Genomic DNA, 72,089 nt, shown 5'->3' with positions numbered 1-72,089 from the left:
CAAAGAGCTCATCCTCAGCAGGACCGGGAATACAGGCAGGAAGAGCTTCACCAGACACCTTCAAAAGCAGAAGCTGGTTAACTCAAGGGAACTCAGCAACTTTCCACAGATATGTGCGTTTGGCTGTTTCAAAGTAAAAGGACTGACACTCCACTGGGGAATGGCTCTCAGGAGCTGTTTGCTGCTCTCCTGTGCTCCAGCTGCCACAGGGCCTGTGTGCTCCAGCACACCAAGGGGGAACTGATTGGCATATGTTTTTAAAGGCAGATTTTACACTGCATAAGCCATGTCCCATTAAATACTTGACAAAGTTTTGAGGTCAAAATTGAGTGCTAGACATGTGTAAGCTGAGCCTGTTAAGGTTGAATCTTGTGAGATGTGATCTTCTGTTATGCACTGTGTTTAGGTTTGTTAACAGCTCGAAGGAGCTCTCTATACTCAGTAGGTGTTGTGAAAAATCCTTTTACCACCGGCACCCTGGAGAGTGACCAGCAGCACAGCACCGCAGCACTGAGCTCGCTGGTCCCAGCTCTGTCAGGTGCAGCAAGCTCCTTGCTGGGCCAGCAGCAGTGGCCAGTGTGAAGAGACCTTCACTGTCCCAGTGAAGTGCCCCAAGCCCAGAGCTTGTTCAAACAGATCTCTTGAGGGATACTTGCAGATGCACACTTAGGTACTTGCCTGAGGAGTCAGATTCTACAATCCTCCCCTTGCGGTATTTCCAGGGACATTACTGGGAATTTAGGATGAGCCAAAGTGGGCTGTAAAGGGAGAGCAGTGTAGAGAAAAAATAAAAAAAGACTGGCCTTAGAGTCATCTAATTCACTGCCAGCTAAATCTTACAGCAGTTGATATCTGCCAAAGAGGCTTTTCCATTGCTAGATTTATTGTGGCAAGCATCTAACAAGACTGCACAATGAATGGTTTCTTTCAGATTTATTTTTAAATAAAATAGTAATTTGTATTGCAGGAGCTACTGTGTTTCTACTGCTGTGTATTACCACTTCCCATTTATTGCTTTCCTGCAGCAGTCTTACCAGCCTGAATCCTCAAAATGGACAGCATGCCACGCTCATGCTGCTTCAGTTCATTACCAGGCAGGTGCTGATGATTAAATATAAAAGTACAACAGAAAGATTTGCAAATTGAGAATCAATAAAAAAGTGTTAAACACAGAGCATGCATATTAGGTGCAACAGCTGGAGTGTGCCAGGCAGGTGTTTCTCTTGGCTTTCTGTTACAAAATTTTTATTTTAGTTCTAATTATTCAGAGGGTTTTCTTGTGGGATCCTGAACTGGTTGGGTGAGAAGTTCTCATTCAGTTTGGAATACAGGATTTCTGATCAAGATGAGGATGGTGAAGATTTATCAGAAGCATGGTGATTTTTCAGAGGTACAAAAGGGTAATGGATGTTGTATTCTACAGCCAGAAATCTCCCATTAACCATTCTACTATAATGCTAAGTGTGACCAGCTCATTTCACAGTCCTTATCGTAACTAGTTCCCTCACCCTGAGAAATCCCCCACTGGACCATTTTCCTCTCAGAGGGCTCTTCATAGTTTGGAGTGCCAGAAATGCTTAAAAATATCATGGACCTCATACTAAGTAGTTGATTGGCAGGTATTTGAATATTACTTAGGAAATACAGATCACTGCTCCAATTGCACATGTCTAACCTTTAATAGACTTTTGTTTAGAATAAAACATTTGATCTATTAAACTGTAGTCTCGGATTTTTAGCTTTAGAAAAGAACTCTGACCTCTCAGCAGAGCTCTAATGCTTTTACCTCAAAAGCATCTCAAAATTCCACATTTTCCTCTCCTTACACATCACAGGAAATACCACCTGTGCTGTGGACATATAAATAGAAAATATCCCCACCAAGATCTTCTTTCTTTCCCATCAGTCTGTTAATGTAATTTTCCTCTCTTCCTTGCTGTGCTGACTCCTCAGGCACTGTTACAACATACTTACTCACCTTTCTCCCAATTTATGCTGGCTTCCCACTGTCCTTTACTTGATCTCTCCCATAATTCAAATATCTCATTTATGTATAAGCATTTCAGACTTTTTTCCCACATAATTTCTTTCACCAGCTGACCTCCCTGAACTCAACTACAAGTCCCTTTCTCTCTCCAGGCTGTGTATTTTTCCACTAATTTCTACCATTCTACTGTTTAGTCACCTGTGTAAGATTCGAAAGCCCCCCTCAAATGGTTTTCTCAGCCTCTCCACTCTTTCTTTGTGAGCTGCTTACTGAGAGGCCAGAGAATCTCTTTATGCCTTATAGACACTAACACCAACATGAGATAAGTAATTACTGTAACAATGCAAGGAAATGTGGATGACATGATCAGCTATGTGAGATTTTAATCTGTGTGTAGGTGAAAGTGAATAACAGTTTGTCATCAGTGGTTTTATTAACTTCTTTCCTTTTAAGGAATAGTGTATGGGAAGAGAAGGGGATTTGTTTGTGGATTTTTTTGTTTGTTTTTCTTCTTTTTTTTTCTTTAATGTAGAAGAATATTTTACATTAAGGAAATGTAATAGGCTGAATATGACTACAGACACTTCTGGCATCAAGGAGAGGTGCATATTGTATGACTGTTGATTGACTGATGTGTAACCATGAAGCTGAATCACAATTGCTCTTCAGCCAGGACAATCTCAAGTTTTCATGTATTTATAATTTATGATAATCAAATGCTCTGGCTATGGGTGTGCATATGCACACATCCATTTACACATGCACAAAACACTTGGGAAGGGACATACCAGAGACATCATCAGCCCCACACATTCTGTCATATCACTGTTTGAAAAGCATCCTTTCTAAAACTTTCTGCTCATAGCTGCATCTGGACCAAAGCTAAGAACAAACTCAGGACAAATTCAAGAAATCTCATTCACGTCCAACTTGTTATCTCCTTGTTTTGCTGGTTGATCTCTGGCATTTTCACTCAGATGGCTTTTGTAACCTGAAGAATCTGTTGGAAGAACAATTGGCCTTTGGGTCTGCCTGCAGGACAAGTATGATGGAGATAGGAACCAGGCACACCACCACTACATTTCATAGGATTGGCACACTCTAGTTATTGCTGTTTATCTTTAGGCAGTGCACAGAGGTGCTAGATAATAGGTGTCACTTTATCACAAGCTGTTGGCTTCCCATGAACATGAATTCCCCAACATGAATTGCCCAGTCTGTTGAGCAATATGGGGCATTCTTGATGACAGGCTAATCAGTTTTGTCAGGGACTTGGTTACATACAGTAATACTTTGGTGTCAAAGGAAGAGAGCAGGACACAACTTCTTTCTACGATAGGAAAGTTCTGACTACAGAGGACTGAGACACTGCTGTCACCAACAGCACCCTCAGCTAGGATAAAACCAGGCTTGCAGGAGTGACACTTTTTGCTTTGAAGACTACCCAGCAATGACTGTGGATCTAGAAACATGGCATGTAGGATTTAGTCTAATGTAACTGAAACCAAAATTTAGTCTCTCTGTTTTGAAATACCCCCTATGGCCTATGGACAAAATTTTGCTTCTTCAGCTACTTTAAATGAAAACTTTAGTTTGTGCTTCTTTTTTTGCAACTAACTTTACATAGAACATATTCAACATATTCAAAATTCAACATCCATTTACATCTGGAGACAGCTACTGAAGTGCAATAATTACTCTAGATTTCTAACAGAACTAAGAACAGAAATGCTTTGTTCAGAATTACAAACGTAAAATTATTTGATATTTCTTTTTCTTAAAATGCCTCAGAACAGGACCCCAATAATTTATGTAGAGTATGTACCTAGTAGTATGTTTCTAGTATGTATCTGCAAGGTTTCCAGAACTCTTCAATCAGACATGAGGGAAAACACATGCAGTGTTCAACCCAGGGCAAGAAAGACAATGAAGGGACTAGAACACCTCTCCTATGAGGAAAGGCTGGGAGAGCTGGGGCTGTCCAGCCTCAGAAATAGACAGCCCAAAGGGAGATCTTCATATCTAAATACATGATGGGAAAAAAGGGAGAAGAAGCAGCCAGGTTCTCCTCAATGGTTCTCACTGCTAGGACAAGAGAAAAGGGGTGAAGGAAATTTCACCTGAAAGCAAAGAAGTACTTTTTTTACTCTGAGTGTTCAAACATTTGAACACGTTTACCAGAGAGGTTGTGGAGTCTCCAACTGTACAGATATTCAAAACCCAGCTGGATTTGGTCCTGGGCAACCTGCTCTGGCTGACCCTTCTTCAGCAATCGGGGTGGATGACATGATCTAAAGAGCCTGGGATAAGAAAAAGGCAATAATCTGTTTTTCAGAGACCATTAAGTATACATACAAATTTAAAAAGAAAAATGTTCTCTCCTGTTAACTTTTCTGTTACTGATCCCTTCCAAACTTGTACAGTTAAGGCTGTACTTCAGTTTTAATTTCTCAACTAATTTTCTTCTCAGAAAAGTGTGGTAAAAGTAATCTATACAAAAGGAGCTGAATTAAGAGGGTTTATCACACAGTTCCTTTGGCCATCCGTTGCATCTGAGGATCAAAGTGTTTGGTTTGTATATTTTTTGCCCTTTTTTTTTTAAACATATATTACATGGAGGTGCTAGAGCTGTCTGTTTACAAGATGAAGATCACAGTTTTTATGACTTATGCACTACCCAGGCAGAGATGAAGATGTTCCTGAACCTAGTCAGACAATGGATCTATTCCAAGAACAGCATTGTTAATCAGGCATTTCTCCACAAATAGAGTTGTGTAAGGGCTGACTAACGTTTCTCTTGAGGGACTACTGCCAAAATTATACATACATGAGAAGGTAACTGGAAGTAGGAAAAATATATAAGTCCATTTTTGCATGGCCTTAATCTTGGCTTAATTAGGAAGAATGGTAGTTGGTTGGCAAATGGACACTTCACCTTCTTCCTCAACTACTCTTATGATTACCCCCTAAAAATTTATATGGACAGATAAAAAATCTTTAAAAATCTGGTGGATTTTCTGGCAAAGGTGAAATGATACAACTCTGCTGTAATTTCAGTGCTCTCTACTAAGAAACAGAAAGCATGAAGAGTTGTGTTAATGAACTGACATACTGATCATAGAGATTTGCTTTTTCATTTTCTTTTAAATCCATCTTTCAAGGTCTCTTGTCTATTTTTTCAAGTCACAGATCTCTAATGAAGTCAGATTAGAAAGATTCAGAAGTATGTTACTCTCAATTTTCAGAAAGAGTAAACTATTAACAGCACTGCTAATATTTGAAGGACTGATTCAACATCACTGCTCACAAAATCTTCAGGAACAAATCCTAATTTTTTAAGTTAAGTTAACTTACTACTGATATATATTTAGTGAAAATCTCTGAACAATTGCATTGCCTGCTGTTTCAATATTCAATTGTTTTATTTGATTATGTGAATCACATATGGTTGTTTCTGAACTGTCCAAAAATGGCAAAAATATTTACCTTTTAGTGGATCTCGTACTCATTCTGTGACAGATTTGCTTTCACTGAACATTTGTATGAAAAAGTTTAATTCATCTTTAAGTACACTCATTTGGCCCTAGAAAAATCTCTGGTGTCCGTGAGATCTGCCATCTTCTACAGGCCCCACCTGGCTCAGGATACTGCTCTTGTGCATAGTTAGAGATTAATTATAACTTCTGATACTTGCTGCACTTATGAGAAATATCTTGAGGCTAGAAAAACAAACCCATTTTAAGTAAGATTATCTTCATGGCTTCCTAATCCAATGTATTTCAATATAGCTGAGAGTGTACATGTCTCTGGATTATTTTATTTATAGTTACTGATGGCAGGTAGGTGGTTAGAGTGCCATTGTGGTACGAGTACCATTGTGATCTCTATCACTTGTTCAAAACCTTTTATATTTAATAGCAGATAAGAGTTTCTGTTAAGGAATCCAAGAGGAAGATGTCTTCTATTACTAACAGAGATAAAGCAAGCTCTGGAGACCACTGCTGCATTCCAAGCAAGAGGATTGGATAGTATTCGCTGTGCAGTTTTAAGTGAACTATTCAGTGTCTTTGTACCACAGTTCCTTGGAGAAAATGGCAATGTTAACACTTCTTTATTTCACAAGGGTATTCAGAGAACACCATAAACATTTTGAGAATTTCAGAAATTGTGGTAAAGGAATCCATTATAAGGGCATGTCTGCAGGGCAGGCTGAACCTTCTCTGCCTTCACATTGAGCTGGCCAGATGACAAGTCAGCTATGAGCTTGTGATGGATTAACCTTGGCTGGCTGCCAGGTGATCACCAAGACAGACCCTGGCTCCCCTTCCTCAGCAGAACAGGGGGAGAAAATACCAAGAAAAAAGTCATGGGTCAAGGTAAGGACCCAGAGCTCACTCACTGACTACCATGATGGGGAAAGAGACTCAGCTTGGGGAAATTAATTTATTTTATAGCCAATTAACAACATAGAAGAATAGGAAAAAACCCCAAAACCAAACCAAAAAAAAAAAAACAAACAAACAAAAAAAAAAAACCCCAAACAACAACAAAAACACCTAAAATCCACCTCCCTCCATTGCTTTCTTGCTAGGCTCAGCTTCCATTCTGATGCTTCTGTGTCCTCCCCCCTGAGTGCTGCAGAAGTTTGAGGAATGAGGTTTGTGGTCAGCTCATAACACTTCATTTTTGCCACATTTTTTTCATCACACTGTTCCCCTGCTCCATGGAGTCCCTCTCATGGGAGGGACTTCATGTACTGCTTCAACATGAATCCTTCCCATGGGTTGCAGTCTTTCAGGAGTGGATTATACCAGATTTTTTACCCCATGGGGTCACAATTCCTGTCAGAAAACCAGCTCCAGTGTGTGCTCCTCCCTCTGGACTGCATTTCATATCCTGCCAGGAGCCTGCTTCAGCATGATCTCTCCACGAGATGCAACTTGTTTTGGGGCACATTCACCAGCTGTGGCATGGGGTCCTCCTTGATCTTCAGGGTGGGTATCTGCTCCACTGAGATACTCTGTGGGCTTCAAGATCATGCTTTGCCATGATCTTCTCCCTGGGCTGTTGGGGAACCTCTGCTCCAGCACCTGGAGCACCTCTTCTTCCTTCTTCACTGGTCTTGGTATTTGCTCCTTCTCTCACATTTGCTCACAGCTGCAGCACAGCTTTCTTACATACAATTCCCCAGAGCTGCCACCAGCACTGCTGATGGCCTTGGCTCTGGCTGGCTGGAGCTGGATCTGTCTGACAAGGGGCAGCAGCTGACAGAAGACATGGCTGCAGCTTCCCCTCCCTACCAATGCCATGCCATGTAAACACTGATGGTGGCTTGAAGATAGCAGCACAGCTGACTCCCAGTGTACAGCTGCTTACTCCAGTGGATGCACAGCAGAGGTAGGGAACATTGTTTCCCTTCCCTTCATCTAGGTAAAGGGTTGCCTGTTTGGCAGATAAGCAGTATTTTACACCTGGGCTACTAAAAATCTGTACTTCAGATTATTGATTATTTTATTTGTTATTCGAATTACCTGAATGCCAATATGAAATGCAGATGCCATTCAGGGTCTAGGAGCCCATCACGTTTGAGGCAGTGTGCAAACAGTTCGTGACCTATATTTAGTCAGACAACAGATAGCAAACAACTACACACAGCTCAGGGAACTCAAGGAAGAGGTGAGATCCTATCAAGCAAATAAATAGGCCAGGGACTGAAGTGCAGCCTCACTGTAGTTCCTATCAGGTTTTGTATTATTTGTATAGTTTCTCTTATCCCACAGATAAAAAGAGGTTCAAAGGAGAAAATGAATTATCTGGGGTAGAACATACAGATACATCCTTTCCAGCCCTCCAAGAAGAAAATTTTGATTTGAAAAGAGAATAAGCAGGCTGGAAAGAGTGGTCAGGGACACAAGACTCTTCCAGCAGAAGTACAGTAAGTAAGTATTAGATTAAACTGAAGATGGAGAGCCTGGAGTGGATAAAAACTCCCCAAACCATGTGCTGAGGCAGTGATGTTCCCAGAATTTTGAATGCACATGAAGAGGAGAGGACAGGTTTGTCTCTGACAAGGATGAGACACAAGGTGATGAGAATTTATACATGAATTTCAGCTACAGGCAGGTTTAAGAAGGGCCTCACCTGGGCAAAGCCATGCTGAAAGGATCCACAGCTTTCAAGCCTATTCCTAAGATGAGGCTATGATAAAGGCTTTTTGAAGGAAGGGTCATCTTATTTATTCAAGTCTGAAGAAACATGTATTAGACATTGTAATTATGATGATGATCCTATTGAGAATACATACTAAAGGTGTGACTGTCACAGCAGCTCTTTGTCCCAAGCCTGTCCCTTCCCTGGGTGTGTCCTTTTTAGAGGGTGTCTCAGGAGACCCAAGATGGAGATGGGTGATATTAGGGTGAAATTAACCATAAAGAAAACATTTAAATAAAAATGATTAACCCACTGTTAGAGCTATTATGGGACAGAAAAGAAATGTCAGAGAAAAAAAAATGTACCATGTACCATGACTGCCCCATTACACTATAATTAGTTTATCTTTGTATAATTTATGCTTAGCTCTATGTCAATGAATTCAACAGAAGAAGCCCCTGACCTGCAGCAGGGCTGAAAAAGAGAGGAGCCCTGGATAGCAAAAAATTTTTAAAGGAATTCTGTGAACTGAGATGTGTCCCATCCTTAGAAATTAAAAGGAAGCAGCTCCTTTTAATACAAGCTAATTGATACCAAACTAATCATAAACTAGGCACCTAAATATCTTTAAACATCTATGCTTAGATTTCCAATTTTACCTCCATACAGGTAAATACTTTTAGGAGGAATCTGGAGTATTTCTCACTGCTTATATTATATAATCAGTCTAGTGTCTCTTGATAGGCATCAGCTGAGTTTAATGAAAAGTATTATTTATCTCAAGGGAGGAGAACAATTATTCTTTTTTCTGGTTCTCTAACTCCTTCTTCCCTTTAGAGACTAATATTTGACTAGAAAAATAATCATTAAGAGAGTTTATGCTGTTAGATGGAGATCTAGCCCAGTTACCTGACTTAATGACACAAACATGCAGTAATATGTATATATTGATGCCTTGAAGTGAATACCAGGATGTTTTGTCCTGCAAGGTAAATATTGATCAACATGTACAGTGTATTTTTCCTTTGGATCAATATGCCTGTTTCTTCTTAAATCAATAAGTACTTATTCTTACACAGAGGAAAAGTTTGTCTCATAATTGGATAAAATTTGGTATACAGCAAATGAGAACATTTTTCTCACTTAGCTCCAACAGTTGTAGGGCTCAGGGTTCTAAAAAATAAAATCCAGACTGAACATGTAAAATGCTGCATATGAGGTTCAAAAAATACTATCACTCACATCTGCTGAGCCAGTACAGTACACATCCACGTATATGACCCACTTTTTTAGTCAGAGAACAATGGTGCTTACTGAATTCAGCTGAAGCAGTCAATATTCCACATTAATTTATCTGCTTTTTTGTTATTTTTAACTTCTTGGAGTATTTCTCTGTGTGTATGTCTGAACAATAGCTACAAATTCCCAGGGAATCCTGGGACCTGTTTTGTGATCTTCAAGCTCTGTGTCTTAACTGTTGCTTGCAATTGATGGTTGCAATGGAGAGCCTGACTTTGAAATAAGAAAGGAGATGAGAATTTGACCATTATTTCAGAACCACAGAATCTGCAGTTTCATATTTTTTCTTCTATTTTAGAAATACTTTTAGAAATCATTTGCCAAGAAAGGTTTTCCTGACTTTGTTGTTCTTGTGGTTGCCACTACAGGTTAGCATTAGTTTAAAAAAAAAAACAAAAAAACCCCCAAGAATAAAATCAAAACTCTCAAATCCCAAACATAACTAGATTCCACACTTCAGTAATGCAAAAAGGCAAACTAGGTAGCTATAAAAGGGCTAGTTTGGTCTAATGTAGGAGAGATTTTTTCTTGTAGATCTCAGACTGAAAATGGTAATATTTCAAGGGAAAATTAATCAGGAAAAAAGTTAAGAATGCTATTTAAATATACAAAACTGAACAAATTAACCACCTTTGTGGGTACTCTCTCAGTGCCTCTTCTTCCATGAAGAATTCAGAACATGAAGAAATATTAGAAGCATTATAATATTTAAAAATTTAAGAATAGAAATGCTTTACAAAAAACAAGTAACTTCAGATTATTAATTACATTAAGGCAAATCAAGAAAAAAATCATGAACATGCACAGCTTTTAATTTATCTTATGAATAAATGCAAAATGGAATAATGTAATAAAATGCTACTTGCACCCTCTAAGAACTGTAGTTAGGGTTCTCATTTCTCTCCTCCTGCAGAAATAGTTAAGCAAAGTCAGAACGTGTCTGCTGAGCTTGGCTTTTGAGGAGGAACCTCAGTTTCCAATCTCCAGTAGTGCCCGGTGAAAATATCTTCCAGTTTATCAGATACATTTATACCACTACATATTGACATTTGTATCCCCCAAGTGAGTTAAGATCTCAGTGTATTTTAAATAGTTTAAATTGACTGTTCTGTGGCAAATTAAGGCACTTTTGTTAGGACTAATTTGCCAGAAGGTTGCTATTTTGGCCAGGATGGAATTTTCAGACTGCCTAGAGGAAAGCCAGTATAGAGTGGCATGGACTTCCAAAATTCAGTTAGACCATTTGGGAAGAATAGTCTCCAAAAATACTTTTTCCAGGGAATTGTTAATACCTTCCACCCAACCCATTTTATACTCTGGATTTCTGGGCTCTATGTGAGACTACTCAGGGCTAAGCAATCTACACACCCAGTCTCCCACTGACAAGGGAGGTGGAGGTTGAGTGGTGGAGAGTTGGCTGCTGGTGATGCAGTGTAGGAACAGGGACCTATCCAGCAGCCCTTAGTGTGAGTGGAAGAGGCAAACATTTGGCAGCCCCAAAGGCAAATCCAAAATACTGAGAGAATTGTGCTTTCTTTACTTATTCTGAGGCAACTGTAGCACTTGGTCACCATTGCGTACAGCTGTCTGACCGAAAGTACTGCAAGCTGGGTGTGCACAAAAATGCTTCTATTGCATCCTTGTATTAATATTTTAATATCAGATGGCTTCAATTTTACTTCACTTTCACTTCTTTTCATAATTTGCAAAGGTGTAACAATTGCATATTGGCTTGGTGTGACCTCTGCACTCCCAACAGACCACTTTTCTTCCTATATGTCCTGCAACTTCCCTTCACCACTCCCACAGGCACAGGAATTTTGCAATTATTTTCCTCTAATTCTTCCAGTTTCCCCAGGAGCTCTGTCCACCAAATCTTCCCTCAATTTCCCTCACATCCATTCTTACTCCCTTCATTACTTGTGCTAATCCATCTCCCCTGTTCCCATGCCAATTCTACAGCAGGCTCCCCCATTCTTGACTTCCCTTGCCTGGCTAGTTACCTCCTACATTTCCCCTTTGTATCTGAACACATTGAGTGTACTGTCTGCAAGCACTGATAAGATTTCCTGTATTCCATTTCCACCCTAAGAGTTTCTAATCTAGTTTCTGCACCTTTTACTCCACTGAAATTGGGAACAGCTGAACTCGGTCAGATCAGAGGACCATCTAACCCAATATTCTGTCTTACTCAGTAGCCAAGCCAGATGCCTGTGAAGTATAATCAGTATGGGCAAGGATATAGAGATATCCTTCTCACCACCCCCAGCTGTTCTGGTCAAAATCTCTAATGATCACTTTACAGCCAATTTAACAGCCAGAATTTGTTACACTTTTCCTTTTTGCCCTGTCTGCATTCTTTAACATTATCTCCCTTTGTCTTGATGGCTTCAAAACCAGTGCTGACTTTAGGTTCTCCTCCTAGTTTCATTATGATCTTTGGAAGTTCCACTTGTTCTTTAACCTTTTTTCTTGGGCAGACTTCTGGGATCTGTCCTAGACCTCTTCATCCCACACTTCTCCTCCAAAATAAGACAATGTAAGGTACTTTTCCAATTAAAGTTTTAGCTAGCAATTCCATACTCACAGACTGTCTAGTTTCTGTAAATTTCTGTTCAAACTGAAAATTCAGCCTTCTCTAACATGCCTTTGAGAATACTTCTCTAAGCCCAAGTTCAACAGTGCCAAACCAGATGTCACTTCTCTCCCTTGGGTTCTGACCACTACCTCCCTCTGAATAATAGTATGCAAAATCAGCATCCTGCTTCTTTTCTCTCATTGTCACCCCAAATCCCCATCCTGAACTTAGAACTCTCTCATGTTTTTCATATTCAGACTATTTCAAACACGTGAGAACTATTTCTATACATCCAACAGTTAACAGCTAACTCTGTGCTCTCATCCCCTTGTATCTTGATTACTGCAATATTCTTTCTCATAAATTATTTTTCATCATGACAAGCTCCAGTCATGATCATTCAGAATATGGATAGAGGGTTCATTTTGTTTGCCTACCCCTTTAAGCAAGTAGAATCTTTTCCTAGATACCTTCATCCACAATTTATTCCATCGCTTAAAACAAATGAATCTGAGGGTTTTTCTGACCTATCAAAATGTAAGCTCTGATATTCAGTGGGCCTTTGCAACCTGCCTCCACGAAAAGAAACAATATCTTTTCCAAACACGAATCTTTGCTCTCACCCATGTTGCTGCTCACTGGGAACAACTCCCGGTCTACCATTTCTTTTGTTGTTTTGGTGTTTTCATTCTCTGGCCTTGAGTAAACCAGAATTAGGGTTTCTTAAAGTTAAAAACAATATCCTGTTTTTAATAGGCATAGAAAGACTGAAATTTATACTTGTAATATAGTGGGGAAGGCTTCATGTGGACTATAAGATGGCTGTTTGAAGAATAAACTGGAAATTATTCCCCATCATAAGAAATCAGTGAACATGAGTACTTTCAACACCAATGTAGCCTTACTTCTCTTTGTAAGATATCAATTCTTTCCAACACTTATTGACAGAGCCAGGATTTTAAAAGCCCTCAATACAGAACAGTGATGATAAACGCAACAACAGGAAAAAAAAATCTTGACTTTATATTTTTTTTCTTGTAATATGCAGATTACCTTCTCAAGAAAGTGAAATAATAAACATTTTATACTAGTATGAAACCAAATTACATGAAGTCCCCTTCCTTTTTTTTTTTCAGTTTGTGAGTGTGCTACTTAGTAGTCAGAAAGAGGACAAAGCTCAAGGCAATCAAGAAAAACATGAATGACAGTGAGCACTGCTTGGGACAGAAGATGAAGCCCCCAGATCCTTGTCCCACCACTGCAAGAATCACTACAGTAGGATGAGAGAAGCCAATGCTATCTTGATTAACTAAGTGTGTAGAGTTTTGAGGGGGTTGCTTTTCTTGGAGCACAAACACAAAACACAAGATAGAGGAAATCATATCATTACCAGCATGAGCCTGTGGTTTGGAAAGATGAGCGGTTGGCTTCTGGCAGCTGCAAGGAATGATGGGGACTCAGATATGGCCAGCCTGTCACATTCTCCATATGCTTTTTTGCAACACTTCCCCCCTGCCCGTACCCCATATTTTTTTAAATGCAGTAAGCATGCTGTTCAAGAAAAATGAATTACATAGGTATCCCCTCACTCAGCTATCAAATCCTACTCTTCCAATCTACTAAATAAAGAAAAGGGCTGTTGCTTTCATGAGAAAAAGGGTAAAATCGTTTTCATGCAAGCCCATACTAGAGAATCAGGAAGGTATTCATTTTATTTTGTGTATCTAGACAGTGATTTTAATGTTATGCAAATGGAGCAGGCAATTCCTAATCTATCCTGAAATGTATGTGTCAGAGCTCTTGTGTAGTGCAGGTTACTGATGATAAAAACAAGATGTGTTTTTATACAAGGAAGGCACATGATTACCAGCTTTAGAATTTTTTCTTTCATTACAAATTTAAAATAGGACAAGTCAGTGCAATGGCAACTGAGGGATACCACCACAGAAAAAGCTAGTGTCTTTTCAGAGTCAAGTTTGACAAGCATTGTTTGCCTCTCTCCTTGAAACCAGAGCAGCTAGACATAGTTGCAGTCTCTTAGACTTTAAAACTGTTTAAGAAGAAAAATTTCTATTAATCCTTAGCACACCAATGTTCCTCATTTTTCTTTCTTTTTTTTTTTTCATGCAAAAAGGAAACTTATCTCATCTAAAGAATGTCTCCAAACACTCAGTTGAGTTGAGGTTGTCATGATAAGGCAATCTTCACATCAGGATGCTTTTTCAGAGAGGAAGAAGAAGCTCAGACAGGGTCCAAGCCTCAGACCCAACTGTCAAGGATGCACAAAATGTCTTAAACTGGTGTTTATGTTGCTGTAATATTAATAAATAACTTAGCAGAACAATCCAGACTCAAATCAAGACTCCTCTCCCGCCTCAATCTGGCAGCCCCTCAGTTTATGTTTCCCCAGTAAGTCAGCACCCTTTTTTTCTTTTCCCCAAGCCAGCAGTTAAAGACCATGTGCACACTGTGCGTCCACTGAGATATCCCTCCTCTGTCTGAGCAAACTCAGATTTACTTGTGCACCCTGCTGGTTGAATCCCTACATCTCCTGTGCACTCTATGGAGTCAGGAAAAGCCCTTGGTTACAGGACCTGGTTTAAAGCCTCTTCCCAACTTGATGAAAGCTGTTAGGATTTAATAGGCAAGACAGAGACAGCATTACTCCAAATGACCAATGCAGCAGCAGCTCAATCAAATGACCATGCTCTCTTACTACAAATACAGGTTCTCCTCCATAGGCAGAGGGGAAACTTGAAACTTGGTCTCCTAGAGCTGTAACAGGGACAGTCAGATAAAAATCTGTGTGGGGAGAGTAGGAAGCAGGGTGAGAGGAGGAGCTTTTGCTGCGTTTTATCAGGAAAGAAAAGCAGACATTGTAGGTAAAACCAAACTATCAAAGTTGATTTCAGGGCAGTGACTATCAAATATCAGGTTGTGTTTCCCAGTTGAAATGGATGAAGAAAAGGACCATAAGACAGCCATGAGCAGAGCTGTTTCCCTCGTCAGACAATGACCTCGGTGGATTTGGTTTTCAGAAGTTTAGCAACACTGCCCAGAACTGTCTGTGGCTTCTGCGCTCAAGTGACACTGCAGTTACCCCCTAAAACTAAGGCTCATTAACCTCTTTGTCAATTTAGAAAGCTTCCAAAGGGCTCTGACAATATCCGAGACAATACAGTGTTGCTTTTAATGCTCCTGGAAATTAGGCAGCATATCACAGAGACAATAATATTTGCCCTAAATGGCAGCAGTCTAGGGAATTTCTCAAATCATCATTTTTAACTCAACACTGGAACATCTTTGTCTTGGAGAGAATGTCCAAAAAGGCCAAAGAAGCCCCAGGATCCAGATACTGATCTCAAATCTCATTTCTAACAACATGAAAAATATGTATTCAATTCCACCTAGCTTTGTTATGAGATAAACTGGGAGAAAATACACAGAAATATCAATATAGACAAGGCTTCACTTGGAAGCAATGCCAGGTGAAGGATGATCTTCTTGTAAGAATCAAAGGTAATTTTATTGTGTACAGTGCTTCTACTACATGGTACAGTATATAACTATAAGCAGAGAAGATTTGAGCAAAGTTATAAGGGATGATGAGACTGATCACCCAAGACTGACTAGAACCCAACCCAAAAACACCCAAAGAAACAAGCTATGCAAATAAGGATCTGGAGCACAAAAAACAAGGAAAACAACTCAATTTTTGCAAATTAGTTAATGTATCTGACATACAGACAAGCCATCAGTTGGGTCTGTAGACCAGTCCTCAGTCAAATTAATTTGGTTTTCTCATTTTTTTCCCTTTTTTCCTGTGAGTGAATGGAAATGTTAATTTCAGAACAGATTCTGTTTCTCATTTAAGTCATCTTGAACCCTTAGTTTGCTTCAATTGTCCTTCAAAACTAGGTTTAAACTGAATTTATGTATCCAGTGTTTACTGAGAAATGGTAACTACCATATAGTAGAATAATTCCAAAGAAAAGGTTTTTGTTGAAATCAGGGAACAAATGGTTTCCCTTATACAGGGATACCTCGCATTGATTAAATTTCCTAACAAAATTGCACTGACTTTAGAAAGGCTAGTGTTCCAGATACCCCTAGGACGCAAGGTCCACCATCCTAAAAATGACAGAGAAAACTTTACTGTAAGCCCGTGTTTGAAAATGAGTCTCATTAGACAACTTGTATTGCTATGTATGATGGCCAATTTTAACCTCTAACCTGTACAGAGATGTTAGGGATAAAATAGGAAATCCAGAATATATGTATTTACAGAGTAAGAGTGAAAATGTTGGTGAGCAGAAATCTGCAGAGGCTCACTAAAATCAGCTGGCACTGGGCAGGGAATCTGTAGGCCCTGTGCTCTTACCTGAATGTGTACTTCATTAGGCCAATACTTATACCAAAACTAAGTGCCCACATGGCCAAAAAGGGCTTTACTTCCACAAACATAGGGTCTTTGATTTACTCATGTTCTGTCTTAGTGAAAGGACAGACATCTTTCTTTTTGACCAGAGTGAGGGTTTCAGTCTCAAGACAAAACGAGAAACTGTGCTAGTATGTCTGTGTAAACAAGGAGGCACCCTGATTATGCTGATCCTACTTTAAAAAACCGAAGCAAAGAGAAAAAAATCAAACAATGTCCCCTGCCCCTGAAGTCCAGATTTTATTGTAGAGACAAAAGAAAAACCTTTGCATTTCCTCAGAGTGATCATTACTATTTAGAAATCAACACTTAAAATGTTTACTCAACATTATATCAACATTCATAATGTTTTAAACAAGTTTTATGCATGGCCAAATAGTATGCAGACATTTGCAAAACAATTTGTCAACATTGCCTCTGAGGTGTGTTTTAATGAAAATGTGAAATTTTAAAAAAAATGTTTAAATGCAAGCTTTCCAGTGCAGTCAATAATAAATTTAGCTGAGCAAAAATATTAAATTTGAATTCAAATGAGCTGTAAATACACAGTATCTATCAGGAGTCTGTGAAAGTGGTTTAGTAAAATAAGCAATATTCTATAGCAATATGTTAAAAAATAGCTGTTTGAGGGAACTAAGGCATTGGGAGCCTGTTATGTGGGCTTTATACCAGGGAAGGCTTTCTTTGTCTTATGGAGTCAATGGAGTTATCAGAAATACAAGCATTTATCTAAGTAATTGCACAGGAGAAAACATTAAGAGCTTGGCACCATGTTAAAAATGATTCTCAATTAAAATGTTATTTAATAAACAGGCCCATTTTATTACTCATGGATTAAAAAAAAATTAATAAGTGACTGCTAAACAAGTAATTATAAGGGTAATAAAGCTCTCCATTCTGATTAGGGAAAGTATTCATTTCATGACCATCCAGTGATCCATTTTCTACCCCAGCTGTCAAAAGAGGCAGTATGCAACCATTTAGAGATGGTATGATTGTTGCTGTGCTTATGTAATACTGCTATTACATTTTATATCACTAAAAATGCTTTCAAACTCATTCTTGGGGTAATTATAGATCAGCTTGGTTACACATTAACTGCTCTTGAGTCCTCCTTTTTAAGTCACAAATAAACTGATGTAGTTTTTCTGCTGAGGTTGTGAAGCAAAGCATGGATTTATGGTTTTCTGCCTCCTGTCAGCTCCTCTCTGCCTCGCTCAAAGCAGAGAGAACTCTGAGTCCGGCTGTGGGCAAAGTGCTTTGCCCCTGCTCTCTGACTCCAGCCAATAAAGTCTTGCTAGAAGGGTCCAAACTTACGAGATGCTGATCACCCACACTTCTCACTGCTGGCTGATGTAACTTGTCAAACCTGTAGGCACCCCTGAAATGCACTCCAACAGGATGAGATAGGAAAATTTGGTGCGGAAAATAAAAAATAAATAGAGAACAGGTTCAATGCCTGGGAAATTAACAGATTTTCAACGTAGGTAGAGATCAGAGAGCTGGTAAATTATGTTTCCTGCGCTAGTTTAAGACCCTGTTTCCCTTTAATTTTTGCTGTTAAGGGAAACCTACACATGTAGTTGTCTGCACATTTATTCTTTTTAGCTCCTTCAGGCAAAGGAGACCTGGGTACAGCAGGAAAATCCTAACTAGGCTTGGACTTCTTCAGTTGTTGGGAAGAGTAGCTTCATTCACAAAAGGAATTACTTCCCCAGCAATTTTTAAAATGGACAGTGAGCCATCTGTCTTATCTGTGTACACTAGTGGAAAACAGGTAAGGCATGAAAAGAAATTCTCCCTCAAAAATAGATATTTTTCTTTTCCCTCCAAAGAAAATAGATGGCCCACAGAAATGTGCTATCAATTATTCTTTATGTTTCCCATTCCTTCTCCAACAATTTAATTATGCTTTCTGATATAACACAGGCAAGTTCCATGGACACTGAACATTGATACCATATTCCTAAAGAGGAATTGACACTGTCCTTCCCCAAGACAGTGTCATGGAAACAAGAGGAGTTGCAGTGGGAGGCTATTTTTTCAGTATGAATGGTACAGTGGTCCCCAAAAGCGCCTTGCCAGCAGCAGAGTTCAGCTGGCAGCACACCAGGAGGCTCCTCACAGAGGAAGAGGGTACTGTGGTGCTTGGTGTGATAAATAGCAAAGGGAACGATTATGGTATGGGGCAGAAGCCCAGCTGGCTCTCTTCCTTGATATTCACATCTTTGCATGGCATCAGCCAGAGGATAAAGAGATAAAAGCTGAACATTTATTATCTCACTCATCAAAGCTACTGTTTTTTAAAATGTCACGCATGAGGCTTTCATTTCAGCAGAGAACCATGAGACCAATGAGTGATCCATACTTCTGGAAAAAGTTGAGTGAACACTCAGAGTAAAAGAGGATTGATAGGAAGTCACTGTAGAATTTTCATTTAAAAACAAAGACTTATAAGGACATAGGTGCAAACAAAGTAAAAATTCTGGAAAAAAAAAATTTGTTGAAGGTTTAATCCTGCAGTTCTCAGTTCTGAACCATCTGGGCTAGTAGGAGCAGGATGGGAAAAAGGAAATAAAAAGGTAAAGTGTGAAGTCCTAAAATGCTATGCCATCTATTTTTATTTGATATACAAATAATAGCATCTATGTTTGGTTAAAAACTTGGATGCTGTGTAAGGAAAGTTTGTTTTCAGCTGAATCTTAGAAAAGATTATTAGTCCTGCTGCCACACTTAAAAGGGAGATGGCAAGTGTTTGAAATTTTTGTTGTGAAATACAAGAAAAAAGGAAGAAATTCTTAACTATAAATGCAGGAGATGAATTCTCAGAATTTGCAACTTCTTAACCAATGTCCTGATTCCCAGTATTAGATAGTATTTAGGAAGTGACTAGAAGATTATACTCATATGAAGGATTATTTTGTGTATTTAGGGCCCTACCTGTGTTCCCTCACTGTGTGCACTCTCAGTTCTGCCATTCTGAAAAAGTATTATTAAGATCATCAGCATAAGAAAGGACCATGGGCCTTTAACAGCAAGATGCAAGAAACTGCTAGCAGCCCACAGTTTAAAAAACTTCATGTAATTTCAGATGCATTTGAGAAGCACTATCCCTTTAAAATAATTTAAGAAGGAACAACTTAAAAAAGAATTACCAAAATGCAATAGTTAATCTGGAGAAATGTAAACAATACAGTATTCTGTATCATATCCTGTGGGGTGGGCTGGAAAAACAAAGGTATCCAAATTGTTTCTCTTTGTTTTTGACATTTTTCTTTCGAAGGAAAGATACTCCCAGTGAAAAATACAGTCCCAAGAACTACTCCAGAAAGGATGAGCGCAGGTGTTTCATTCCTCACTCTGATGAGAGAACAGGACAAAAATAATATTCTCCTTTTTACAAGAGGATTGTTTGTTCCTACTTTTTGCCATTGCAAACCTGAAAGACTGACCTGATTTCTTTGAGAATTTTTCATTTGAGAATTTTAATTATTGTTTAGAACATACTGTATTTTGCCAGGTAAGATTATAATAAGAAATTTAGATCCTGTTTCCAGGAGCATCTTGGAAACTAAAGCAATTATTTCTCTAAATAGACCTCAGGTCTCAATTGCATATCGGCAGCAGCTGCTCACTGTTCGATACAATAGGTGTCCTAGCCAAAGATCCATGCTTCTGCAGTTCAAAAGGTCCAAGAGTGGTTCTTTTATTCAGGTCTCCCCTGTTCCCATCATTGTACTAGGCTGGTGTACTTTTATGGGGAAAAGCGTAGGCAGCTAGAGACCTTCTCCTCTGCCTCCTTATTGCCATAGTATTTCCCACCCACTGAAGCACTAGATGTTCCAGATGAGACAGAAAGCTCCAGTGGACAGAAATTTCCTGTTCTGCAATCTCTGCTCTTAGACCAGATCATCCTAAACTCACCCTTGCTGCCTTAGGAACCAGCAGTGGATTCACAAATGAAAGCTGCCCTGGTTGCAAGGGATGGATGTAGTTGAAAGGACATTTCTATTATCCATGCCTTCTTGACATTAATGTCCCTCAGTTAAGGCCTCATGCCTTGAACCAGTGTGAATGTCACGTGCAGTAAGATTATCACTGGAATCCTGCAAATTTTTCAATCATAAGGTAGGAAAACTGTTTCTTAATGTTGAATATGGTGCTTAATTACAAAAAAAACATAGCCCTGGAAGGCATTTTGAGTGGTTTTGTAGTTCACAGCCAAGTGGTATGATACTGTTATGTGATGTCATCTATGGAATAAAATTTTTTCCCCTGGGATTCTGTTTGAAAAAACAATCAAGATCCTAACTCATTCTCCGCATTCCCACACAAGTGTTTCTCTGATCTACTCACTCCCTTTGATAAGAAACATAAGGGACAAGGCATGTCTTAATATCTGCATAAACAAAAAAAAGCATGGACTTTCTCTATCAAGTGTATAACTCAGCTTCTCCCTAAAAGTAACTTAAAAGGAAAATTTAGGGAATTTAGTAGAATAATGTATATGAGATTATATTTAACTTCTGCATGCTATCAATTCAGGAACCATTGCTGATTAATAGATACTCTATACATTACAGAGGAAATACAGTTTTTCTCTGGCTATGGGTACATCAGCTTCTTGCTCAGCATAGTAATATCTAATATCCGCATATGAAATCCTTAAAACACTTTTACACAAAGTGTGGTCTTGAGCAGCTCAGGGACTACTGCAAGTTAAATAACTGCCACAGCAGTTCTGCAGTGAGTGCTGCTAGGACTGGTGGCTGAAAAGCAGAATATCCTGTAACTGTGTTTGACCACTGGTAGAATCAGGCATCTGAGAAATTCAGGATTTTGGGTTTGTGATCCTAACTTGATACCCAAAGTTAAAAAAGCAGACTAGGTTCTTCTGTTAGATACGTGGACACCCACATGGATCTCTACTCAGCATTGTTGGATGCACCAACAAGACTTTTCTTAAAATAAAGTCAGAGAAGAAACAAGCCTTACTCTGCAGAAAGTCCAGGTAACAATTTCATCTTTATGGGTCAAGAAATAGCTAAAAGAGCTCTAAAAGTCACTAGCTCAGTCCAGACAAAATCAAAAAGTATTGGTAAAAGGGCAAATGGATGTCAACAAAGAACAAATGTGAACAATCCCAATTCAGTATATTCATTGTGGAACAAATAATGAAAAATAGAGGAAAAAATGCCTGGACATAAGGTAAGAGTGGAAGTGGGAAAGAAAATCTAACTACTTCACAGTCTGCACTGGAGTCCCCACAGAATGAACTGTCAAACCTGAAAAGAAAATGCATCAGTGAACTCGGAAAATTTTAATCAGACAGAAAATGTTGACATTAACTGTGGACCTGCATTGACCCAAACCCACTAATTATTGAAAAGAAGTCATTGATTGTTCCCATTGGTGAGGTACTTACATGTGTCTTCTCTCTTACCCCAGAGATGACCAGTTGAGATGGGAGGATGAGATACTGAGTGTCTGCTGGGTGACTGAAAAAAAGATGGGGGAGGGATAGATTCAGGTAATAATTTTGGAGATCCTTCCCTTCATGTCAGAAGTGATGATTCCATCAGGTTGGTAGCTTTGAGAAAGCTGTAAAAAGTCTCTGTGCTGTGGATCCATACAGCTACAACCCACACATTTGAAACCAAAAGGTTGAGGTTCAGGGTAAGGCTGGGTCAAGCCAAGGCAGCAGTGCTGGCAGACACTCTGAGGAGAGCAGGTTTTCCCAGCAGTGGAACAGAGGGCTGTGGAAAAGGAGAGTGGGTGTATTGCCTTGCAAAAGCATATCTTTGTCTCTTGCTGAGGGCCCAATATAGACACCGTGACCAAGCACCAGGTGGGAGAGGAGAGTCAGAGCAGTTCAGAGATGGTGACATTTCCAAGATCCAAGCCTCCTGTATAGAGGGAGCTGCGTGCTGTATGGCAGTGGGGGGAACCATGCTTGGAAGGTAATTGAGTCTCCAGGGTGAAGAGGAACCTTTCTCAGCAAGTTTAAGAGCAGATGTCAGCTTGGCTTTATATTTATATATGGAAATACACCTTACATGAGCGAGGGAACGTGTCTCTTGGTCTCACACAAAGAACGTGTTTAGACTGCTCACAAAGCAGTGAGACACTCACCATGATTACAGGAGACCTTATAGCTCTTCCAAATCTGCTGTTTAAAACCCACCCTGGGAAAAAACTGAAACAGAGTTGTTTAATAGTTTTTTATAGTCATAGCTTTTCCCATGTCCCCAGGACCACCCAGAGCACCCCTGACTTCAAAAAGGGTAATATCCAAGAATGGTAGCTCAGTCCAGATACACACAAATGGATCCATGGTCTTAAATTCCATTGCAGGTAACATCTGCTGGTCTACAGTGTGTAAGACAGCAATGGAAAGGAGGAGATGTATTCCACTGATGAGGGAGGGAGTATTTTGAAAAAGAACTGATGTCAAGTCATGTAATAAACTGTGAATGTCAAATTGTCCATGACTGCCAACAGGCATGCAACACATCTTCTGTAAAGTGCTTGGGTAACAGGAAAAGAGAGGACATGATGTTATCATCAGGAAATAGGAGATAATGAAATAGATGCCAAATAAAGAACATGAGTTGCAGCCTAATAAAATAGTTCCTCTTTTCTACCCCACTCTTTTGCTTTCTAATTCTGAAACATAGTGTTTTGTCCAAACCATCTCCTTCTTCATTTCACTGGGCTTGAAAGAAAAAGCTATCCAACGATTATACCATTGAAATATAAACAAATGTAAACTTTGCTCATTTGACATCCTAAAGGTGAGTAAGATTCCTTGAGCTGGAAATGGGTACTGCCCAACCCAGTGGAGCTTCGTTCATATACAAACTCACAAATGTTCATTGAATTCTAAAACCAGCAAAGGAAGGTCTTCCACATAAGAGAACTTGTGTCCAATTCCTCACTTAGCTCTACTTCTGTGAGCAAAAGCATTTTCCAATTGTAAAATTAGGTGATGAATATTCCTTCCTTGCAGAAAGAATCTTTGCCTGAGGAAAAAAAATTTTGAAAAATGCATGCCAAGTTACATAGACACTGCTCTAATCTTTGTTCAGCGGTCAGGGTTAGCCATCAGACTTAACATATCATTAAAGGGAGAGTAACTTGCAGGTCCCATTCAAAGCTGTGTGAGATTTCCCCTGCAATTTTGCTGTGTAATATGCCTTTAATTAAAACTGCCTATCCAAAAAATATTAACACACCACTCATTTCCCCCCAAAGTAGACAGTTTGTCCCTGAATTTTCAAGGTTGAAATATACTTAGAGCAGGCTCTCCTTTTTTGCGCTGGTTTGTAGAGAACTCAGACCTTCAAGCTAGATCTCAGTGCAAGTAAGAGTCAATCATTAGTGCAGATAGACACTTCCAATTAAAAAAAAAAATTACTTTGTTAAAAAAACCAAATAAAACAAATAAAAACCTCCCAAAAACCTCTCCCCAAAAAGCCCTAAAAAACCAAACCAAAACCAAACCCCCCCAAAACCAGAAAAACAATCCACCAAACTGTTAAGAAAGTCACTTGAAATTTTTGTCTTTCTTCATTACCAGATTTCAACTAGAGGGTAGGAAAGTTCTGAAAGTTGAGGAATATTGTCTGGTCAACTATATAGATTGTAACAATAATTCCTACTACAAGAGAAAGACAAATCCAGTAATGACAAATATTTCAGCCATGGGAAATTTCCTATCATAAATCACTGGAATACATGACTCTTCCTACAGCATTTCTGCCCAACCTATTTGGAGATTGTCCCAATACACACTCTGCCAGCTCACAAAGGGGAGCTGCAAACATATTCACAGTTTCCTCTAACTGGCATCTTTCAGTCCCACCTTTCCCCTCAGCTTCATTAGACAGCTCAAACATCTCATTTAAAGCAAAAGCCCCACTCCACCTCCAGACGATTATTAACAACACTTATTTTGGCACCAACTCTTTCCCTTGCACCCCCACTGAGCCGTTTGCTGGATGTGACAGCCGAAGCTGACCCATCTCTTCCCAGTGCCTCCCAGGTTCAGGACGCACCAGCTCACTCCCACGTGGCTCATTTCCTCCCACAGCTCGGTTTCAGCACCTCCCACTGACCTCTGCAGGAGAGTAAGAAGCCTTGACTATATATAGTAAGGCTCTGAAACACTTCTCACATAATCTGTGTGGGCAGAAGGTGGGAGAAGAGAACACTGAGAATTGCATCCTGCTTGGAAGGGAGCACGTTCAAACTTGCCTCAAAAAACGTTTCTCTTCCTAAACATCAACAGTTTTAGTAGAAATACTTTGGAATATACCATCATGTACTGTAAACCTGTAAACTTGAACTATTACATATCTCTGACTTGTGTTTTAATTATGGACACAATTTTTTACTATCTCTATAGGGAAAGGGTAGTTGTAACAAAAACTACATATTACACTAAATTTGATCTTTAACATCAATTACTGTAGGTGTCATAGAATTCATACCAATTCTCACTGTACCACTCAACTTCAGACTTTACTGAGAAACTGTTTTCCTTCTGAGGAACTGACATAAAAATCCAAAACAACCAGCCAAAAAAAAAACCACCACAAAGTAAAAGCTTTTAATAACAGATCTCAAAATTTGAAAATTTTCATCTATCTTGTGTTTCCTTTTTAGCCATTCTCTCTAACCTACTCCATGCACTAAATATTCACCAGAAATGAACAATTTGCACATAAATAATCATAATTCTTAAAATTTCAGCAACAGGAATCCACATTCTTTTTCCTTTTTTTAAACTACTCTCCCCCAAATTATTTTTTTTCATTTTGTAAATCCTCCAGCTGCCCTGGAAACAGCCTTGGCTACCAGACACTACTCCTAAACTGCCTATCTTATATATCACACATGTTGTCAAAAAAGGATTACAGTGGCTGCTTGCAGCACCTTGCAGGTGTATGTGGCAGTGCTGGAGTTAGTTTGTCACCCTTAAGTAATGTGGCAGTATTGGTAATTTTGGCAGTGATGGCTTTGTCAGCTCAAAAATGCTGCCATTGAAACAGAGTTCTGCATTAACTTGGCTGAGTCTTTTCCCACCTAAGAGTTTCCCTCTCTGCATTGCACATGGATCTTTAAGCCTCCTACTTCATCCATACACACTTATGTGAGGTGACACTGAGGAATAAGGAGCCTCGGGCTTGGATCCTGAGAGTACCCAACCACTGGCCCTATGTAGCTTGGAGATTATGCCTTTGCCTCTGAATTCAACTCTTTTTCTTGAAAGCAAAAGCCTGTATATAGAGTGTCCTGCAGGCCAGAGGCATTCAGGCACAGACTTTCTCTGGGTATGAGAATGAACGCCTTGGCAGCACCACCTCAGTGAGCTGTGTGGCAAGGTGAGCTAACACATAGGTTATGAAGCCTCATCCTTCTAAATCCAGCCCTTCCACTACTGACTGCAATAACATTCTGGCTTCTTTAGGGAATGAATGCAAGCTATAAAATATCACTCTGGGTCAAAAATAAACTTTTTAAAGAAATAAAAAGAAAAAAATCTAATCAGAAATCATGATCAGCTATCCTCTTATAAGCTGATCTTATCAGGGTTGAGTCACACCAAGTATAAACTAATCTCCAGGAAACAAGCACCCCCTATACTGTTGCTCTGAAAACTCTATGCAGACACCTATTTTTTGCCTCTCTAAGTGTCACACAGAGACAATGTGAAACAGTAAGGAAAGCAAAAAGCAACAGTGAGGCATCAGCCAAAGTGATGTTCTGAGTTACCACCACATTCTTCAAACAGATATTCCTCCAACAAGATAAAATTTGCTTGGATTCTCCATCAATCCTTTGATTCTGTTTGTGCAGCACAGGTGGAGCCACAAGAACACTCTCTCCCAATTTTTACTCAGAGAATTCCCCTCCTTGTGGGGATCCTCCACAGCTGGGAAGCTGGTAGCGACTTTTCCTGTTTCTACAGTAGATTTAATACCTCCTGCAGTGGACTGAATGCTACAAGGCATAGTGGGAAATTGTAGACCAGAGAGGTGGGGAGGAAGCATCTGTAGGAGGAAGCAGAAGCAGAAGGGATGAAAAGGGATGAAAAATTAAAAGGCCAGGTAGCAGATCACTAGAGGAGAAAATACACTCTTATCGTTAGTTCTTTAGGTGATAAAAACAAAGTTCAGAAGTTGTGCAGCTGTAACTAACAATTTTCAAGGCACAGACACACAAGAAAAAAAAATAAATTAAAAAACCTCAGGCTTTAGCTGATGTTCAGAGCTCTTTCTGGCAGCTAGCAGAATTAGAAGCACTGCAAGAACCTCAATAGACTCACGTATTGAAAGGGATATAACTGAAATGCTGCATGATGGGAAAAGAACATTATAAATAAATAAATTGTCCAGGAGAAGAGAAGACCAAGGGCATGGCACAATAAGCTCCATTATAGCCATACACCTGAGGAATTGGCTACAGGCCAGATTTCAAAATCAGTGCTTATTAATTTTTCTGAAAATAAATTATGGCAAGAGGACATGGATGTACCTACAAATCAGTCTTACTCCCCTCCTGAAAAAAAGCCCAGATATTATCACTATGCTATAGATTTCAACAAGATTCATATTTTTGTGTTTCTCCTGAGTATGGAGAGGAGGGCTATGATTCCCTGTTGTCTTGTCTCTTGTAAACCCCATGGAAACTAAATGCAGAGGAGATTGAGTGCACTGCTGTGTCTGTATTAGCAAATTCTCGACTCCGAAACTCTTCCAGTGGAGCCTGTCCTGTGCCTGTGTATTTCCTGTAGTCATGCAGCTCTGTAGTGTCATAAGGTTACACTACAATTATTTATCCTATACACACTCATGGGAGAGTATGCTTTTTTTTTTTTTATTGGATTAAAATCCTTCTCCAATGAATTTGCTGTCCAAGTTTCTTCCACTTTCAATTGTGATATTTTTTCATGCAATATTTTGTGGCATTTCAAATTTCTAGCTATACAAGTCTTCAGAAATGTGCAATGCAGGCTAATTTTAATTCTTCAGTTGCAAAGTCAGACTTTGGGGGCATGTGCAAAGAAAAGTCAATACACAAAACTAAGCTGCCTTTAGTGTTAAGCCTCACTAGATGTGTGAATTTGGGCAAATAGCTGCCTTTTTTTTTGCCTTAATTTCTCTAAAACTAAGGTTAGGCACTATTGATAATAAGCCCTGTAAAAACAACAAGTAATTATTTTTATTGCTATATACTAATTAACCCTTCAGGGAACTGTAAGAAAAAGCATAAGATGTGGCCTAGCTTCTCATCTGCCAGCTGGACTGACTTGAGGCACTTTGGCAGGGCAGCACAGGAAAGCTTTGGGCTAGATTCACAAGAGGCACCAGGGCACACAATTCCAGCATGGATGTGCTACTGGTATCCTTTCCACTCAAAACCAAACTCTAACCCTACTGATACTTTTGCTTTTTCCAGGCAAACCCCTGATCTCCAGGCACATCTTACAATTGCTAGACTCCAGGTCCCTCTGAGCAACTATGCACTTCATTCCTGTCAATCCATGGTGGGATTCATTTTACTTTATGTCAGCAGCTTTTAATATAGCCAAACTACAAATGGCAGCAGTAGGCTCATTTTACACATTGAATAAATTAAATAAATTGCTCAGCTAAAATACAGAAAATGCAAGTTTAGATCTTACCCTGAGAGATGCAGAGCAAGCACTTTGAATCCATTGCCCAGGTCTGCTGAGGAGACAGTTTCCCTGCGTGTGATCTAGAGAAAGAATGAGAAAATTGATCATCGCTGGCTCATGGTTTCCATGCCTGCCGTACCATGGTTTAACTTACAAGAAGAGAAGTGATTTTATTGAACTCTTGAAGAAAGAGCATGGGATAGTTTCACCATCTGTTTCCATCTGGAGAGATTTGAGAAGGTTATATCTATACTAGTTTGATCTGGGTCTTTGCTATGGTGCTCCTCTGGCATCCACTTCAGTAAATTCCCTAGTAAAAGACAGGTAGACTGCATGAGGACTTTAAAATGACTGAAAAGTTATTTAATATGTGAGGAGGTGTGAAATCAGGAAGCAAGGAACAGGTGATAGAGGACTTCCTAGCACTGCTTTTCAACTTGAATGCAGCCCAAAACTTCTAGGAATATTGTGTGTTCACTCAGTGCAGTATTTTTCTATATGACATCTCACATTACTGGAGCTGGAGTCAATTTGGATGTGTGTGGAAGGAACTGGAGGTTTGCAGTGTGGGTGGTCATTTGCTGCATGAGGGCAATATCACTACTACTGGATAAAATCAGAGAGCAGTGCTGAATGGGATCGTCAGGGATTGATAATCCAGGCACTAATGACTGCTTAACCGGCATTTCTTAGATTCTTAGGGTATTTGCTGTTAGGAAATCTGAACAAAATTAACTTTCAGTTAGCATGTTATTTTTTATGAAAAAAAGCCTTACAATAAAAACCTTACCAAATAAATTGTTATAGACATTTACCAAATTCTTTGCAGAGACAGTCTTTATGTCCTTGCTGCTGTGAAGAAATAAAAAAGGAAGAAAAATCTGGTCGTTCACCCTCACCTTGCCTTAAAAAGCAAGAAACAGCAGAAAGAATAACTTTGTACCTGTTTCTGACTGCCTTCTCACTGTCTCTATCCGTTCCTTTGACAACATTCAAAGTCTGATCAATCCCTTTCCTACCTCATCATGCCACAAGAGAGCAAACAAGCACGTCTCTTGTGACCAGTGCTCAGATTTGTACCTGAAAGTTGTTGATAATTCCCAACATGGGCTGATCAGCTTTGGCAAGTGGGGAACCATTTGCCTTCCCAAAATCCATTTATTTCTGGCCATCCTTTGCTCATGACTGTGATGGCAATCCTATGCCACATGCTCTGGGATGACCTTGCTTGGGCAGGGAGGTTGGACCAGATGATCCAACAATCCATTCCATCCTGATCCCTTCTGTGAACTGTGATTGCTACTGATAGTAATGTATGAATTTTTGCTGGAGAAAAAGAGTGGCACTTCTAGATTGTTTTGCATGCAGTTAGTAAATGAGCCAGCACCTTCTTGTAAAACAGTAGTAACTTCAAGTGTGCTGAATCACAGTTTCAAGGTACTCTAGGTTCTCTTATCTGCACAGGCAACACATTTTCTGTTTGCTTCAGCAGGGAGGCTATTATTCTGAGACTGAAAAAAAGGGGTCGAGGTCTCATGTCTTATTCTGAGATCAGCATTAACTGTTTCAGTACGTTGCATCTGCATCTTCTCTTGAGAGTTTTAACATATTCTTCTAAGTGATGGCTAAAATCATCCAGAGGCAAATGTACAGCCCACCCAAACTGCTAACTCCATGTTGTCACAACCCTTGTTAATGAGTGTGGGGAGGGAAAAAAGAAACTGTGAAATAGAAACAGAATGTAGAATATATATTAAAAAAAATCAATAATTCTTTGAACTTGGAACATGAAGCATGATTTCTTCTGGAATGAAATTTCCCATTCTTCAAATGTTCCACTCCTTCAAAACCCACCCCCTTCTATGCCACCTTGACCTTCCCATGTGTCTGTCTCTCTGTCACTCTTGCCTCCTCTTCCTCTCTTCCCACATCCTTTGCACACCTAGCTGACAAAGAGGCAGTGTACTCAGTGGCTGCCTCTGGGTGACATTTCTTGGCAGCCTGGCAATAAGCACAGGTTTCCTGGTCACCTACCCTCTGCCATTAGTTGAGGCACAGGTCAACTTCTGTTTTCTCACAGTACTAACTCTTTTCTACATAAAGGTATAAATTCCCTAAAATGTCTGTTAGAAACTTATTATATATTTTGATCCCTACAACACATCCACTTTAGCTGAAAGTCACAAACCAGTTTGCCTGCTGCCTAAGGTGGTGTAGGAGTACAACCCCATAATCCTCATGTTCTTAAGGAGGAAGCCAAGAATAAAGGAAGATTGACTATGAACTCACTGCAATGAGGAACACAGTAAACTAAGGTACTAGAAAAATGAGATTTAAGTTCCGCAAATGTGTTAATCTTACATTGGCTAAACCTGCACTTCACAGTCTCTCATCATTTCCCTGATTTTCTGGACAAGATAGGGGCAGCATCACTCCACAGGAACCAAAAGCAATAAGTGCTTGGGCTGGATTTTTCCTCCTTCTCTATAAACTGTCCCGTTCCAGATGAAAACAAATCCATTTTTTTTTCACCCTATGGTGGGACTTCGTTATATCACAATTTGTCGTCTATGAGCCAAACCCTCTTTGTGTTGTAACCACTGGCAGGAGTGACTTCACTGGGAGAAAGATATCCACGCTGCCAAGTGAGTTCAGAGTTGGGGCTGTGAAGTTGTTCTCAACACCAGGGCTCATTTCCAAACTCGTGAAATCAATCCCATGCAATTTTCCCACAAGCTCATGTGTGGAAAGCACAAACATATTTCCCTATAGAGGTAAAAGTATGCAATCACCCTATCTACTTGAAAGATATAATAAAGTCTGCACTTTAGCATTCATTCTATAGTCCAGTGCTTTGGCATTAAGCATTTTGTTGTTTGCTTTTTACTCAGGGATTACTTTGGTAAAATCTTTCCTTCATATCCTCAGAGGAAATCAGAATAAATGATTGCCAAATGCCACATTTCCCATTGGGAAACAGCATTCTCAGCCATCTGAACACTTGGTGTACCACTGAACAGCAAGGCTGTGCTGCAGATAGTATTTATAGTACATTTTATGAGACCAAAAGTTGTCAGTTAAACCACTAGAAACTAATAAGTGAGCCTAGTGTCATTTGAGTTGTCAACAGGATATAAGCTGATGTAAGAGGAACACCTACATTTTTTTAGGCTTCTTTTCATGAATAAATGTACCGTTGATGGTCATGCTTGACTTTGTAGGAATGTTTTGAGTGAGGAATATAGTAATTTCCTCCATAGTAATTTGCTCCATTGCAGCAGTAATGATCATCAGACCACTAAAAGACACTCACTCTATAAGCATGCCTAATTCTAGAATGTGATCTTGCTGGGAAACCTCTGTTTTATGGTAAGAATTCTCTCAATTCTCGTAGCAATAGACGAATCACAACACAGAAAACTGTTTCTCTGATGGAAAGGGTGAATGCTAAAGCACACAGAAGAGGGAAATATTATTTCATTTAATAAACAGAATTCTCTTCTGAACTAACTCACATTTTTAAATACGTTAAAGCAAATGTTATTGTCCATAGTGTTGTGAAATTGCATATATACACATATTTATATATATATATATATATAATACATATACATATATGTATAACAATAGCAAAGCCTTCTGTCAATAAAATAAATCAAATTCTCAATTGATGAGGTTCCATTCTTTGTCCCTTCACCTCTCCCCAAATCATGTGCTGTGAAAAAAACTACTTTATCCAGCTGCCTTGAAGAGGTAGGTAAGTGTCCTGAGGCAGAGTTTCTCATTGCCCTGCTATCAAAAATACAGAGTGCCAAGAAACTATGGATGAAATATAAGTCCACAAGGTTTGAATTTGCCAGTTTCAGATCAAGTACTCTAAGAATAGATATGAATCTACTTCTTTGTTGATTCTACTTCTGGTTATCATTAATACTTATCTGCATGATCAAAGAAAATCACACTGATTACAAATCCCTAGGACAAAATGCAGTTCACTTAGTTCCTGTAAATTGAAAAATCTCAAATTTTCACTGACAGAACAGCCTGACACTCTTGTAAGTTAAAGTTTTGAAAGTTTAACACCAACACTTAAGTGTACTGCATCCCATCCTAGAATTACAAGATAATGTGCAGATGGCATCCCAGAAATGTAAATGACTATCTGCTCAGAGAACATGTGCTTTTAAACAAAGGCAGAGATTTCCCTGAAAAGGGAGGCTAAGGAACTTGCCTGTGCACACACTTATCAAGAAGAAATCTGTGCCACGTTCTTTTCAGTTTGGAATAGGAAGTATATGTGAAAAATATGGTGGGAAAGATTTTTCCAGAAATATATCAGCCTGTTTGAAAAAAGGAAGTAGTGAGACTCTCAATAAGTAGAAGAATTTTTAATGATTTCTGCTATTAAAATTTAGATAGGGCTCTGATAAATTTTGATAGGGTTCGAGTGAGCCTTTTAGCTATGCCTTTCCTCATTAATTTTCTCTTCTTCAACAGAGACAAAACTGTTCAGTATGAGCTCTGAACTTATGTGAAGTTGATCTTAAAAAGGCAGTTTGAAGAAACTTGTGTTTAAAGCTAGGAAGGACAAGTTCATCATCAAGAGCCTCTATTTGGCTATCATTTGCCAAAATGACACACAGTGACAAAAAAGAAAGCCAAATCTCAGAGATGAAACAGAAATTTTAGATTTCTTCCACACAGGACTTGAGATAATAACGAAAATAATAAAAAAGAAAATACAAAGACTACACTTCTTTTGGACATAGCAATGTTTCCAGCACAGCTGAGATTTTGCAGTGATATTTATCAGATCATGTGAGAGTATGGCTGGGAGTAAAGCTGACATTAAGTCAGAATTGCTGGTAGGGCAGAGCCCCTGTAATAACCCACAGGGCCTGTTTGCATTTGCATATGGAGAGAGAGCCCTCTAGCACGGACTGACTTTGCCAAGGCAGCTTCAGGCCGGCAGCGCTGCAGTTGCAGCAGGGATCCAGCGCAGGCTGGCTCTGCTGCCCCCGGGGCTCCGGGCAGACCCAGCCCACAGCGGGTGACGTGCGGCTGACTCGGTTACAGCGGCGCTGGGTGCTTGAGCTCACGGCAGAGCTGGAGCTGTGGCCATGAACAGCCTGTCCCGCTGCTGTGCACACAGCCCATACAGCTCGCTCTGGGCCCTGACTGACTCTGCTGGTAGGGAGAATCTTTATAAAGCACATCTCTGGCCACGGCCCCTCTTTCAGCACGGCAGAGCTACTATACTGCTTTCAATTCAACCTAGGACTCCTCTGATGTGAAGGGATCTGTTGAGATGCAGGCTTTCTTTGGCAGCCTGGTATGCCGGGATGGAAACTTGATTGCATGTGATCCCTTCCTGCATCCCATGGTAAGGCAAGGTGCTTGTTGAAACACCTTTATGGGAAGGCCTGTTTAGAAGTTTAGATCAGCTGTGAAGTTAGGTGGCCCTGGACTTTTGTGCTTGGCATAAATATGTAATTTTTTCACAGGCAAATGCACACAGTTATAACTAAATACATTTTTTTTTCATGTCCTTTTATATTCCTTGGATTCTCTTTGCTATAAAATGAAACACAGATGCCTTTATGCTAGTCATCCTGAAACTAGAAATGCTCATTACTAGACACAAATGACTGATATTTAAAACTGTGTGCTATTCCTCTTTGTGTACCAAACTAGAATTAGTCAGTGTCTGGGATATTTATCCTACATCCATGGTCTAGTTCCCGCTTGAAAGCATGCAGCAGGAATCAGGATCACTCCAAAAACTACCTGATACCAGAAAGTACTTCTGTCCCAAGATGAAAAATTAGGATACCCAGGCAGAAAGCTACATTTTTAGAACAAAGGCAGTGACATGTTCCCCTTGTTACCTAGCTGAGCTCACTGCTGTGACTGAGGCACTCGAATCCTTACACCATGCATGGAGAGAAGTCTGTGCATAACACAGTGTCCCACAAGAATTGCTGTCTGTCTGGAGTACACAAAAACTGCCAAGGAGGAGAGCTGCAGACCCAGCTAGGAGAGCAGGAGGCATTTTTCCTGCAAGGAGAAACATCTTCCCTTGCCCCAAGAACACGCTACCGAGATGTGGACCAGGGATTTGAGACAAGCACCTTGTCAGAAGGAGTGCAACCTCACTTGTAACTAAATGCTTACAGGGCTTTTCTGAATGCAAGTTGTTTTTCATCTGTGAGGTCTTACAGAATAACAGAATGGTGAGGGAGAAGAACCACAGTGAGTCATCCTGTCCAACATCCCTCCTCAAGCAGGGTCATCCTACAGCACATTTTACAGGATTGCATCCAGACAGTTCTCAAATATCTCCAGATTTACAACTCGAACCTCCTTCTCTGGAGAAAGTCCCTTGCTGGTCAAACACAGGTCAATTTGTATATAAATCAGTCTTAATTCCATGTTCTATTTTTAATGGGTTAGGGAAATACTTGTGGGTCAAAAGATGTCTTCCAAACTTGGAGCCTCTGCTTCCAAACCAGAGAGAAATTTCAGTGGCTACTAAATATTAAATGTCTAAATATACATCTACTAGATCTTCTCTTATCAAGCTCTAAAATATCCACTTGATTTCACAGCAGAAATATTTTCATGTGCTATTAGACATCTTCAGATGAAGACTATGATGATTCATTTTTATTTCTTCACTTGCAGGAACCTTTTTTGAAATTACAGCAGATAATCACTGGTATTTCACATTTCTGCTGTAAGCAGAAGAAAGTGAATCTAAGTGTGAGTGAATTGCCATATAAAAGGGAAGCAGTAGCAGAAATAGAAAGCAAAGAGGATTTCAGTAATTTTTAAAATATTTCCCTTTCTTTGGTTACAAGGATGGATTTACTTTGAAAATAACAAATTTTCAATGGAATAACTATCTTAAGCAGTTATCTATCTACTTTCTAGTCTCTAGCTACAAATCCACTAGTTTGATTCTTTTTTCACTTACTTGCACAGCTTGCAGCAGACTGAATGCTCCAGGGATTTCACTGCCTGAATTCTGTGACTTTAGTGAGAAACCAGCTCAGCAGTCTTCTTTATCAATTGGTATCATAGTGTGATATTATACCTTTGGCTCTGTTTTCAGTGCAGACATGGTTCAAGTACACCATCTATCTGCCAGCAAAACGTCCTGTTCCAAGCCCACAGAAGTCAGGAACAGCCTTTCTGCTGGTTGGCCACGTCACGATTAAATAAAGTTCTAACACAAAGAAATCAGAATATTTAATGGCATATAAGAATGCTAAATTAAGACAGATATTTCTTGAGGAGTTTTTTTTTCATTGTCATTTTAAAGTCATGTTTTTGGAAGAAGAGGCCAGGCTTTAGGCCACAGCATTGTAAGTCTGTCTTACATCCAAGTAAGTGATGCATTCATTAGTCACACCGTTTATCTGAACATTTATTATTCCTAACTACAGTACACACCTGAAAGAAAGCTCAGCTCCTTGTAGACTTCCATGAAAAAGAATAAAAGAACACTTGAAAATAGCAAGGTAGTACTCAACATACTGCTCATGCCAGAGTTCAGAACATAGTAACCATGCAAGTTACTCCAGATGTGCACACCAAACAGTATGGTTGTCACTGGGGCAGATGCATTCTCTTCCAGTTTTAGTCCTCATATGTATGATATCCTTTTCCTCCACCTCTTGAAGCTAATGTCCAAAGCAGAAACAAAAACCAAAACTCCAAACCAGTTCCCATGTCTAGCTTCTTAGCATTTCAGACAGCTTAGTGAGGTTGGGGCTGTTCTCTTATTCCTTTTCTCTTTTAGTTTGAGGACTGGGGGGATGGACAACACACTCTAAGCATTTTCAGTAGAGCTGTCACTAGATAATGTGTGGGGGGTTTTCAGGTGGTCAGTATTTGCTTGACTCTGTAATCACTGGTTAAAAATGAATGCAATAGCAGCTACATTTCTCCATAGATTTTTCTTGGCTTTCTGCAAACCCAAGACCATCTGCTCATAAAGCCATGGGAATTTTGCCTTTGCCTTTAGTAGAAAAGAACTTTTACATAATATGCCCATACACCTATCCTTTCCTAGCTGTTTACACACCCAGACACTTGCGTCTTTTCTTTGACAAAGTGATATTTGTGGTCTGCCCATTAACTCACATTCACGTCTACATCCCTTCCTTTTACCTTCCTGCTGTCACCAGTCACTTTACCCTCATTGCTACTTCCCCATGTCATTGTATTTTCCAGCCACATCTCCCTCTTTCTCTAAGTTGTCAAGGTTGACTACTTTAATTGCACTCTTTCTCTCACTGTCAGCATACTCATTTCCTGCGCTTCTCCAAACCTTGATCATCCCTTACTGCTTCAATGGTATGGTGTGGAAGAGGTTTCACAGCAACTTCTGTGAGCCAGAGAGAAGTTTGATAAGAGGATCCATGTTTACCCCTGAAAGAATTTTCTACCAAAGTTGTTAACATAGAAACCAAGAAAGATAAATAAGAGAAACCTGCAACTGTCTGTTCCAATGAGCACTTTGTCTTTTCTGACCAATAAGTAAAGTGTAAGCTTATGAGTTTTGTAAGAATGTATAAAAAGCATGCATGCTATAACAAAAATGGTTTGGAGCCGTCTGAAAATGGAGTGGTTGCTTTGTATTGTCTCCATTTCAACTATGACACTATGGCAAGGAAAAGCTTTTCAGCCTGGCTGTGGTGATAATGCTATGAAGGAAAGCAGCAATATGTCCCAGTCTTGAGCTTTCCCAGCACTCAGGAAAGCTTCCTTCCCTCAGGCCGCCCTGTAGCCTCTTTGAGGCCGCCTCCCTCCCTGACCTCTTTCTCTCCAGCAAAATCAAAATAGATGGAAAAGAGACTACTATCTAGCCATTTGGTAGCCTTTCTTATGTACACATTCACTGGGAAAAGCAACTAACAGAAAGTCTTAAGTGATGAAGTTAAGCACATATGTAATTGTTCACAGAACAAGGCCCAGCGACTGCTGCCCCTCTGGAAAATGGCGGCGCTGCCCGACACTTCCTGGTCAAGACTACTGTGGGAGGCTCCAGGGAACAAACTCGGTTCACAGCCAAAGAGAAAATCTCAACCCACTCTCTACGATATTAAACAACCTCAGCTATAATAAAACATAATTATTAAATCAAACCCATTTACTTAATGACAAGAAAGCCAGAATCAAAATGAGTCTCACTCGGAGAAAGCCTTAAGGAAGAAACCGTTACAGGGTAATATTTTTTAAGACTAACTTAATAGAAACTTTCAAGCAAGCTTTCCACAAGCCCGTACTTTTAAAACCACCAAACCAAGACAATTTAAAGCACATACCGTTGGGCAGCTGGGAGAGCTGTGCTGCTCGGGACAGAGCCTGTGGCCCGCTGCTTTCCGGCGTCACCGCGCCTCAGCAGGGACAGCCGGGGCTCGCCTGCTGCCCCACAGGGCACGGTCACCGAGGGCCTGATGGCGGCCAGGCTGCCCGGGTGCCTACAGTGGGGCCCTGGCCAGCGGGTGCAGAATTGGGTGAAGCTCATAAAGAGCCATCAGTGCTCTGACATTTTACAGCAACTCCCTGAGGAGGGAAGAGATTTATCAGCTCAGGGTTGGTCACCGCTGCAAAATGGCTGCCCCCCGAGAGAGAGGGAGAGCCCAGGGAAGGCCTCAGCGCCCATTCGGGTGCTGGCCCAGAGGTGGTGACATGGCACTGTCATGTCCTAGACCATATTTGTTGTCTCCTTATAAAGAAGCAAGATGAGATGCTGTCTGCCCTTCTCTACCGAGTGGGAGATAACCCTCTAGAAGTTTCCAAAACTGCATTTAAACTCCATTTTCCATGCAAAACAGTGCTTCTTTCAGACATGTCCATGGCTGCCCACAGTGTGCAGTGACAGGCTCAGTCATATGCAGCTCTAGCCAAAGAGTATCCTGGACCACATGTTTTTATTTTGTGGGAATGTTTTGTGAACTATATCCTGATGTCTTCTAAATACCTCAGGTCTTCAAAGACCTGAGAGGTGAGGCTCAGATCTCCCGGGGAAATCCCTGGTGGTCTGGTCCCAGCTCTGCACAGGTGTAGGGTATGTGATCTTTCCTTCTCTGACTAAAAATAGTGACATCAAACTGCTCATTCATAAGAAAAACAAAAATAAATAAAAAGGAAGAAAAAATGACCACCTGCCAGTTTAGAAAATGGTCTTTAATGATGTTTCAATGGAAGTTAGGGTTTTCACTAAATGCCAAAAGGATACAGCATATCCTGCTACATACTCTCATTAATAAACTAGTCTATGACAGAAGTGTACCCCTCTACGTGTCTCTGCCAATGTTGTGCAATAATTTCCATTCTAACCCACTTTTCTCAGTCACCCACCTTAACGGCTCGTGCAAATTTTACCCTGCAGGGTAAAAATTTCCACGCCTGACCTCTGCATGAAGCAACATTTTTTTGGAATTATGAGGTAAACCTGTCTTCTGAGAATAAGAGAAAAGGCAAATGCATTTCTCTGTATAAAAAAGAACCCAAACAAACCTCACCCCAAAATAGAAAAAAAAAAAATTCACTGCTTTTTCACTGCTCTGGGGATGGTGTAAAAATCATTATAAAAAACGTCTTGTAAAAGAGCAGAATATTGCCTGTGCTCAAAGACCACTGGGTTGGACGTGACAGCACCGCGCATCTGCATGCTACAGTAAACAGCTGAAATGTGGCTTTGTAGGCTTTTGTATACATGTAGTGTACAAAGTACATACTTTTGACACTATGTATCCTTTTATATACATGTTTATACATACATCAAATAAAAATGTGCATGACTGTGTGTGCACTGTAGTCCAAACAGATACTGTATATGCAAGTTTGCAAAGTAGTTTCTGCGAATCAGGTTTTTTGAGGGGAGGAGATGCAGTGCTGGGCACAGGCACAGCTGGGATGTGTCTGTCATGCACCAGTCGAGTTCCTGTCTAGACTGCTATAGGTAGGCAATGGTTCAGAAAGTACTGTCAGGGTCACTGACCGAGGGCCCATGGAATTTTATAATTTTTCCTCTACTTATTTTGAAAGTTTTAGGGCTGTGATTTCTTAGAGACTACAAACACCTATGAGAGGAAGGCCTTGTGTTGGCACAGATGATAAATGCAGCTTCCCCAGCTGCTTATCTCCTTAGATGCCAAGGCCCCACCCTAATCACAGGCAAGCCAAGCTCAGGCAAATATCTACCTTTTCTTTTCAGAGGAAGGAATTTTTATACAAGCTGGTGAATTTTTGGCAAGCTTTGGCAAGCAAGAAAAGGAAATAATTATTTTCAAACTATTGTTTTTCTGTTTTAATTTTCTAAGAAATTCTGTAGAAGGATTTTGCCAGCAGAAGCTTGATCATGGTTAAAAACTGAGAAAATATTTTACGTTGTAAGTGCCTCTAATCTCTTGGAAAAGAAATTGCTCAAGACAGCATGCCAGCAGGCAATGTCTGCTATAAGCCACTGCTGCTCCCTCTTGCTTCCTTGCTGTCACCCTCAGGTAAGCCATGACCTGGAGAGATGCTGACTTCAGTGACATGCAGTCCCTTCAGAGTCATCATAGCCACTGTGCTTCCGGTGGTATTGACTGGCTCTTCTCTGCATTCTGGGGCACTCTTATAGGCACAGTGCTTTCTAAAAACAACTAATTTGAAGTTAGGACTGATGTCATTACTGACATTATGCTCTTTCCATTTTACATCACGTATCTCTGGTTCTAACTAAAAATGGCACCGTTTTACATTTAATTTTAGAAATAATACTGAGTCACATCATTCCCTCCTTCTATATGCAGTTTTTAGCTCCTCTTCTGAAAATACAAAAAGCATGCCTTTGACAAAGCTGTTTCAAGAAAAGACAGACAGAATTTATTTTCAAGTAGATTATCTGAAGCGCCAACAATTGGTCTTATTCTATCCATACCAAAAAAATTCTTTCTTTGGCTGTAGTATCTTTTATTTAAATAACAAATAATAAGAAAAAATGCTATCTGAGCAGAAGTTCTCTGTACCATGCCATCAGACCAAGGGTAGTTAGGAGCCCATGAGCTTTCTCCAGTTTCAGGAGGAAGGAATGATCCTATGTCCTGACTGTGCCCCTAGTAGGGTGTCAGTCAAGGTTCTGACCAGCATAATTCCTAGAATATCATGTGATAGGAGCTTCCTATCTTTGGAGAGGGCACTTCAACCCAGAATGAAAAGAGTATCATAAGAGAATACTTTAAATCAGAATTAGCTCTGTTTGTACAACAGTTGTGCACATGCTATTCAAATTCTACCGGCAGATCTGGCATCTTACAAATGTTTGTCACACACTCCTGACAGTTTTGTATTTTTTGTTCTCTGACTCTACAACCTCATGAGAAAATGAAACACAGAAAAGTTGTCCTAAAATATTTAGCAAAACTTTTAACAAACAAGAAAAAAGAGCAGGCTTATAAAATTCCATTGCTCTAATTCTCTGGTTCAAGTATTACTAATATGGAAGTTTAGTGAACAAGCAAAGCTTCTGGACTTCATATGAGAAGGATTTTCAAGATTAAAATAATTATTTTTTGAAAGACTCAACCAATTGGGCCTTCCAGGTTGTGCTTTGTGTGTTCTGCTTGCAAGGTACACATGCTGTATGTTAGAAATAATTATTTTTTATGAAGACCAAACAGTTTAATAGAGATTAATTAAATTAATTCTAAACCACACGAGCTTCAATTAAAGTAATCAAACACCTTAAATTAAATATAAATTAATCACCATGTTTAATTGGGATATCCACAACTCTTTCATGGTTCTATCATTTTGAAGCATTATAAGCAATTTGTATTTGTGAATAGAACTAAAGAGCTTCCTGATCGCTGGAGTTGAGGTGGAATGGGCTGATAATAAAGTATCTATTAAATCATCATTGGAAAAAGCTCTATAGTTCATACATTGGCTCAGTTAATCTCTATAGATTTTTTAATGCTGCTTCTGGAAGGCTGGTGTTGGAGAGGGAGAGAGAAAGAATGCAACCTTCTTTTCTGTACTTCATGGATCCTTAACCCTTATTTAAAGACGACTTTGGATTTTAGACCACATAACTGCTCTTGTAATTATATCAAACGGTTAAAAAAAAAGCTAGTTAATGATGTTCAACATAAGTAATCATGTTAAATAGTGAAATTTAATTTCTTAAAAACTTAAATCCTCATATCTTTTGGAATGCATTGTACTGTAGGATGTCTGAGTAAATTAAATTCTCCCCTGCACACTAAAACATCAATTTCCTTATGGTAATTATCTGCTAGATTGGATCTGTCAGTCGCAGGGAAGCATGCCTGACATTATACCCTTTTTACAAAAAATGATTACAAAAAATTAAGACGAATGAGTAAAATTAAGGCTGCGGCTGGTAAGCCTATATAAAGCTCTCATAGATCACTTTACATAAGCTACCATTGTACTGGATACTAAGCTTTTAATGACTAGTTGCATAATGAGGTGAAGGCCATTAAAGAACAGCAGGGGTAACCGATCACAGAGATAAGAGCTAAAAATGATTTTCAGCCAACTAGAAGCAATTTATTATACACAAAAACACAGGTCTAAATGAAATGTCTAGATAGATGAGGAACTTTTGAAAATTGACAGGATTTCCTTCCTAGGAAAATTTTACAAATATGATAGGAGCCTGTCACTGTCATATTAGATTCTTTTTCTTTCCTATTCTGTGCTGCAAAATTGGGGTAGTGGGTTGGGGTTTTTACTTTTAAAGACAGACAGAGTGTAGTAATGCATTTCATTAGCCCACTTGAAAGGTAAATTAGAATGAGGAGTAGCTGATATAAAGGAAATTCACAGCACTCTGCCAGCAAGTGTTATATGGAGGCAGGTTAGTTGTTGCAAGTCAACTGACACCGTGTCTATGCTAGAAAAAAACCTCATCCATGCTACAGAACTGCCTCTAAGAAAGGTTTAGGGTTGTAAAGTACTATATTGCTCTCAGATCAGTGCAAAAAATCAGTATATAAGTAAATTTTCTTATAATGAGCAGTCACTTGGGACCAAAAGAGAAAAAGAACCCAAGTGCCTTGAAGGTAGCGGAAAGTCAAATATTGAGGTAATCTCCTCTCATAGGGAAAGCCACATCCCTAATTTAAACAAAAGGAGTGTGGGGAAGGGTGCCTAAAGAGAGGCAGGAATGGCAGGTGAAGGTGAAAACCTGAAGCTGGGCTGTTTGAAGCACTTGGTGTGTAGCCACTTAACCTAGACAATGGGAGATACACATGTTCATATCTATACATAAATGCACACACACAAATTTGTGCATTAGAAGATTTACCCTGTTTGTGTAAAACCCTATTATTTATACTACTATAGCATTTTAACAGAAAAAAAAACATCTAAAAAGGTTTTTATAAGATAGGTTATGGAGTCTCAATCCTTGGAGAATTTTCATAATCCAGATGGCAAGGCCCTGAGCAAAATGCTTTGTCTTTACCATTGGTCTCATTGTGAATTTGGAGTTTATATGGATGCTCCTCTTGAAAACAATTTTTTTTTATGATGCCATGATTGTTTTCTGGGGCTTATGGCCACCTTATTCCCATCATAGTTGTGAGTTCTATCCATATTTCTTCTTCACAAGGATATATCCTAATTCTCAGGGGACAGGCTGCTTGGAGAAACAGTTTTTTTATTGCTGTTCATTTCTGGAACTCCATCTGGCTTATGTATGTACATTATCAGGTAACTATGCAAGCTCTGAATAAAATTTCTGCCACTTTGTCTATATAATCTAATTAAACACCACTGGAGACTGTTCCTAGCTATACAGCAGGACTAGCTATACCATTAGATTTTTAGTCTGGTGTTCAGCATATTTTTGCTCCATGCTGAACGCCATTCTTCTTAACATACCCAAAAATTTCTCAGACCTAAATTTCAAAATAGACAGAAAGTATCACTTCCTCTTATCTGTGGTGCCTTTGTTTTGGAGTCTTGTCAACAGTATGGATATTGGCTATTCCTTGACCCAAGTGCCATCAAATGGCTTTTGATGTATTTTAATTCACCAGTATGGTCACATCCTCAGTGTTTGGGCAACTTTCAAGCAAAAGGGGCAGCTTCAGGATGTACTGGCAGTTGTGCAGCTTGATGTATATTGTGGGGAGGAGAATAAACCTCAGTTTTTCATTTGAATAATTAAGTTCAATCTGCTGCAGCCTGATTTACATAGCATTGAAGCCATCGGACACTGTCATTAAAGCTTTTCTTTTTAATCACTTGCATTTGTGTTGTGGCTTGCCTTCTACAAAATCCTCAGTAATTTCAATCATTTCTCCTTTATTCTTTAATTATTTAAAATGTAAATTAATTTGATCTACAGCCTGCTGCCTGTGTCATTATTTGAGATGTACATACTAGCATAGTTACTCTTTCAAACTGATAGTGGCTAATACAATTATATGCTTTTTTTCACTGATATCTGATCTGTTAATTAACTGGAAAATATTTTGATTGGGGTGACTGCCTACCCAAATTATTTAATTGTTCCATGCAAGGCTGTCAGAAAAAAAAATGTAAATGAGCCTAGGAAGTTCTATGAGATTTCACAGTAATAGCTCTTCAGGTTAGGGCTAGAATTAGACAGAGAAATAGCTCGAGCAACTTGGAGCCTGCAGGAAAATAAACTAGCTCACATTTTAATTTCAGTTAAAAAAATAATAGAAGCACTTAGGTCTTGTGTATCTCTTTTCCTCCTTGATTTTCTTACTTTTTTACAAAGCAAGTCTCTCTTATCCCATACGAAAGGAGTGTGTGTAACAAATGAAAATTAAGAGGACTGGGAGCATGATGTAGGTAAATTGGAAATTAGGTCTGCACCTAGTTAACTGGACAGGGTTTCTTTCTGATCTTAGGTAGTCTTTTTATCCTGAATTTATTGGCTGTCACTGGTGAACTGAACATGACAGAAAGCTGTAACCATTTTTTTTCAGCAGAGAGCTTTATCTTTTCTTCATGCAGAATACTCTGGACATTCTTTCTTCAAAAATAAAAAGAAAGAAACTTGGTACAGTTTTTGAGAAAATCTAATACTGATTTTTTTAACCTCACTGAACACTCAAGGGTTCTTGAAGAAAATTCATGGATTTAATAAATGTATTCTTACTTATTGAATAACTGCAATATTTGAATGTTAGATTTCATACTAGCAACAAAACAGTTAACTAGCCTAGGTGATGTAGAGTGAGTGTTCTATGGGGTTTTTAGAGGTCATGAATATCAATGAGAAGGATTGATACACTACAGGATTCAGCAAGGTGTATACTGTTCTAAAACTGAGAGCCAGCAATGAGCTGGCAGACATTCATAATTTATTCCAATTCTGAGAATGTTGGAGTTCATGACTAAATCCTAAGATAATAAGTGTACATATACAAATTTGTTTCATACAGGATCACAACAAGAGGCCATACAATGACTTTTACCTAAAAATGGAAGCTGATTATTGTCTTTTCAATGGCTGCAAATTATCTATGTATAAGACAGATACTGCCAGAGGCTTGCAGTATAAGCAGAAAGAGCATCTGACACTTCAGTGCTGAATTAGTGATGCTCCAAAGCTGCTCTTGCAGACAAACAAAACTACTGGTCAGTGGAACATGGATGCCTAAAGGCCTTCAACTTTTAGGGCCTATATGTGATAAACTTACTAGTGATGCTGATTTCTAGACCAAGGAATGAGCACAGAGCAGTTGCAATGGTTTTGTCTGGTTCCAAAAGCAATTACACTTAGGCTGGCTTCCTATTCCTCTGAGAAGCCCCCAATGAAAGTCACAATTTGTAAATGAGGGACGGTTTGGGCACCTATTTCCCTTCTTAGCCTTTACAGACTATTTTCTAAGGCTGCTCTCAGAGCTGGTGTTTTTCAGAGAAGATGTGAGGCACAGTCTTGACTTGCCCCCATTAAATGTCACACACTGGTACTTGCATGAGAACGGGTGTCCTTACTGCAAAGCCAGCAGTTACATGTTCTAAGTGCAACTGTGCATGCAGGAGGTGATTAGCAGCCATCCTGCCTCAGCACTTAGGACAGTGTTTTGGGAGCAATGTCCTCTGGGATGGCTCAATAAATACTTTGCAGGGCTGCTTTGCATTCCTGCAAACTGGGGAAAACATAGAGTCCTGTTCTAAAGTGTAAGTCAGGCCTCTTAAACCCCACATTGCTGGAGTGGCAGAAAAGACAGCAAGGGCTAAGAGATGCTGAGACCCAAAACAAGGAGATTTTAGCCACTGACGAAGAGGAATACACCAATTAAACTTTTTTTCTCCTCTGCTTTGCCAGACTTTGCCAAGTAAATTGCAGTCTCTCAGTTTCTGAGAGCAATACAAATTCTCTTCTTTTTCATGATGTTTTTCTGGTTTTAATTGCACTTTATCAAATAAGACAAGCTTCCATCTGCAGTAAAACAAACCAAAGTTGCCAGTTATTAAATGCTTTTGGTTTCTGACTTCTCTATAAGCACCTTATTTTCTCCAGTCATTTTCAAGATTTTAGGCTAAGATCACCACTGCCTCTTATATAATTTTCCTACCATGAAGTTGTTTATTTGTATTGTTTACCCAACAGACATTTCTCTTTCACTTGGTATATTCATTACTAAATAATTCTGCGAGAAGATACAGGCCACTGATTTTTTGCAATTTGCATCCCCATACTCTAAGCTATGTTGAAAGCAAAGCTTTTTGGTCCTCTTGCTTTGGAAGTACATTAATATTTCTATGACCTTTACTAGATGGCAGATGAGAAGCATTAGGAATAAAATAACAAACAAACCAAAGGAAACCAATTTTTTAAAATGTGTATTTCTGAAAGGAGCAAGAGGAAAAAGAATCTAGTCTAAAAAATATGAACTTTAGCTAGAGTTATGATAATTGCTCTATTGTACCTATTTTCCCATATCAAAATGCTTCTTTATGATCAATCCACTCAGCATAATGCATAAATATATTTGAAAGGGTTTAGTAGCTATGCATACAAAATATTATATATATAGTATTTAGAGATATTTAGAAAGAAATAGAATAGTTTAAGACATTATTATTTACTGTGCACATCAAAGAGATCATATTTAAAGCATGGTCAATATACTAACAACTACTTTACAGAAAACTACTTCAAATTAACTTCCAAAGCCTGCTGGTTCTGAAGAGAAATTCTGTGAAACAAGATGTAAATGCAGTGACTTTTGCATGGTATAAATCCTCTGCTTTAGAAGACTCTACTTTCAGAGGCTTTAGATGACTGTAGGAGGAAAAGCAGCTAAATTCTACCCAGGAAACCATTTCTCTCACAGCAGCATTGTTTTTCAGTGGTTTTACTATACACCGGAAGCCAACTCTGTTTCTGTTCATCTAGCTGTCGATTTTTGGATCTGTTCTCAAAGGAACAGTTCCAAAAATCATTTCTAGTGACTTGAAATTTGACTGCTTTATGAACGCCACATACAGTTTAACACCATCTATGATTCAGCAAGGCATTTAACAGCTGGAAAGCAAAAGTTGCCCCATGAACTAAAGCATTTGTTCGCTGGTTTCCACTTTAGGGAAAAGACATTATTTAATAAAAACTGTCTTTCATAAGTTTCCTTTTTTACTTTATATCATATGATACAGCATCAAGTGAAAGGATATTCAGGGCAGGGGAAGATGTGTGGGTTAATTCTCTTTAGGGTACTGTGAAAGTGTTGTAAAATTATAAAATAGCAATAACCAGATTATGATACCATGAATCTCATGAATCTAGAAGAGTTCAGATTAAGTGAAGTGGTACTAGTTACAGGATGGACATGATGGCAAGAATCCCCTTCTGTCTTTACTATCAAGAGCAATGCCATTTCATTCAGTAGAATTGAGCTAGATCTTATATTGAATGTGTCATATACTTCTTTTTTAATTACTACTCTTGTTATTTTTTCTGTATGAATTTTTTCCCTCCTTGAGATTTCAGGGAATATTATATTTTAATTTTAGGGAAAAAATAGATGTTTTTATAATCATAAGAACTTCTTAATGTGAAAGAAATGTTTGAAAACATGATTATTGTTTATTTAGTTATTTTATTTTATGAGAGATTTTTTATAGTTTGGATACAAGCATTTCCCTTGCACTTGGTCTTTAAGACCTAGAGATTTTTATTTTTTACTGAAAAGTTCAGAGAAACTGAAAGTAACTAGAAACTAACTTTAAAAATACTTTTCCTCCTCACTGTGTAGTTTTGGGTTTCTTTTCTTAGTAAATGTCCTCACAATATGAAGAAGTATAAAACATCCTTTTTTTTTTTTTTTTTTTTTTTTTTTTTTTACAATTTGGATTTCTCTAGAGGATTTCTAAGACACAAATTCCCCTCATTAGAGCCAGAGGCTTTGGCTCTTAATCAATCCATAAAATCAGATGAAACTAGGCTGAGTTATCCAACTGAGAACACACCCATTTTAAATATAGTTCCCATATTCATAGATTATTGTGCAAAAATTATTCCATGTGTAAAATGTTTTTATATATAAAGCAACCAATCTGAATTTACTCAAGCACTGTCATCTGTCTTTGCAGTCAATGTTCTCAGCCCAGTGCTAGTTTAAAATATAATCTGTGTTCATCAGCTAGTTTGAATGGAATTTAAGTTTCTGTTCGAGGTACAGCAGTGATACTGCACTTGCATTGCACAGAGTTCCTGCATTTGTACCTAATGTCACATCACTCTGCACTGCACAACTGGGGATCTGAGATATTTAATTGGAATCCTTCTCAAGCACAGAATAACACAGCCTTAGTAACCAGTAACAAATCTGCAAATATTTTTAAATGGTACATTATAATTGGATAGGACATAATAAGCCAAATTTGCAAAAGAGGCTATATTTTATATTTTCATCTAAAATATTCACTGGCTTGTATACATGTGTAGCTCCAAATGGAGAAGAACAAAAGACAAAAGCAGGTTGCAACCTTCCTCCACCTCAACATATGCTATAATTTTGCACATGTACCTGTTAGGTATACATTTAATGCATACAGAGAAAGTAATTCGATGAAACCAACTCTTTTAAAAATCTGGGAGTGGTGATTTTTGCGCAAGGAAAATACAGAAAGCTGGAAGTGTAAAAGTTTCTGTGTAAGTCTGACATTTCAAGAACTGGTATCCTTCTGCCCCACTGCTGGATAAACAACTTTCTACAATCTTATTAGGGGAAATGTTGTACCCTGGTATCTTAGCTGTCATCTCACATTCCCTAAGGAGTTGTATATCCTCTGTGAGTGAGATTGGCACAGCAATGTCAGGGATATGGATGCTTAGTTCCCATTATTGTTGCTGAGGATCTAATCCCTTTGTTAAGGGATGTTAGCGCCTTCTGCAGATTTTGTGCCTTTTGGCTCTGTGTTTTATTCTCCCTACCTTTCAGTATTTCCAAGAAGTCTTCAATCTGCTCTTGAAAGGGTCTCTCACCATTGGTGCACTTTGTAATCTTTCAGTGAAGGCCCTTAAGTGGCTGCAAAAAAGCTACTTCTTACAAATGTTTTGACACACGTTTCTACCTAAAAGCCTGGAGAAGCCTGTACTGGAGAAAAACAAGCCTCAGAGGTAATAGAGAAGGAATATAGATTATTCAGATGATAGCACAGACATCAGGACAGAAAATTCTGAGCAATCTGCAAGGCTGTCTGAATTAGAATAAGTATTTGCACTATTCTGGCCCCTGGACCTCAACAGAACTTCCTGACAAATTTGCATTTGATCTTCTCCTTCTCGGGCGTGCTCCTTCCTCACCTTGTCTACACCAACATAAGAAAATAAAAAGTACCAAGACAAATGTAACAAATGCTTAAATAGAGTTCCTCCATCTCCCATGTTTATATTTTCCCTATTCAGATTAAGTATAAAAGAATTTAAGCATGGGTGTAAAAGCATACATTCTTAATCTCCAAAACAAGGAACATAACTTGGCTCCTTTTATTCACTACACACACAAAGGCAGTTAATGGTTAAAATCTCATTCTGTGACATTTAACCATCTTTGCAAGGCACCCTCAGAACAGCTTGAGAAGGTCTGCTGCCCTGTAATGATTTCATAGTTAATACATTCACATATGTGTGTCCACATTTTTGTGTCTCTGTGCATACACAAAATGTTCATGTCACTGTATGGAACAGCTACAGAATCATTTTCAACCTTACTTAACGAGGCAATCTAGTACAGATGACAAGTTTCAGGACTTTGAATTATGTCTCTTCTTGTTCTTAGTATGGTTTTAACTGTCAATGTTAGTAAGTCGTAAATATGAGAATAATGCAATAAAGGCTACCACAGACACCCACTTCTGTAGTACTTTATTTTTGTTCTGTATTTAAAGTGTCTGCACATCTTCATGCATTTCCTTCCTCCTCACTGTCAGACACTGAGGCTCTCAGTTTTTATCTAGGTAAAAAGGACTGACATTCTCTAAAAAGTCCTAGGTGCTTTTACTGAGTCAACTTCCATGTATCTGCAGTCACATAAAGACAGGGAAAAATGGAATTTTAAAACATGCTCTCAATATTCCTAAACATTCTCTTTTCCCTCTCTCACTGCTTTCTCCACAAACACTTATGCCCATTGGCCACAGAGAATATTAATAATTTGCAATATTCCATAGTGTTAGAATTAGCCCCCTAAAGATCAGTGGTGGTAAATCTTCCTGAAGAGCTTCTCCAGCCTTTCTTGAACACAGACTCATAGACAAGACACACACAGAGACACAGACACTCACACACAGCTGTTTTACAACTAATGTGCACAGTACATGTGCAGACCTGCCATGACCATGCCAAATGCCCTCAAGCACATGTGATGCATGAGGGTCATGCTGGAGATTTGGCTTTCAAGCCTTCTAAAAATACTTTGCTGGCACTGTCACATCTGCTTTAGATGCCCAGTTCTCATGGCTGACACAGAATTGACCACAGACATTATTTATGTTCACTCACTCTCCACATAAAAACCCATGGTTCTGACCTAGAGATAACTTTTGAAATCTTCAAAGCAACTTGCTTAAAGCTGCTTCTCAATCATCTCAATAATCAAGAAAGTTATTATCTTAATAATCAAACAAAATCCAACACTATCTTAAATTAATTGTGGTGAAACCAATGGGTTTCTGTGCAACCTGAGATGCAATTGGATTTTTATTTTCCAGGTAGCAATGGACACAAGAAAAAACAACACATAAAGCATTCCTTCCTATGCAAAAGCTAAACAAATCTACCAGAATTTAATTGCACTAAGGAGACTTTAAAACATAATTTTCTGTCTTCACCTTGGGATTACCTGGAAATAAAAATATATTAAAAATACATCAATAAAGTTTGACATATAAAAACACTATGCATATTCAAAGATAAGAAAACCATATTTCTACTGTTTCATATTCTATACAATCCTGTTGACTTCAGAATGCTTGACACTGGTGTACAGGATTTTGCTGCACACCCTGTAGGAGCACTGTGCAACCGAAACTCCATGCAGAAATGGTTGCATGCTGCCTGGTCTGTCTGATATTGCTGATACTTTTGACAGGAATACTTATTAGACCAGGTTAGCAGTACACAAGAGACTCCATTTATACCTATAGTTGTCTTCAGGACACTGATCATATGTTGTAGACAGCAGTTATAGTACATCCACCACATGCAATCACTTGATAATTTCTGAGAAATTATTAAAATCATTGCTTGAGAATAAGCAAAGAGACAAAGAAAGGGACCACCCTTTTAAAAATGGTAAGGATGAGATCACATCCTAGATCAAAGTACATGGGAGCAAATTGTCTGACCCCAAATTATGGGAATAATCTCTTTTCTCTTCACTTCTCCACTATAGTCTAGCTTGACCTGTGATCCCTGAAATCAGCAGGAATTCTTATAATTTATTTTATAAAGGGGAGGAATCAAATGTGAAGCAAGTCTCTTTTATGGGCATCAGTAACTAATGTTGAGGGGAGATTCTCAGCATCCATCGTAGTTCTATGTAGCAGTTTCATGAAGGATTGGATGTTCTATCTTAGCTCAGTAAACACTAAGGACTATGGTCCTACTCCACAAGTAGGACCATACACCTATTACAATTTTGCTATCAGGGATAATATCTCCTCAGGGAAATGTACCATATAGGTACATTTGCTCAGGCTAAAGGTGGCAAAACCTGCTCTGCAATCTTTGGAGGTGATTATGCTCTCTAGTTTATTCCTACACAACCTACTTCAAAAAGGTCAGGAGATTCTGTCCTGATTCTGGAAAGTATCCATTAGCACAGAATGAGAACCCTGTTCTTGCTATACATTAAAAATGAAGGAAATTCCTCCACTATGAATGACACCCACAGTAACACCTATGTAAAGTAAAAGAAAATAACTGATGTATTTTCTTCAGATCACAGTGGTGCCTGTCATTTTTGCTCTTGAATTCTGGTACCTGAATGAAGTCTCTCAATGATCTTTGCTAAGAGGCATTTGCTTTTTTTATTTGTCTGTGACATTTAAAAGCAATTTAGAGTTGCATGAGACTGCTTTGAGTTCAACTTTATCATATTATGGAGACTCAGGACTTTGTTGCATCTTTCCATTCCCTGTCAACAGCAGCCCACAACTACAGGTGACTGCCTATTTTCCAAGTATAAGCACAAGAGAAAAAGAGCAGAGGTGACTGGATGGGGAGCAGCAGAAAAGTAAGTTAGGTCATTCATCAAAATGGTGAAACTCTTGACAAGGTGAACTCTTTAAAAGCCACACAGCTCTGTAAATCTCCTCGAGCCTTTTCTGGATACTTTTCACAGACAGTGCTGAAAAAAGTGTGATGTGCTGCGAACAGAATCCTAAGGCAAATTAAAAGTTTAATTAGAGGATCAATTTCTCAGGAAAACATGGAAACTTGGAAAAGTGTCACCATATCCTAGATCCCTACAGATAACAAGAAAGCAGAATCTAAAGCACAAAATCATAAAGGAGAGAGGAGAAACAAAGAGTTACTAAGCTATTAGGGAGAAAGGCTAAGTTTGCCAGCATCTGAAGCTTTTCAGGCTAACAAAAGGAAAAGGAGTTTTCAGCAATTTTGAAGTGTCCAGATCTTTTGAAATCAACAAGTTAGACATCTAAATACTTATATTGGCCCACAGGTTTAACCAGCCTTTTATGGAAGAGCAAGTGAGAATTAAAATTAATAATTCACTCAATGGGGCAGCCACGATAGTGATGGGGAGCTGTGATGATTTCACAATCACAGGGTCCCAGGCTATGTCAGTGTGGTAGCAAGGTATGACTTTGCTTCTCAATACCTTGTAAGTGAACCCACCCATTTTTAACAACCATTTTTTCATAGCAAATACCTGTTTCTTAAGTCTGCCAAGATCAATTGAGAAACTCCATGCAGTTTTCTTTTGGGAACTGATAACTTTTATGCTCATGGGCCTCTTTGAAAAAAAAAAAAAAAAAGACATTAATTAAAAAAAAAAAAAAGACTTTTTGAAAAAAACAAAGACATTTATTAAAAAAAATAAGTCATCTTCCAAACACATAACAATACAATGCTCCAGAAAAATTCTAAAACCTCAAAAGGACTTCAGATTATCATGACAATAATGTAGGGGGATCCAACCCTAACTGTTTCTGTATTTTAAAGTCAATAGAATATAACGTGTAACATTTAATTGTTCTTTAACTAAATAAATGCAATTATGATTTTCCCAGTAATTTTTCCGAACAAGCTGAAAAATATACCTCATACCTACCCATGCATTCCTGCAATTACTGATGGGGCTGTTGATGGAAGATTAGAATTTGCTGGGTGAGTTGCTGACCAATGAACCCTGCCAGAATATCCAAGAATATCTGGAGTGCTAAAGGAAATAGTTAAAAGGGGGATGGGATAGAGAAAGGGTAAATTAAATGACTATAGGCTTGACATGTGACTTATAGATAAGTTCTAAAATGGATAAGGTTTATCAAAGATGGATGGGGTAAAATCTCTTAATAATAAAATGAGAAGTGCTTAGAATGTATAAACTGTCATAGCTTCTTTAAAGTCAGAGAAACAACTTTATAATGATCTTGCTGATGATCTGGGCTCAAATCTCTGGTTAGACATTATAAAGTTGAGCTCTTTAAAGAATTCTTTTTTCTTCAATCTTTAGGTTTAGTATCTGTATAATATTCATGATTAGAAGCAACATTTAATCACAAAGAAGAAATGAAATCACAGAGTTTGCATAGACCACAAAAAGCAAGGACATATTCTTTTAAAATGTGACACAGATTTAGCTCATATTTAGTTTCCAGCTTCAAATATGAAATTTACATAACAGATTTCAAGCCAACAGGTGTGATTTCTCATGGGCTAAAACATAAATTATTTCCCAAATTATTCTAAGGTTCTCTAAATTTTCCTTAAGAATTTATTAAGGTGCAGTAGTAACAACACTGCTTAGATACCAACTTAAATTCTAGTGTGAGTGAACCACTGAACTGAGACAATATGCACCACATCTTGGAAAATGAAAGCCTTTTGTTAATTCTGATGCTGTTTTAATGTGTGGAGTAAAAAAAACTCTACTTATCTGAAGCAGTACAAAGAAATTTTGATAACAGTTGTTGCAAGATGAAGCAGAGATGCACAAAATTAAAGAAAAAATAGGTAATATGAATTCAGATAAACCATGAGTATTAGAAATAAAACAATATAAAGCCTCAATATAGTACCTTTTTTTGCAACTCAAAGTTTTTCAGAGAGTATCATTGATATTGTTCTGTATTGACATCTCAAAGTAGGACATTGTTGGACTATACAATTAAACATAGGACACACATATGCATATACATCCAGACTGCCCATACCCATGGAAGTAAAGGCTCACAACAAGCTATTTCTTCAGCTGACTCAACTAAATATTTGGGATTATGCACCTCACCTCTGTTAGTCATTTGTGGGTCTTCACACCATGTAGCACTGATAGCAGTGCTTCCTTTCAAATAATTTCTCAAGTATTCTTCATCTTCCCTGAAATCTGTGTAAAAACAAACAATTTCTTTAATTATTAAGTGCATAGAGTTACTAGTATCATGCATGTATTACTAGTATCATGCAGTTGATGAGTTCCTTCTCTACAAATATGTTCAGCACAGGATGCAAAAATGGACACATGTGAGAGATACAGTTTATCAGACTTTGTTTATCCCTGACTTTCGCAGTGGGAAACTTAGCTCTGAAATTCCTCACCAGAACAGCAGAGGTAATGACAAAAAACTGTATCTACCTACCAGGGTTATAACACAGTACTCTGTATTTGGCATGGGAGCATTGGTGGTATCTGTTGTACTCCTGGCACCCCTAGTTAGCAGAAGGACCACCTAATTATCTATTTCAGTTTGGAGTAACCTTGCACTAGCCCGTATCTTCATATGCTGCTACACTCCCTGTGCCATGCTCCAGTCTATGATTCTCCAGAGAGGACGGCTTTGTAGAATCAGTACAGAGGTTGTGGAGCACTTGGGAAGCTGTTGCCTACAGGGAATCACTGAGTAGTTGGCTGGGCAAGGAACAAATTTGCTCTCTGTCATGACAGCAGCTGTGCAGGGACAACAAGTGGCTTGAAAACCTCTTACAGTAGTAGAACATATTTTCAGAATTGGCCAAAATGGGTCGCATTCAAATTTGCTTTTTCATGTCAAAGTAGACAACTGTTAGTTTAAATGCACATTACGCGACTGTAGAAATTTTTTTCTGTATATTAGGATCCCACCAAGGGACACAATGGATATTGGGTTGTTGTGACTGTAACCACACAAATTCATCCAAAACTGAAAATCTATCTGAAGGAATATGTACCACTCTGAAGGAATCAGTCAAACTATGAACACAGTTTTATTACCGTGGTAATAGGCTGTGTAGCAAGATGTGTCTGCCACATGTCATGAAATTCCAGTGATTTTCTTGGAAGTGTATGGGGGTCACAAAGAGAAGTAGATGACAACAAGAAGTCCTGTAGTAGCTTCCAGCATTTTATGAGCCTATTTGAAGTTAAATAATATAATAATTATACTGTTATATTATCATAATTGTACATATTATATTAACTATATACTTTAATATTCTATAAAATACTTTTTATATTTTCTATGCTAATATTTCTATATTAATATATTAATTGCATTATTATGCAGTTATATTATTATAATTATAATAATATAATTGTAACTATATAACTGTGAGGAATCTGATTGATAAAATCTTCTCACCTTTGAAACTTGCAAAAGTAAAAGATAAAAGCGTCATAAATGGGCAAATGTGACCCAAAAGTCAATCTGAGAAATGACCCAAGGTGAAGACTTGCTCTAGACTGTCTGTTAGAAACAACTGACAGAAGCTGGTACATTCATAATATGTGGGATGAATGTGGATCTGTAAAAGAGGAGAGCTGAACAGAGAGAGGCTAAAGGTAGCAGGAAAGTAAGAAAGGTTACACTACAGCAAAGCAGCTGCTCTCCTGGGAACCTGCAGAGAAGATGCAAAACTGTGCTGCGGTTATGTAGGTGATAAAGCAGAAGAAACTGAGGTTAAAAAAGTACCCCTTTGTGTTTTTGTTTTTTGGATCATGCCGTCTAGCTCTTGTGCACTTTCTCTGATGAGCTGCTAACCTATTGCTGCTGCTGAAGAAAACAACTAAGTGCCAGCCTACCACTGGGCAACACACAAAACTCCTCTGTGGTTGGGCTGCCGTCATCAAGCTTTCTTTCTGTAACCATGACATCTTTCTTGTTCATAACTTCCTTGTTATCATCCTAGCAGCTCTTAGTCAACAGTAACAAATATATAGTGCTGACAGTTAAATCTGTGCAGGCATTAAGATTTTTCAGGTGAATTGTAGTGATTCTGGCAGCCTCTGCGTTGGTGTGCTTCTGCTTTTTATGTCCATAGAATCATGGAATCACTAAGGTTGGAAAGGACCTCTAAGATCATCAAGTTCACTGTTAACTCAGGACTGCCAAGCCCACCCTAAACCATGTCCCCAAGTGCCACATCTACACATGTTTCAAATGTCTTCAGGGATGATGGCTCCTTCACTTCCCTGGGCAGCCATATTTTCTTGTCCTGTTGCTGGTTACCTGGGAGAAGATACCGACCCCTCACCTGGCTTTTGGGTAGCTGTGAAGAGGGATAAGGTTCCCCCTGAGCCTCCTTTTCTCCAGGTTAAACAAACCCGGCTCCCTCAGCTGCTTCTCATAAGACTTGGTGTTCCAGAGCCTTCACCAGCTCCATTGCCCTTCTCTGGACATGCTGCAGCACCTCAGTGTCCTCATTTAGTGAAGGGCCCAGAAATGGACAGTGGATTTGAAGTGCAAGTGCAGCTTTACCATCTTGGGATGTCTTTGTAGATTTTTATTTCCTGGCAATGATCAGGAAGATCGATATGGATTTAGTAGGCCCTCCATACTGATATTTTAGAGCTATTGATACCCCTTAAGGTCTCTGAGATAATTTTCTGTAACACAGGACTCACAGGGGATACATATTGTTCAGAAGCAGCAGCTGGAAGTGATGGTCTATAGTGCCTCCAGGGTATTGGATGCCCAGGTTTGCCATGTAAATTCCACATCACCTGTTTGTATGGGAGTAAAATATAGATTTTCCCCAAATAGTCTGTAATTCCTGAAAACCTTGGATCTAGCACTTCAGTTTGAGCAATGGAGGTATCCCAGCTCTTTGTGGAAAAATTCTATCTAGTGGGATACCCAGCAGATTCTTACCTTAACACTTACAAGCAAAGAGTTCCTAACATCCTTCTTTTCCTTATAAACACCCCTGTAAAAATGCAATAGAACTAAATCACCATATGAAGTCATTATACTTCTTTTGGTTTTTGCTACTATAGAATAGGCCTCTCAAATCTCACTCACAGTATATAAAGCTGTATAGCAATTGGTTTCCACCTCATATTCTCTTCCAAATGTAACACATTTGTGCCCTTCTACATCCTTTTTGCCTCTGTAATATTATTTGCCAAACAGAACAACCTGTGGTAAAAATGTCTCAGGCATGATCCTGTGTCAGGAAATTCATACACTCCTTTGTGTTGTGAAAGAACATATCTAAGATTACTTGTGAAGACAAAACAAAGTGCTTTAATGCAGAGCAGAGAATAGGACTGACAGCATTCTGGGTTTCATTTCACACCCATCTCCCTCAGCCATCAAAGCACGATAGGGAATGGGTACCTAAAAATGGGTTTGGGGCTCCTGAAAAGATAAAAAAATCAAATGGCAACTCCCCCAAATATTTTGAATCATGTTGGACTGGAAAACTTTGTTCCTACAATTTCAAACAATTTTATTCTGATTTCAAAATTTTCAGTCCCCCTTTGTAGTATGGGGCAATATTTTTCAGACACAACAAAGCATTTCAAGGCAGCAATAAAATCTCATTTGGAAAAGGCCAAAGTAGGATATTTCAACACACACTTGCCTCCACAGTCCCCTGAATGAGTCTAACTGGAGAACTACTAAAGAGGCATGAATGGTAGACAAGCTGTCAGTTTCTGAAGAAAGAATACTTTGTGAGAAAGCTCCACAGCAGCCCTTGGAAATGACTGTGCAAGGTGCAGGACAGCAGAGGGTCCTGTTCCCAGCTAACTGAGGCCTGTGGGGTTTCTGATAACTTGAATTTCCAAGGGATACATGCACATAGACAGTTGGAAAATGACTACACTGAAGAAATATGCAAAGTCACTACAGATGTACTGATGTGATAGTAGCATTTTGCTCAATGTGCTTGAGAAACCATGAATAAAGCGCAGTTTCAGAGAATATCTTTGTGCAAGAACTGCAGGATTGAAACACTTAGGACTTTGTCTTCCTAGCAACTGCATGTTTCCCATTTCAATCAAATGCTTTTGATCAGATCCTGTTGTCTTCCTCACACACACAACGCCTCTGGCACTGGACAGGTCACTTCAGCCTTGTCAATCTGTACCTGTCAAAAACCATTATCATAACCTCTTTTACCAGCGTTCTTGCAATGCATTAGCTGATGTTTCAAAAGCACTGCTGTGTAACTAACCCTTGGTGAGAATGCATTGTGTAAGCACTGCCCTCTACCGTGGATTAGGAGAGCTGAGGAATGAGTAGAAAGTTTTGAAAAGATGATGACTGCCCCATTTTTTACTTAATTGAGGAGGCAGAGGCTTGTACTGTCGAACAAGAAAACATAATCACTGTCCGAAATGCTTCTGTCAAATGCCAAGAGCAGATTCCAGTAGGCACAGCAGTGAATCAGGAAGTTGTTGTAACACCAAAGACACACTAAAGAGAGAAGCACAAGTCAGATACAGGAAATAAACCTGGATTGATATGAACTGTTGCTGTGCATGCTGGAACGCACTAAATGTGCTACACTATTACTACATTAAATTCTGCCAGCTCACTGAAGGGTAAGGGAGCTCTAACAATACCAGGGAGAAGAGTTATCTGTGCCTGCCAGGCCAGAGCCCAGCCCCTGAATGCTGCAGAGGAAATCCCCATCACCAAAGCGTGGGAGGCTTTTTTCCATTGACCCTTAAAACACCTGCAGAATCTAAAATACCACATAGAGCATAACCTTGTTTCAGTAGCTGACTGGGGAAGAAGTCGACGAAGGAAAAATGCTGGTGGCCAGGGGTGAAGTAGAATGATACAAAATAAAATATGCATATAAATACTTTTAAGAAGAAAAGAACAGCAGATGATTATGTTGGAAACCCACATGATCCAATAAAAGCAGTTTATCTACAATTTTCAAAATTGTTGAGTTCAAAATGCACTTCTAAATAAGAAAGACAGTATTTCACAGTAGTTGTTTATAAAAAGAAACAATTATTTGGGTCATTAGTTATTTTCACTTTTCAATAACATGGCACCTCTGAAAAGTGCTTAGAGAATTTATCAGTCTGAGCCTTCCTGGAAGTCACTGTAGCTCTGCTGCAAAATTTCCTCTGAAAACACAATGTTTTTCCAGTATTTGGGCTGTCCTCCTCTTCCTTGGTGCCTATGTGGGTTGGAGCAGCAGTTAGACACAGGAGATCAGATTGTGGTGTTTGTGGCCAGATTTTCGCAGGAGCTTAGCGATCAACGTGCACCCAGAATGTGAGCTCTATCAGAATTCTGGTTTTCATGTGTGGTTGCTGAACTATTTTTGAAAGCCTGGCTAGCTGCACAAAACATACCCATTTAGCACTCAGTTGCTTACCTAGCTAATATATGGGTAGTTATGTGACATATAATGCCAAATGCTGTATTCATCTTCCACAAATAAATTAATATTATAAGGGAATTATTAACAATCGAACTACTAAGAAACAAAGCAAAAATAACCAAGGAAAACAGACAGAATTAATTCAGAGTTTAATGTTTTGTAAAAGAAATTCTAGAGGCCTCAGCTCTGCAAAATATGTGAACAGATTTTCAATCCTATCCCTGTTCAAGAAATCTTGTTAATCAGATACCTTTAATTCACTGATTCCAATGGAACTTACACTTCGTGGGTTTGAAAAAACAAGAATGCAAATACAAGAGAGTTTACAGTTGGCAGACAAGTAGAGAGGGTAAGGAAAAAATGAAGAAAAAGAAAGCATGCATTAAAAAAATGGTGCATTTCAAAGTACCACAAAAGCCACTTGAGCCACTGGGCAACTGTTTTCTAGTATACCTAAAAAATCACACAAGCAACATACATTGAAAATAGAAAAATATCAATGTATTCAGCTTGGAACCTCATTAATTGTTGGGATAAAAAGATAAGTTTCAAGCCTACACCACATGTGTTCTGACAATGTAGCCTACTCAAGCGCTGGGTTGTACAATGGGATTATAAGTTTTATAAAAAATTGTATGAGGTCTCTTGGTGAAAGAGGACTCCATCAGAGAGAGATTTTCAGAATGCTCTCCCACAACAGCTTCCTAATTTTTTGACTGTCACTTTCAAAAAAATAACCTATTTCTATGTTACCCTTGACAAAGATATGGTAGAAGATTCCAGTTTTCAGGCATACATTGCAGCATATCTGGGGATGAAAAAGAGCAACAAGTTCATTTCAAAGCAAATTCAGGACTGCATATACAAACCATGAATATTAAGAATGATGCTACATTCCAGGGCTGAAACAGACATCAAGAGACTATGCCATTCATGATTTCCCCCAAAGACAGGTTTTAATTAAGCCTGGAAAAGAAACAGAAGAACTGCATTATGATCCAGGATTTTTGGTCACATGCAAAGATGAAGAGTCTGACCCAAAGAGCACATCCATAACTCTCTCTGGGCCATTTTCACTGATTATTTTAGACTGCCACCAGATTACCCACACACTTATTAATAAGTTCATATTCATAAATTTAGCAGTTGTAGATGAATTACAACATTTATGACATGGCTTTTTACACATGCTTCAAGCTCCCACAGTTATTCCATATCTGAACAACTGAGAAAAGCTGGATGACACATGATTATGATTCCTGAATTTTCATTTTTATTTCAGCCTAATTTTTAAGAAGTATGACCATCACTTTGTCCTAATTAACATTATATGAAACCAAGTTTGAGCAAAGAAATATTTTAAAAGCCTAAATATGAGAGTTCAGTTTAAAAAACAGTATGTTTGGGCTCAGGATATGTGAAGCCTTTTTCCTAACTGTGCTACAGATTCCCAATGGGAATTTGGTGAATGACCTCATCACATTGCACCTGGATTTACATCTGTAAGACTTCCAAGTTGCATGGTAAGGACTTCACAATATAATCTAGAGTGCTGGATATATGCACAGCAGCTCTTCACAACACTGATCTTGTATTAGGGGCTTTTAGGCTCAACTACAGCTCAGGTTAAGACTTTTATCTTTTTTCTAATTCCTTAAGAAAAAAAGAAAAACAGAAGATGGTTTCCTGTTCTGCCAAAAGGAAGAGAGGGTGGGTGCAAGGCTACCAGAAAAAACATGCCCAGGTTCACCACTCTTCCTGTTTGTCTCTGCAGCTACATGACAGATGACTCCTAGTGACTTTCAGCTTTGCTTATAATTTGAATGGCAACCACTTTCTTGCATGGTTTGGGGAAGAACAGTGTCTGACTCTGGAGTAATGCCCGGGCACTGATGCTGTTGCCCAACTGCTGCAAGCAGGAAGTGCTGCTGCTACTCTGTGAGAGTGAAAGTGACTATTTACCAAGAGAGCTTTACACTTTATATTTACGAGTCATATTTAGACTTCTCAATTCAAAGTATATATCTGACTTTTCAAGGATTTTGGTTGAGTTTAACGGCTGCTACACATGTTTCCAAAATTACTGGTGAACACATGAAGTGAGAAAAACAAATTATAGGCAAAGTTTATGCCTTCTGACTTCCTTCTTTCTTCTGCTCAAAATCATAGCAATCTTTATGTCTGACAGTCATGGATGGATAACAAGTGTGAAAAACTTCCATTTTCCAGATGGAATTGAGTTTATTACGACTGGGTTTTTTTGAGCTTTGAGATGTCATAATCCTTTAAATCTCAGAGATCTTGGGCTCCCTGTTGCCAGAAATCAATGAAAACAGAAAAATGAGATGCAAGATTCCAGAGAAGGCAATATAGAATCACTTGCTCAGACTTACAAATCCTCCATGTGATGCAAATAGTCCCAGATAGGATGTCTGCCTGCAACAGAATGCACACATCTGCTTCTCTTCTTCAAAGTTCCACCATAACAGCAGTACAACCTAGCAGAACTGAAGGTTAACAACTCTGTAACATCACCACAACCCAGACAGCACTATGCTGTATTTTGTATGTGCTGTATTTTGAAAGCACAGCCATTTCTCAATAACCATTTTAAACTGTTTTTGTCATAATTCAAGCAGAAAAGTTAGATGTAGGCTGTGAGAAACCAGATGACTTGTGCAGAAGGTGAGATAAAATAACCAGAATGGTGCATTATGTCATAAAAACTTGGGATTAATAGTCTTGTTTGCAGTAATATGGATCAAATGTTACCTTATAATCTTACAATAATTAGCATCTCATTTTACCTGTGAATCTGCTGCTGTATGAAGAATGATGTGCTGTTCCCCACACAGGTAACAGCATGTGATGCACTGCAAAAGGATATACATTCTCCCTGAAACAGATGTAAGAAACAATAAATGAACAGATCCAAGCTGTAGCTCAAAAATTCCAGCTACTCACAGGGCAGCTCCCAAGAAGCAGGAGTGTTTAGCACATGGCCTGATGTGAGTAATACCCAGCATCAAGTCTTTCCTTCAGAACAGGGAGGGCAATATTTCTACAGCTTCTGACCCTCTGCTTTACCCAGTGAAGTATCTTTTCTGTACTTTCCTCACAAATGTGGGCTGGGGAAGACCATTTTAAGGACACATAGGAAAGGCTGATGCAAAGAGAAATCCTGTTTAAATTAAAAAAAAAAAAAAAAAAGTCTAGTTTCTCTTTTGTTTTATTATTTTAATTCTTATCATTTAGCTGCTATTTTGCCATTTCTCAAAAGTTTGCAAATAAGCACTTAATATCAGCTCAAGCTACTAAAGACAGGTTTAGGAATGGCTTAAAGTGAAAACCTTCAAAGTTAATGATCTAGCTAAAAATATAGTTTTCCAATAGCACTCAGGGAGCTTTTGAACACTCAAAGGCCATCTAGTGACTAAAGTTAACAATCACACACTTTTGACATGGCAATATTCAAATCATATTACTCATCAAACATGCAACAGACCATTATACTAAAGAATTTTGGAAACATTTGAAGTATGAAAGTATGGCACAGTTTCTAAATAAATATGTTTCCATTTTTTTCACCCAAGATCAGATTTTTATCAGTTTTCCCTTTTCCCAAATAACAAGAATGCAAGAGGCAATGTCAAAATCATGCTAAGAAGTGAAACACAGTGTGCAGTGCTTGGGTAGTGAGGTTTGGAAGTTTGAACATGGTTAAGTAGGACTAAGTCTACATCAGCATTGCCTTCAAAATTTACTGCAGCAACACAGCAGATAGAAAGTAAATCAAAGGCATGTACATTATTCATAAGACAGCTGGTGGAGGCAGCTGAACCATACGCTGCATGCTCCAAAATTCTAGTTATTTATTAAAATGGTCCACAAGAAAAGAACACAGAGATGAATGGCCCTGTGTGCTTGGCATATCCCAAGATGAAAGCAATCATCTGCTGAACTTGCAGCACATAAAGACTGACAGCTCTAATGCATATGTTCAGAGAGGCTTGGGGGAAAATGGAAATAAGATAGAAATGTGTGATCTCTTGTCTTTTTGGCTATTCTTATCATCAGACTGGGCTACTCTTACAAAGTGGACATACAGATTCTGAGTTCTAGTTTATAGGTAAAAAGTTGGAGATACCCACAAGCAAAGGAGACTCAGCATACACTCTCCTCTGCCACCAGAAAATGCCTTAAGTTCAAATAACATAGTCCAGCTACAATTCTTGTGTCAGAAAACGAGAGAGGGACTGCTTGGGCTTAATCAAAAATGGCAAAAGTTGAAACAACCCAGGGACACTGCACTTACATATACAAAGGGATTTGACAGGTTTAAGAGCTTTGGCTTACCCTTTAAAATACAAAATGGATCAATCACTTTTTTTTTTCCACCAGACAGAACATTCTGATGGAATATTTATGAGGTCCCAAAAGACAGGTGGTGACAAGTCAAAGTTTTGCTCTTGGAATAATACAGTGCTCATTTGAATTTGGTAAAAGACTGTGGCAAATATTTAGTTTGGCATATATGCTAAATGAACCAGATCAGCAGGAAGAATCTTATCTTTTAACCTCTGCTGATATTAGGGCTTCAGTAAATTTCATAGGATAGTATAAACAAGTTGTCTTTAAAATTTAACTACTTCCCTTCTAGCAACACTTATTTCACTGAGTTCTTGAGAACACAGGACAATTTAACATCAAGTCTGAATTTCTTTCTTGGTCTGTCCGGGCAACCAACTCTCACCATCCACAACTATATTCCCTTGAAAGAGAGTCATTCAAGAAACCATGATAGCATTATTTATCTATCATCTATCTATCTATCTATCTATCTATCTATCTATCTATCTATCTATCTATCTATCTATCTATCTATGCTTTTATTCCATCCTGCTGAGGTACCTGTCTTTCCCACTGTATGCCTGACTCTGCCCAGAAACTAACCTATCCATTGAGTTTGCCTGAGCAAACCTTCTGGCTCATAGTCTGGAAGGGAGACATATTCTTATTTTTCTATCATAGTTTGACCAACTTTTCTTTATTTGTCTCAACTTAGCTCTTATTTGACCCCTTTTAAGACTTCTGTGACCTTTTCTTGGACTCATCTAAAATGCTTCACTCTAAGATAGATTTGAATAGATGAAATACAGAGTAAATAAAAGACACCAATGTAGAAGTGATAGTTTTGGACAGACAGCAAAAACTCCCTTGAGTTAGTGCGTGGGTATGATTACCATGGTGTTTTCATAGATGTCATCTCTTAATGCAAACATCAGATGTAGGAAATCATTACAATCATTCCCTTTACATGTTTCTTCTGTTCTGCTTTTTATATTTAACTCTCTCACAGGAGAAGCATGCAGAAAATATTTTTTGATACAGTCATTAACTGAATATCTAATTTCTCTAGTTGCAGAATGCTGCGGAATTAAGTCTGCTGAGATAATTAACTGTCCACAGACTTCGTAAAAGGACTGTTCAGACAACTCCAAGATTCACAAAACCTGAAATTTACAAACCACCAGATCTCTGTGGAGAGGTAAAAGATCTTGTTTGGAATCTGTCCCAGAAGCCTCTGACAACCTAAAATCACAGTTACGTGCTTCTTGTATGCAACATTAGCAAATTAATCTGACTTAAAAGTTTCTTCAGGGGGCAATCAGAATCAATTGTAAGAATGAATTTTAGTTTTATTAAAAATAATAATTGTTACAATTAATAATCACACGTAAACCAAATTAATGTGAGATTTGTTAAGGTAGATAATTCGTATCAACAATTTTTCATCAATATCCTTGTACTCTGTTTTGACATTCTGCATGCATGTCTTCTGTATCAATTTACGGGGAGGGCCAGGGAAAAAATATGAAACATGAAATAATGTGAGGCAGTTACTGGAATGTGGTGGTGACTGTTGTGCACTTGGGATTATTTCTACATGAAAATATTTTTGTGGGTTTATGTGTATGTCCTACACAAAATTTAGGCTCCCTTTCAGTAGCACACCTAAACACAGTTACAAAGAAATTGTTCACTGACTTGGCTTATTTTAGGTTTGGGATTGTATCTTCTTTTTGTGAAATACTGGGAAACAGGATCATCCAACATCTGCCTGTTGATTTTGGAGGCTGTATTTTGGAAGAAAACATATTATCCCAAGGAACTCCTTTGTAAGCCCTACATCAACAAATTTTTTAAAAAGTAGAGAAGAAGTTCCCATATAATCATTAATGAATGACACTGGTAGATAGATATAAGGACTGTGTGATGTAGATGTAGAAAGTAACAAAAGTATAGACTTCTTTTTCAATGGGAAGTGAAAACCTGGGGATTATATGCTGCTTGCTAGGGAACAAGCAGTTACTGCACAGGATTTTTCACTGGATTGTCATCTTCAAAATCGTGTCACTCCCTAAGTGAAAGAGGTAGCATCTCCTCCAATAAGCTTACAGTGGTGAAGGGATTTATTTTTCTGAACTTGAATAATCAGTTAAGGGAGAGGAGACATAAGTAGAGACTGGATACCAGGCACATCGTGCTCCTGACAGGTGCTGAAGACCGATGTACAGCATGCCCTTTTGGAAACTACAGTTTCTCTTCACTGTCTACAGGGGAAGTGGAGATGAAAGGCAAAGACTGGATACAAACTTCTAGATAACTAAAGTTCATAGATGAATCCTATCCTAAATGCCATTAAACAACACAAATTCTGATTGCTAGAAATTTTTTTATAGTCTTGTATATTCTGCTACCTAAAAGTGCTTAGTAGCACCTTATAAGATAAAAAAAAAGAAGTAAAAACAAAAGCAAAAACTGTTTTAAAAAGAAAAAGTAGTATTTGACTTGTAGACACTGTGCATTGTTTTTGACCCTTGTATTTTAAAATTAGGAATATTAACTTTAGTAGGCCCAGAAACAGTTAATGCCAAATAAAAGACTTTCAAATTACTTTTCCAGATTCTTTCATTTGATTCTTTGGTAAATTATTCTATTTCTCTTTATATACAAATGCTAAAGATATTACCATTACTTCTTGTCTCTCTTTTAGTCTTTTGAAAGAAAAGGCTAAAAATGACTCCCTGAAAACTACTTGTAACTAAGCATAAACCTCACCAGTTTATATTGGAGAGAACATGTGTGGCAAAATAAGCAACAGAAAAAATCCTAAGTTGTTTAATAACAAATTATTCTGCTATTGGGCAAGGAAGAACAAATGCAAAGTGAAATATATGAACTGTAAGCATGATAAATAATCTAACCCTTAGTGAAAAAACAATTGTTTTATTCAATGGCACTCAGTCTTAAAGAGATTATTTCAAGTTTTTTACATTATTTCCAGATGACCTATTAACTTATTACGCAGTATGCTATTACACATTTTCATTGTTTTATGGGTATTTAATAGCACAGATATTTTTGAATATGCTGTAGGACATTTTTCACAGAATCAAAAAATAAACTGACTTGGAAGGGACCCTCAAGGATCATCAAGTCCAATTCCTGGCCCTGTACAGGACCATACCCAAGAGTCACACCATACGCCTGAGAGCATTGTCCAAATACTTCTTGTAGTCCCTAAGGCTGGTGCTGTGACCACTGTCCTGGGGCCTGTTCCAGTGCCCAAACACCCTCTGGGAGAAAAACCTTTGTCTAATATCCAACCTAATATCCCCAGACTCAGCTTTAGGCCATTGCCTCAGATCCTGTCACTGCTCACCACAGAGAATGGATCAGTGTCTGCCCCTCCTCTTCCCCTCGTGAGGAAACTGTAACTGCAATGAGATCTCCCTTCAGTCTCCTCCAGGCTGAACAGACCAAGTGACCTCAGCTGCTCTGCAAAAGGCTTCCCCTCCAGACCCTTCACCATCTTTGCTGCCCTCCTTTGGATACTCTCTAACAGTTTCATTTCTTTTTTATATTGTGGCTCCCAAAACCCTCAGCACTCAAGGGGAGGTCACCTCTGTGCAGAGCAGAGCAGAGCTGAGTGGGACAATCCCCTCCCTTGCCTGGCTGTGATGCTGTCCCTGATGCCCCCCAGGACACTCCTGGCCCTCCTGGCTGCCAGGGCACTGCTGGCTCATGTTCAGCTTGCCATCAAACAGGACCGCCAGTTTCCTTTCCATGGCACTGCTTCCCAGCATCTCATTCCCCAGTCTGTTCATACAACCAGAGTGCAGATTCCATCACTTCCCCTTGTTGAACTTAATTTGGCTGGTCATTGTCTGGACATCTAATTTGTCAAGGTCTGAAAGTTTGTAAATAGTTCACTTGTTGTTTTTCAAGTCACACATTTCTTTTCACTTTACTTTGCATTTTTTTTGTTTCTGATTAGACTTTCTTCTTTCTATTTCTACAGGCAGTCAGAACTTTTAACTTACTAAGTACCTAAATACTGCCTAAAGTAATTTTCTATCAATATTTGAAATGGAAAAGAGGCTAGAATCCTGCCTTGAGATACCTCTCAGTCAATGTGATGATTACTTCTCTAGAGTAATGATTACTGTGGAGAAAATGCTTACTGCTTCAGCAGAGGAACTACTGGGTTCCCTATACAAAGGCCACAGGGAAATTAATATAATGTGACCACAAATATTTCAGTAAGTTCTGCATTAAATTCTCCAACTGAGCCTCTTAAAGATACAGTAGAAGAAAAATAAGATTTTCTCATGGATAAATAATTGGTTAGAAGATCACAAATAGAAGGAAAGGATAAATAATCAGTTTTCTAGGTGGGGAGAGATCACTGGTAGAGAGACCTCAAGATAACCCATCTGGGCCTATGACATTTTTGCCTAACATATTCACAAATTAGCTGTAAGTAGGGAGCTGGAATGCAAGTGATGTGCTCAAAAAACAAATGTATATATTCATGAAGACAAATCTTTGAATCCATGACTATTAACTAAAACACACAATCTCCTGGTCATCAATCCCTGCTCAACAAATCATCTCATGATAGCAAAACATTTGGAGGAAGGATGATGACTTTATCAAATATCCACAGTCTTGGATAAAATGCTGGACTACATGGGCTTTTGGAGAAATCAAAAAATCTAGTTGCAGCATGAGTAAACTACTTATATCTTTTAAAAAATGGTTACTACCAAGTCTATAAGTTAACTATAGTATTTCCTATTTCTCATTTCCCAGCTTTGGAGAAAACTGTGTCTTCAGATGCGTTAGCTTCCAGCAGGGGCAAGAAATCATCTCTGCTCTTTACCAGACTTGTCAGATAACCTGGTTCATTCTGCAATCCCCATAACCTCTGTGTTAAGGCCTACAAATAGAACAATATCTACAAACTGGGCGGGGGGAATTAATCACCAGGTCTTCAGTACAAATACACCTGCATGGTTAAATTCTGAGGTCATCCTCCTCCTAACCACTGCAAAGAAAAATTGAGACCACAGAGAAGAGGGTAGAAAATTCTGTTGTCATATGAGTGAGAGAAGGGGACTCCACAAGCAACCACTATTAAGGCCTGGTCTTCTGGCACAGAGCACCTCCCCTGCATGGAATACATGGAGAATAGCTCCTCAGCTGTTGTCCTTTCTCTGATTCTTCAGTCTTAGAGCAACCTTCTTCAACAGCTTCTCACACTTGCTTTGCTATTACAGAACTTCACAGAGTTTGCTTTGCTCAGCAGATGCAGAAGTCTGCTGGAGAAGTTCAAAGTTGTGGACTGCCAAAGCCACAGTGCTACATCTTCTCTCAACAGAGAACTGTCTGCTGCAGATGTTTTATATACCACAGCTCATCTGTCTCAAAGGCTGCTTCTCTCTCTTTTTTTTATGTTCATCTCAGACACAGTGGAGAAAGTGACTGTAGAATTTGCTTACAAAATGCCTGACTGATCTCTCTTTCAGCACAACTTCCCCAAATGACTTAGCTGTGGAATGTCTTGGGACTGGTATCTAGAAGGGTAAGCAACTTTCATCACATGCCTGAGGGCTGGTAGTTGGGGTCTGAATCATTCAGCTAAAATCTGGAATTTGTTTATGCAGTTACATTAAAAATAGTACCTAAAACCCCATCTACTTTTTATATTAATATTTACACCTTTGAAGTTAATATCTCATCATCACAAAAAAAACTTGTAAATGCATATTAGGTTTGGAAGAGCACTTACACCATTTTCTTTAAGAAATTTATGCTGCACCATATCTGTTTCAAGGTTTGTCCCTGAGTTCAGTTTGACTTTTCCTGACAACTTCAGCAGGGTCAGCATTTTAGTCTAACAGTGACCTTTCCTGAACAAAATAACATCAGAAAGCCACCAGTTCCTATCTGCTTCCTGGAACTACTGTCCATTTCAGAGCACTTTCTCAACTGTAACCCAGATTACTGACTTGATGTCACTCAGTTTCAGGTTTGTCTGTGTTCATTTCAGGTGTGTCTCTATGGGCCAGAGGATGTCTCTCTCTGCCTGCTTTTCTTTGCACTGGAAAAATTATTGGGCAGATAAATTGCTTATCTCAAATCTTCCTTCCTCTTCACTTTTCCAGAGGCTTGCAGAGAAAAACAGCTGAACATTTTTGACTGATGTCTGTGGTCTAATTTTCATATGTAAATGAAGAAAACAGTAAATGAAAAATAAGAGTGAAAATTACATGGTATGGGAAAAAAAAAGAAAAAAAAGAAAGGAAAATTATGTAGTTTATTTTTTATCCCTTGTGGTTTCTTGGGTTCCTTACAGTTCTTTTATATGGCTGTATTAAGCAAGAAGTGTTTTAAAATGCAAAGTTTGTACAGAAACTGGGAACCAAAACCACTGCCAGAATTTATGGTACTTAGAGACTTTTTGATTGCAATAACGTGCATAAAGTATTGTTAACTGTGCAGTAACTGCACTATTTCATAGCAAAATGGAACTAGGAGTTTATTTACATTTTGCCACCATGTTCTAGGAAATGCCTCTCCTCATCTATGAGCATGTAGCATGACATACCATAAAATTTTGTTCTAGCCTTAAAGAGCATTTCTCTATGAAAGTCCCTGAAATTAACTTCAAACATATTTCTTATTGTTAATTATGTCCATCCTTACAAGTCCTGGGCTGGTATTTCTGCTTTCCACTACTTTTGTCAAAAAATTCTGAAACCATCAAGCCAATTTTATTTTATGTTATAAGAAGTGAATTTCCATTTTGGTGCTACAATCACTACAAAATAATCAGACTCGAATTTATCTCTAAGACAATGATATAAAACAAGAGTGTGATGTGGTACTTTGACCAATATGTAATGGTAGTCTTTAAAAACTACTGTTCTCTGATCAGCCAGACACTGGAACAGATCTCTAAATGTGCTGCACTGCAACTTGTCAGGAAATACTAAAATACACAGAAATATCCAGGGGATTTCCTAACTTTGGAGTCATTTCAGTTTCTTAGTTTGCATTAAAGTGGGTGTTCATTAGAACTATGATAAATAATTTCACATTTTACATAAATGATTTTTTAAAAAACAGTAATTACCTTTGAAGTTGTTTTTGGTTTTTTTTTTTTTACCATTAGATTTCTCATTATAATTTGCTGACTGGTACCTCTTGGCTACAGCAGGAATAATGAATCATAAAAACACTTTACTGCAGTTGTTACATTCAGTTTCACAATGTAAGATTGTTCCTTTAGTATTGTTCCTTAAACATAAGATTGTTCCTTTAGGACACTGGGGAATGGAGTTCTGAAACTCATTTTATTTATTTGTTAAGCACCACCAGTTTCTTCAGTGATTAAAAGAACAGTTTACCTCTGAGTCATACCCTGGACTTCCCCCTTCTGTCCTGGCTCGTTTCCTCCAGGAGGTCTCCATGGTCAGGCTGGGCTCTCTCACCTGTGCTGGGGACACTGGGGAGGTTCCCTATCACTGTAGTTTGCCAGGGATTCGATTGCTCTTCCAACACTGGGCTGCTGTTCAGCATCTGCTGCTAGACTCACAAAACCTGAGCAGGGATCTGCTAAAGGCACAACATCCTGGTGTGGAAATAAAGGGTATTTGCCCCTACTGGAGGGGTGCATAGATAGAATTTAAGGAAATAAGTACTGTTCTCTCTTCAGAGATGGCAAAACTGTGATTGCTCTCAAGATCCCTCATAACAGACATACACATCTCCTTCAACTTGGTTACCCTTGGTGACCATCTTGTGAACTGGTTCAACTGGCAAGGAAGTTGAGGACTTTCCAAAGGCACTTTTCTGCCATTCAGGTCCATCACACAACAGTCATTCTCTTCTGTTTTCCTAGTGTGCAGTAAACTTAAAAGATGCAACTTGCTCCTGTCTCTCCAAGATTCTGAAGTCCCAGCCAATAAATCACAGCAAAAGCAGAGGCCATTATCCAGAAAAAACAGTGTATAGAAGAGCATGGCAGTGTTCAAGTACTGGATTCTTTACTGAATTCTCTGAAAAGAGATTTATCAAGTATGGCACAGAAAGAACTGGGCCATTGAGTGCTTAGCTTTTTTTCTGTTGCTTGGTAATGATGGAAATCACCTCTTAGTGAAATTTCTCCTGGTGTGAAACTTGGTTCATGCCTACCACTGTAATGCAGTCCTTCAAGGGGACACACATAACAAATTGTAGTGACAGCAGAGAATGTTTTATATGCAGTGTGGGCACTGTAAGCCAACACACTGAAAACAC

At 38.7% G+C, this 72,089-nt stretch overlaps 1 protein-coding gene across 1 annotated transcript; it reads right to left on the bottom strand.

Annotated features, from left to right (window-relative positions):
- Positions 1-34,441: 34,441 nt before the first annotated feature.
- On the bottom strand, positions 34,442-71,659 carry SPMIP7 (sperm microtubule inner protein 7). The gene is given in 13 exon segments (XM_058023267.1): positions 34,442-34,520; positions 37,468-37,623; positions 52,948-53,055; positions 63,117-63,221; positions 63,757-63,795; positions 64,963-65,030; positions 65,487-65,560; positions 65,563-65,624; positions 65,973-66,052; positions 71,211-71,295; positions 71,297-71,447; positions 71,450-71,494; positions 71,497-71,659. Coding segments are annotated over 13 exon segments (1,215 nt in total).
- Between the last annotated feature and the right edge of the window lie 430 nt (positions 71,660-72,089).

Source organism: Melospiza georgiana, chromosome 1 (assembly GCF_028018845.1).
Source record: "Melospiza georgiana isolate bMelGeo1 chromosome 1, bMelGeo1.pri, whole genome shotgun sequence".
Taxonomy (NCBI): domain Eukaryota; kingdom Metazoa; phylum Chordata; class Aves; order Passeriformes; family Passerellidae; genus Melospiza; species Melospiza georgiana.
This window is presented reverse-complemented; position numbering and strand designations above follow the sequence as displayed.